The 69,225-nt window shown below is 47.3% G+C and overlaps 2 protein-coding genes across 10 annotated transcripts; both read left to right on the top strand.

Moving 5' to 3' along the window:
- Positions 1 to 22,710: 22,710 nt before the first annotated feature.
- Positions 22,711 to 33,819, top strand: LOC149286933 (amyloid beta precursor like protein 2-like). Of its 9 annotated transcripts, none has more exons than XM_089493789.1 (18): positions 22,711 to 22,878; positions 23,232 to 23,361; positions 24,495 to 24,607; positions 24,886 to 25,061; positions 25,412 to 25,553; positions 26,281 to 26,296; positions 26,591 to 26,794; positions 29,204 to 29,334; positions 29,423 to 29,497; positions 29,776 to 29,934; positions 30,225 to 30,353; positions 30,638 to 30,737; positions 30,842 to 31,015; positions 31,776 to 31,811; positions 32,431 to 32,513; positions 32,859 to 32,933; positions 33,326 to 33,481; positions 33,718 to 33,819. In XM_089493789.1, the coding sequence occupies exons 1-18, from the start codon at positions 22,759 to 22,761 to the stop codon at positions 33,817 to 33,819; spliced, it is 2,121 nt and encodes a 706-aa protein (XP_089349915.1). In that variant the 5' UTR covers positions 22,711 to 22,758. The 9 variants fall into 9 exon arrangements, with proteins under 9 accessions (XP_089349915.1, XP_089349914.1, XP_089349913.1 ...); XM_089493788.1 differs by lacking the exon at positions 26,281 to 26,296 and adding an exon at positions 26,257 to 26,260 and having other exon boundaries at positions 25,412 to 25,577; positions 33,326 to 33,475; XM_089493787.1 differs by lacking the exon at positions 26,281 to 26,296 and having other exon boundaries at positions 25,412 to 25,623; positions 26,627 to 26,794.
- A 7,065-nt stretch (positions 33,820 to 40,884) lies between these two features.
- LOC149286932 (suppressor of tumorigenicity 14 protein-like) lies at positions 40,885 to 56,507 on the top strand. Its single transcript, XM_089493771.1, has 19 exons — positions 40,885 to 40,929; positions 48,907 to 49,066; positions 49,154 to 49,281; positions 50,640 to 50,710; positions 50,937 to 51,085; positions 51,253 to 51,288; positions 51,509 to 51,749; positions 51,923 to 52,062; positions 52,588 to 52,685; positions 52,954 to 53,063; positions 53,337 to 53,467; positions 53,559 to 53,663; positions 53,972 to 54,082; positions 54,172 to 54,285; positions 54,486 to 54,614; positions 54,741 to 54,927; positions 55,210 to 55,487; positions 55,602 to 55,738; positions 56,346 to 56,507. Exons 1-19 carry the CDS (start codon positions 40,885 to 40,887, stop codon positions 56,505 to 56,507), a joined length of 2,532 nt encoding a protein of 843 aa, XP_089349897.1.
- Positions 56,508 to 69,225: the final 12,718 nt, after the last annotated feature.

Below are 69,225 nucleotides of genomic sequence, written 5' to 3'. Positions count from 1 at the left end.
CGTTGCGGTTCGGTGTGATGGGTGCGCTGCGGTTCAGTGTGATGGGTGCGTTGCGGTTCGGTGTGATGGGGTGAGCTGCGGCTCGGTGTGATGGGCGCGCTGCGGTTTGGTGTGATGGGTGCGTTGCGGTTCAGTGTGATGGGCACGCTGTGGCTCGGTGTGATGGGCACGCTGTGGCTCGGTGTGATGGGTGTGCTGCGGTTCGGTGTGATGGGTGTGCTGCGGTTCAGTGTGATGGGGTGAGCTGCGGCTCGGTGTGGTGGGCGCACTGCGGTTTGGTGTAATGGGTGCGTTGCGGTTCGGTGTGATGGGCACGCTGTGGCTCGGTGTGATGGGCGCACCGTCGGATCGCTGTGTGTCTAGATTTCTAACATCTCTGTGACTCATCAGCGGCAGCCGGCATGGGGGCGACGCGATGCTCATCTGCAGAGCGTCACCTAAAAGACGAGCGCCGCGCGATGTGCTTTCGCCCAGGAGGCAGCAGCCGCTTGCGAGCAGGGTAATGTAGCGCGGTGATTTGGCATTTTCCCAGCCGGTGCACACGGTACGAAGTATCACGCTCCAGAAGCTTCCGACAAACAGAAGCCAAAACGCTGAATCTTAACCCCCTTACAACAAGAGCGACGAGTAAACAGCGAAACAATCAGCGTCCTCCGTCCCGTCTCAGACTCAGGAGCCGTACCCCTATCCCAGGCGTGATTACATCCCCTCGCTCTATTACCCTCTACTACTTCCGCCGGGAGGCTGTTGCACTTATCTACTACCCTCTAAGTAAAGTAAACCAATTACAATGTTACATTTATTTCAGCGATCCACGTGCAGAGTACGGGTCGTGGTGGGGAGACGAGGAATACTCTAGATGAAAGGATAAACACGCGGATCACACGATGGCTGCGCCTCCCAGCGGGGCAGAGAAACAAACAGAGATTATCGGAGGCAGATCCGCCGCGCTCTTTTGTTATGAAGATGAGATAACTTTATTGGATTTTTTGTACTTTCCAATTTTTTTTAGTATTTCCGCCCCGCTGCCTCCACTCTCAGCTGTTCTTCGCGATTAATTATTAATGTTATTTTTATCACCTCTTTTTTCGCTTGTTTTCTGCCTTCGGAGGCCTCGTGAACCGCGGGGGATAACCGGCCGAATTCATCGCCTCCCATCCCAGCCGCGGCTTCTGTTATTGGCGGATATTAAAACTCCTCCCATCCTGTTACCGTTTGGGCTTTAAAGAGTTAAAGGGATACAAAAATATAATGAGCCAGAGACCCCCTGAGGGGTTAATTGCGTAACCGGAGAAAGGGTACCTGGCAGGATACCCCAGGTGGTATCCTTAGGCGAACACACCTCCCATTTCAAATGCCCAAGCAGGGGAGGTGTTGTGACTGCAGGCAGAACTTTTTATGTGACTGTCTTACTTTACTGAAAGGGTGGTGGATAAATGGAACAACCCCCCACCAGAGGTGGTAGAGGGTAATACAGTGAGGGTATTAAACATGCATGGGATAGACATACGGCTCCTGAATCTAAGACGAGACCAACGACGGATTAAGGTTTATTTTATTCATACGGTCCAAGTTATGAAGCCAAATTATTTCACAGAGAAAGCCTTAATTCGATAAAATTTCCAACCCTACTTGATGGCCAAACACGGTAAGAACTGCGCCTGCATGCTTACACGAATACTATTATTTTATATAAATTATTTTCTGTGCGGATTATAAATGATCAGAGCCTGAGATCCGCTGATTTACCTCCAGTTACAGGTGTGATGGGGTGAGCTGCGGCTCGGTGTGATGGGCGCGCTGTGGTTTGGTGTGATGGGGTGAGCTGCGGCTCGGTGTGATGGGTGCGTTGCGGTTCAGTGTGATGGGTGTGCTGCGGTTCAGTGTGATGGGCACGCTGTGGCTCGGTGTGATGGGCACGCTGTGGCTCGGTGTGATGGGTGTGCTGCGGTTCGGTGTGATGTGTGTGCTGCGGTTCAGTGTGTGATGGGCGCGCTGCGGCTCGATGTGATGGGTGCATTGCAGTTACAAAACCCCTCCGTGTGAACTCTCCCCCCGTCCATTAACTAACCAGCTATTCACATGCAAAGAGCGGGGGGGGGGGGGGGGGGGGGGAATTACAGAACATTTAACATAACGCGTGTTCGTGTAAACTTTATATTGTACTGCGCTGCGGAATATGCTAGCGCTTTATAAAGAATAATAATAATAAAAAAGGGGATAAAGTACTTTTTTCTGACAATTCTGCGACTTTATAAGATCTTTGTCAGCTATTTTGGAATTTCCCAGCTATGACGTCACTCAATGCCCCTTTCGTATGCGAGCGCAGATTACTTATGGCCCCCTGGTGTTACCCCAGGACATTCATTCTCCGTGGCTTGGGATCCAGCGCTGTTTAGTAAACATGGGCCGGCGGCCGCTGGGTTTGGTGTTGACTGAATCCACAAAGATAACGAAAAATACAAACGCGACAAACCCCAGAACAATGGCGGGTAATGCGCACGGAGCTGTGTGTGCCCCCCCCCGCGGCCCCACCGGAGGGGCCCCCGCTCGTTATTATACGTCTTAGTATTGAAAGAGTTAAACACGGCATTCATCGTACAATATTAACCCTTTCATAAACTAACATGGATGGTCGGCTTCACGGTAAACAAATGGCTTTAATACAACAAAAACTCCTAACTTGTCCAGACCGGGAGTCTCGGGGTTTTTGCCCCAGTCGCAGGGTGACGGGGCAGATTCTCGGGGTCACACAGTCTGGATCTCACTCCTTCCTATTCCCCCGCTGTGATCGTATATAAGGCTCCCGGTTGGTGCTTTTGTATATTATGGTTGATATTCCTGCTTGAATTCAGGTGACTAAATTAAGATCATCTTTAAATAAAAGACTCAAGGTTTCCATGGCGACCGGTATTAAAGCCACTTAGCTAACACATTAGTCGAGTCAGCGCATGGATTGCCAGAAGGGACATTTTTTTAGGGGGTGTGGTCGGGGGCAGGGCTTTAGCCAGAGTGCCCTATTGCGGGGTATTTGTGTAACTGAGTGGGGCATTTAGAAGAAGAATAATGGTGTTTGCTTACTCCGTTTAATTTATAAAGCCGTTTCCTGCTGTTTCTATACACATTATTGGGGCTTTTGGGGCAGTAGAACCCTGCGATCCCCTCATACCCAGCAAACATTCTCAGACAAGAGGGGCATCTGGAGAAGAGGGGGCATGGGGAGGGGGGTAGCCACAGGGATTTGGGGACCAAAGAGGGATGGAACTAAATGACAGAAGGTCATGGAGTGCAAGCTCTGCATCCTAAAAGAGGTATATTTGGAGATGATGATGCCCTTATTGGCCAACTGAATACCCCTCAGGGGTATGAAACTCTCCTTCAGGGGTATGACACGTGTCTACATTAACTGATAGAATTGCCCGCAGTGATAAATACAGACAGTCACGGAAACTGCCCCGCAGAGCAGGCTGTATTTGCCTCCAGCCAGAGCAGTTCTGACAATAACCAACCTCACTGGGGACCAGCCCACCCGGCTACCTGCGTGGGCGTGGTCTGCACTCAGTCAGGGGCGTGGTATTGTCATTGATAGACGATAGACGCGTCACAATACCAAAGCCGCATCTGAAGGGGCGTGGAAGGGGCAGAGCTATACGCTGATCGGGGGCGGATCACAGCCCCTGATTGGAGTAGCCGTGAAATTCTGGAGCTGCAGCGCGGAGGGCGTGTGTTTACACTGTATCGAAGTGGGCGTGGTGTGACGTCAGTTCCGTCCCGCTGGTTGCTTTCCTCAGTATAGTGCTGGCCACCAAGCTGTGCGGATCTGTGGAGAGATGGGGAGCCTGTCCGCTGTGTGCGCCCTCTTCGCCGGGGTGATAGTGCCCACCCTGGCCGGGTACATTGAGGTAAGTCCTGGCAGCCTGCGTGTAATGGGAGTGGGTGTATTAGCTTTAACCCTTGCTGTCTCAGGTGTCCGTGTCATGTATTTGAGGTGTTGCACCAGATCGTTGCAGGTTACAGGCCGGGGGCTTTTAGTACGTGGGGTGTGTGTGTGTGGGGGTGTAATCTGGCATCATTGCCACTGCTGGGGCCAGACTATATTTCTCCCTACTCCTCCAAGGCAGCTGCACCTTGTCTGGACTGCTACTACTGCGTCACGTGACCTGACCCCAGATGCAGTGTTCGGGGCAGGGCACGCAGGGTGCAGTCAGTGTTATATAAGGGGGTAAATTTTATGTTACCCCAGGTGGGGGGCACATACTTTACCCTCTGTTTAATCAAGCAAATCACACCTGGCTCCTGCCCCATTATACCCCTGCCTGCTGCTCCTTCTCTGGGGTTCTGCTGGCTTTTACCCCTGATCCCCGGTTATGTATAAGATTCCTGTACTGCTGACCTGGCATTTTAGCCCCTACTAGGGTTAAATAAATACCCCCTCATACCCCACCAGCACCGCTGAACCTGCAACCCCAAATCACGCTCGGCTCCTAGGATTTATTAAATGCCTGTTTTGCCCCCGTCTCAAGACTTTACTGGGATAATTGCCCCACAAATTGCCCATTTTGGAAGAGAATGGGTTAAGCTCTCCTCCCTGTCTCAGGATATCCTCCTGAAATGGCTGCCCCGCTCCACCCTGCTCGCTCCCTGCTCAGGATCACACAGGATTTAACCCCTTACCTCCAGGTCCTGCGCTGATTGCCTGGGCTTTGGGGCATTTTTGTGTCGGTCGCCTGTGTTGGGCATTAATTTGCTGGCAGCGCACTCCCTATCGATCGTGAATATACTCTAATGGGGGCCAATTCACTTAATGCCATGTGGGGTGTTTGCCACCTGAATTACCCACAATCCTCCTTTACCTATTAAAAGGCGATGGTTAAAAATAAATATATATCATTTTAACAATTTAAACCCCAAATGTGAGCCGTGTAATAGGACAGCATGCGCGGCGTGTGATTACAGCCGAAGTGGGGGGGTCATTATGTGTTAATCGGTAGTTGAAGGAATAGTGTTGGCGATTAGAGCAAGCGGAGCCCTAAAAATGAGAACGTCCTCAACCGTGCTGATACATTGTAACCCCCATCACTCTAGGTGGCGTGGGGGGCTGAGGGTAGTAGGGTTTGCAGTTTTGCAGCCAAAGGACTGCAGTTTGCCCATCCCTGCGTCTATTTCTGTCTGCGTCCCGGGGGTATTTGCCAGCTCGTCGCCCCCTGCGGATTACAGGTTTGCCGTTCGTCTTCCTTGGTTGTTAACCCCGACGTCGCTGGATGGTTAGGACGCCCCTTCCAGGTGTCGCAGCCTTACAGGTAGACACAGAATTCATCGCATAAAATGTGGGTCCCCCCCCCACGCTGTGTGGAATGTGCCGCTCTCCTACATGCATTTAACCCTTTATTGCTGGCTCATTGCTTTTCTGATAAACCAGCGGCCACCATTATACCGTAAGCCGATTACAGCATTCACTGGCTTTGTTAGACGTGGCTGTGCGATTAATCTATGGACAGCCTGTGTGTTGGGGGTCCGAGGCCCCCCCACGTGTCCCTGGATGAGATGGGGCCGGTCTGTACCCCCCCGCTATCTCTAGCTCTGATTAATGCGGTGGAGCCCTATACTCCTCTCGGATTTCTTTAATTCACGAATGCTGGTAACGAGACGCATCCAAGGTCGTCGGGGTCAGCGACGGATTCGTATCCGGGGAAAGTGCGGCCGCGGCATTTCAGTATAGTTTTGACGTGGTGTCCGCCTTATATTTCGGATGCGTGGTGTTTATGTGCTGAGGTGAAGCCCCTGGAATCCACCCCGTAGTGTGGATCGGACCCCCTCTGTGCACCTGCTTTCCTGATCGGCGTCTGCCCGGAGTCGGATCCCTTTAGAAGATCTGACCTCTGCATTCTTCGCATGCCACAAAGTAACCTCCTAATAACATCAGTGGGCGACTTAGTACCAGGAAGGCAGAAGGACCCGTCTGTTTTATCTCTGCCGCTGGTTAGCGGATCAGTCGGCTCTGGGTTTTCTGTACGCTATGTGGTCCTCCGGAGGCGTGATCTTTGCAGGCAGAGAGCCGCGTCGGTTCTGTAAACATCCCAGCCTTTGAAATGTAGACTTTAATAAAGTGTCGGCGCTGCTCTGATGTGTTTAACGGAATAAAGAATCGCTGAACTGTTACTTAAGCGTTAAAAGTAAAGAAAACATCCGTTCGCTGGACCCTGCCGGGCATCAGCTTCAATAACGGCACTTAGTTGGCCTTGCCCACAGTGCCATAAAGCAAAGCCGCGAGCGCGGACGGACGGTCGTGGCTGCGAAGGAGGCGCCAGAAATATCAGAAAAGGAAACTGTGATGCGGATTTTATTTCATCCGTTCGGGGGGAGGCATTGTATTGGGCTGCGGTTCCACTAATGTCTTTCCCCGGGTTATGGCGGGTTTCTCTGGACGTTGGTTTATCCGCGTTCGCTCTGAAGGTCACCGGCTGTAATCCGGGAGCGCTGCGCGGTTTGATCCTGCGGGATGAGATCCCCGAAGGGCCGCTCGGCGATGGCACAGAATCTGCAGCTGTGTCTCGGTCTGGGAAGCGATTAGCGCTCGCCGCACGAGATCGGCAGCTGCTTGTCTTCATGAAACATTTGTTGAGAACATAAAAACGCTGTACCTGGGGAGACGTCCTGGTAACTTCACAGAGAAGGCAAGTCGAGGCGCGCGCTCGCTCGATGGGACGCCCGCCCGGTGCGTTTCTGTGGTTGGGTCGTCGAAGTTGTTTGTGAAATGTATCACGCGGCTGTCTGTAGCGAACACTTCTGTTTTTTTTTTCCTTTATAAAAAGAATTAAAAACTGCATCTCACTCCAATAATGGGCAAATTCAAAGTTATTGCAGCAAAATGACATGTAGTTTTTTGGTGAGAACAAATACCCTTTACTGGTTGGGAAGCCCAGCTTTGGCCGCCGGGATGGGGAGGCTGCAGCCTCTTTGGGCTCGCTGAGCGCATGGAAATCAAATGCAAATCTGTAAAAAGTATTCAGCGTTTAAGCGAGGAGGCGGAATTTCTGTTAATGTATTTTCTTGGTCTCCTTGGGTCCTCTCAGCCAACGGCCGCAAAACAGAAGATTACGCCCCAAGACGCCCATCCTGCCGGTGCGTTCCCGATTACAGATGTCGGCAGAGAGGGATTTCTGTAATCCTGGCTGCGGGGCTCGCTGATGGCTGGAGATCAGATTCCAGCGGTGGCCCCTGTTACATCCCGGATCCCTATCCCGAGCCTCCTCGCTAATACCGGATCGTGTTACCGGATTGCGTTTGACTCTCGGATGAGTTATAGCATTAATATCCTCTGTGCTCCAATGCGCTGACGCAGGTGGCTTCGTGCCGTAGACGGGCATTCAGTGCTATCCCTGCATCTACCGGCGATGGTACTGGTTCTGTTTGCCCCGGCTGGTGCCCCCATCTTGTGCTGCTGTTTCTTTTTGCCCCGGTCGGCTCTTTTGCCGCTCAGGGAATAATGTTACTCTGTAGTGCGGAATGGCAGCTCATGGAGTGGCCGGGTGGGAGTCATGGGAGTCTCGTTATGTCAGGCCATGCGTTTCGGCGAAGGTGTTGCGTGTCTTTTGTTTGTTTCAGAAGGAGCCGTTATCGTCTTTCTCTTCCGCTGTTAAGTCGTGCGGGTTGATACCTGTTAAACATTAACAAGGACAATGACGGAATGTTTGCTGCCCGAGAGACTCCTTCCTCTCCGTATTCTTCTGCTCGCTGCTTTACTGGACACGATTATACAGTTTAGTGCACAAAGATAAGAATTCGATGTAACGGCAGGCGAGCGGGGAAAGCGTGCCAACCCGAAACATTTCAATTTGATTCAGTTCTACGTTTTCTGCTGCTTTTTCCATCCCGATTTATTCCCGTGTATGGTAACGGACGTGGTGTTTCTAGGACGCTGCTGGTTCCAGTTTGCATTTTCTGACTGTTTTCAGGTTAAAAACCGGTTTACCCATCTTGGCAATCTTCCTTAACCCTTAACAGCCAATCAGAGATGGGGTATCTGCTCGGCTTCTCTCCCATTGGCTGCAGTCTATTAAATTGGATTTTATTTTTATTACTTTCTGTGCGATATTCCGATCGCGGCTTTGGGATTAATTCCTTAAGCGGTGTTATATAATCATTCTTTTCTGTTTTTAATATTTTACATTTTATCGGCTTCTCCGATTATATTTCTGGAAGTTTCCATTTTTCAAATGTGGCAAATTACATTTTTTTGTTATACAGACGTATATCTCCGGCTTTATCTGCGGTGTATAAAATGATGGATAAAAGTGAAGAGCCGGTCCGCCCGTGCGCCATAACTTAGCTGGCTTTGTGCCCACGAGCTTCGCAAATTACAACTCATCGGCTTAACAATAGGGTGAGACTTTTATTTTTGGCTTTGTGACCGCGGGTCAAAGCCCTGTCCCTGCTGTCTGTTTATCTTTCCGATCCTCAAACTTCCAGAGGAAAAAAGCTTGGTAAGCAATTCTTTTCACGCATCGCCCCGTTCAGTCCGGCCGGAGCCCGCGGCTGCATCGGGGTTTTTTTTTTTGTTTTGTTTTTTTTTCTCATGTTATGAAAAACAGGCTGAACGGGGCAGAGTTTTTGTAGTTCTAGCAGCCGTTGTTTGTGAGCAAAGTTGTAAAGTCCCAAACTTCACGTATTTGTCCTTTTTAAAAATAAAAAATCCACCCGGTTGAGAGAGAGATTGTTGTGTTGGGAACGCGTGAGGAAATTTAAAGATGGAACGTGGGGGGGTCCCTTAAAAGTACATGAATTATGACTCCGACTTTTTCCCAATCGCATCAATTGCTGATTATAAATAGTCATTTCCGGGAATGGTGTTTGTGTGAATTATAGTGTTGTGTGCGTTTGAGCTTTTAGCGTTCAGACATTTACTAAACCTTTTAAACGCGGCGCGGTCGCCAGCTGGGTGACGCGCGTGATATTTTTCTAACAGTAATTAATATTCGGAATTCCATTTCTCGCGCTTCTTGCTGCCGTTTTGCGGCAATTACTGAAAAAGCCTTAGATTTTATTGTTGGCCCTTAGTGAGGTCGAGAGAATCTTTTCCTCTGGAAAAACCGATTGAAAGTTATTTCCTGCAAGATGGCCGGTGACCCCCGTTAAACCTGCGACCCCCTTTCCATTTCTAGGTGAAACCTCTTTGGCAGGAGACTGGTCCGGAATTCTCAGAGTGAATCTTTCATTCCTTTACTACCTCTCGATGTGTAGGTTCCCCGGGGCATGTATTGTGCCAAAACTATACCGATCTCTGCTCTTAGTTTATGGTGAGGCTCGCACAGAGGTATCCTCGATTTTAGGCTGGAAAGTCAATCGGATTTAAACAAAACGAATGACTGCGATGAATGTATCTGTGCTGGAAGAGAGAATTCATTTGCATCGACCGAGCAAAGAAGAATTTGCCTAGGCTCTTATTTGACTCGATTAGGGAAAAGTCTCTTCTGAATTACACCTTATTGGGGCATCTACAGGGTGCGCTTCTGTCCCAGTGGTAGAGGGTAATACAGTGAGGGGTAATAAACATGCATGGGATAGACATACGGCTCCTGAATCTAAGACGAGACCAACGACTGATTAAGGTTTGAGTCTCTACAGCAAGAGAAGCGGGTGATGAGGCGGGGGCCGGATGGGGCCGATCTGCCGGCAGAGTCTGTTACATCGAGGTTTATGACCCTGCTTGGTGGGGCTTCCTTGGTGCACCTGTAGTCCTTTTCAGTATTTGGCTCCAGTGTAGAACCTGTCTGGGACCCGGAGAACTCCGCGCTGACTGCAGACATGGATTGTTTCCAGTAGGACCAATCCTTCAAGCTAAACCTGGTGGAGATATCAATGATTTTTGAATTTCTAATAAAATGTAAATATTGCTGATTTCCTCCTGTTTAATATGCTTAAAAGTATCATACTTGCTGCATACCTGTTAGTGTTCAATAAAGGGCTTTCTTATCTATTGTAACCATCCATAGCAAAACGAAGGCTTTACGGTAATAGATCCCCAGATTGATTATTGGAATGCATTCAGTGAATTGATTTCTTATTCTGATGGTTCAGATCGTTGTAAGTTCTTTCTGATCCTCTGAATGACTGATCTGGTCCGTCGGCTCTGATAATTTGCCCCCTTCTTGACGCCTTTCCGTACCATGAGCCACGAGCCGCCCTCGACGGATGCGGGATCGCCGAGTCATCTTCGTGAGCTCAAAGAAAGCTTTTAAGGAGATGGAGCCCTTTCCCGTAACATGTGGCTTCCTCAGATTTAATCCATGAATCTTCCAGATCGTTGATCATTTCACATCTTCTGCATCATTGAGAGTCGTGAAGAAAGCCCCACATGGCAGGTCACACGTTTCACGACGCTGGGGTTTATTGATTTGACCTCTAAATATTTCATGTGTTGGTGGAAATCAGAAGTCGGCCGGTAGGAGTTATGAAGAAGACCGTGGTCTGTTGGGTTGAGCTTTATTGTGGGCAGCTTCTCTGGCCCATAAGGATAATAGATAAAATCCGATAATTGCATTTTCTACCAACTTTGAAGGGTTTGTAATTTAAGTATCAAATAACCCTTCCTTAAACTAAATGGTGACTTTACTAATCACGGAGCCAATTAAATGGCATGACTTGTAGGGGGTGACGTGGGGCATAATCTCTAACTGGCGCGCCGGTGATCTCTCTGTATTCTTCTCACCCACATATGGGGCAGCGCTAAGGATGGCTATCGTTTTCAGAACGATCCACTAAAATGCCAGCTCAAAGGGAATGATTCTGGGCTCCAGCGCTTGTTAGTGTCTTCGGCAGTGGTTATTGTGGTTTGCTGTGTCTTCCCCCAGGATAAGCATACAGGGACCACCATCTTTAAAGGGAAAATATATACTTTTTTTATTAATTTTTTTGGACCAACCTTCGTTATTTGAAGACCGACGTTGGGGTTATGCAAGTCCAGGAAAACAAAGCTGTTTCTGTTCCCTGATCTGTTGGTAGCTGCCGCTCTGACCTCGTGTTACTCCGGGGATCCGAACAATACGAGTCGCTTGGAAGAGTCTTCCTGCACTAACCTACTTTTTTTTTGTTAATAGTTCTTTTTTAGAGTAACGTTTGTGGAACTGGTATCTGCCGAGCTTCCCGGAATCCTCTGGGCTTTGTGTGACTTTTATCGTTGCCAGCGACACTTCGAGGACGTCCTTAAGGTTGTGTATAAGGAGGGCAACGGTTTAGGTCGTATCGGGACGTCTTCAGAGGCCGTGATTTCTCTTTATTTTTCCCGAATTACAAAAAGATTTTTGCTGCCGCCGTGACAGGTGTGATTCCTGCTGTTAAAGGCTCGGGGAGGGAGAGTTTGTATTTCAGGAATTGGATATAATAATTTCGGTGTAGGAAATGGAGCCGCGTGTTCACACTGGGACCCCCCCCCCCGACAGAGTCCTCTTGGACCGTGGTTCTTGGACCCAAAGATTTAAATTGGTTTTCATGGTGATTGCATCTGCTTATGGTTTTGGGTTTATGGGTTTAGAGCTGATCTGCACCGTGCGTGGTAACAAAGGTCCCGCGGGGGGCGTGTGGAGGGCAGGCGGTGGTAATTGAGTATTGGGTGGGCCAGCACTTCAGCCGCCGCCGGGTCTTGAAACACAGAATGAACGACGGGTTAAGACTAATGAGCAATTGGCTATTAGTTGGGAGGTGCTGCAGGAGGATTTTTGGAGGGCGGTGTGATGCACGGAGGTGCAAATAATTCTACACGGATTAAAAATGGGGGAATTCATGATATGCCTGTCGGGCCGTCTAGAGGCGATCCTTGTATCAGAAGCGTTGCTGGAAACATATGAGAGGCGTTGTAGGATTCTTATGTGTTATTGCTGGAAACATTGTAGCACCATCTGTCTTAATAGCCTTTTGTGACCAACGTAACTCCACGTATCGCTGGGTGCCGGTGACAAATATCAGGGTTTCTTCTTTTTTCTCTGATCAGAATTCTCCGGCAGGAATATTTGTCTGGATGGACATGTAGCTTTGATCGCCTTGCGCCAAAGGGTTAATGGCTCTGTAATTTGCATAAAGTGGAACGTCTATTAGTAGAACGTGAATCGGTGGGTGAGAATGAGGTGTGTGTGTGTGTGTGTGTGTGTGTGATTGCGCATGTCTGTGTGTCTGCGTTGTCAAAGTCTCTGTAATCCGTCGGGTGACCTAAATTCCAGCTCCGACAACAGGGAGCTCTTCACTTTGATTTTAAAAAGCACACAAAAGATAAAAGACTTCTTCCTTTTATTTTCATTTTCTTTGCCAAAATCATCACCCGACCGGTTCTCAAGATCTAGTTTCAGAATTAATTAAAACTCTCATCCTTGTCAATTTTTTTTTTTTTTTTTGTAATTTTATTTTGAATGTCAGATTTGATCTACATTGTGTGAGGAATTACCTGCTTTTTGCTGTTTTGACTATTTTTCTGATGCCCCTCTTTTCTAGGAGGTCAGAATGTTTGCCGGGTATGAGGGGATCGCAGGGTTCTGCAGCCCTAAAAGCCCCGATAATGTGTATAGAAACAGCAGGGAACGGCTTTATAAATTAAACGGGGTAAATAAACCCCATTATTCTTATAAATGCCACACTCAGTTACGCAAATACCCCGCCATAGGGTACAAAGTGTCTTAGAAAGCCATGGCCGCTTATTGGCCATTTTGCCCCATGATCAGAGTTGAGATCTCTGCTCCCCATGCTGGTTTGACGGATCCCGATGCTTTTATCTTAACAGCCCTTCCTGCGCGGGTAGAATAAAAGTTTCTCAGTATAATGCGCTGTCTTTCTGGTTAATGACGTCGAAGCCATTCGTTTGGTAATTAATGAAATCTTTTCAGACGGATTCTTCACTTTAAAACGAAAAAGCTAATTAAATAGCCTCTCGCTCGGCAAAAGAGTTTTTCTTTGCGATAATTTGTCATTCGTACTCAAATATAAAGAATGAAGAGAACCCCCCCCCCCGACCCCCATTATAATATCCGAGGACTCCTTCAGCGGCCGGATCGTTAATGAGCCCCTTCGTCTTCGTCGTCTTCTTCATCGTCTCTTTTTGTTGGTCTTCTGTACGCTTCGGAGGAAAATCATTGTTTTTGAAGTGGAAAGCATCCCGTTTTACGCTTATCGTCCTTTTATTCTTTAAAATAAAAGCTTTTCGTATTGCTAACGCTCCTGTGGGTAATTCACGATTTACGCGTCTGAAGGTTTATTGCACGTTAACCCTTTGGGCGGTGGAGGGTGGCAGTTTGTGCTGGAAACTTTCCCTTTAAATTTGCGTTAATTTTTAGCGTTTAAAAGGGGAAGTGATGTAAGATCTGTAACGAGGGTCACCCCGGATCATCACGTGCTTTCTGTGAGCAAAGGATTAAACGCCGCCATTCCATAACCGAGCGGGGCATTTATTACAAGAATGGGGTTTATTTATAAAGCCGTTCCCTGCTGTTTCTATACACATTATCGGGGCTTTTAGGGCTGCAGAACCCTGCGATCCCCTCATACCCAGCAAACATTCTGACCTCCTAGAAAAGAGGGGCATCAGGGATTTGGCAGCCAAAGAGGGACTGGCCAGACTAAACAGGGACACTTGGCAGGTATAATGAGGCTTTTATGGCGTTGCACAGATAGGTGCTGGTTTGTACGGTGGGGCAGGAGCGCATTTCTCACATTCCCGGGCTGCCTTGTTGCTATCGGTAACCAGATAGTATGCGGAGCAGCCACTTGTTAGAGTTTGAGTGGCTTCTTAGCGCCGATCCCATATATCGGACACTCCCCGCCGCGGTTTAAAGACGCGCGGCCACGTTTTCCTCTTAAATCCTGTGTTTTCACAAAATAAAAACCCAACATTTTATTGACTTTAGTTTATAATATAAATAGCGCCCAACTGTTCTGCTTGGTGGTTTTTATTGTCATGGCAACTAGTGGACCTGTCCAATCAATGGGCGCCTTCCAGTGGTTATGATGATAAAACTACTTTTTAAACTTTTGTAACCAAAATCACCTTTTTTTTGTCTATAATCCCTTCTGCAGTTACCGTCTGTCCCTTTGGGGGGGAGGGGGGGTTATTGAAGATCCGCTTTCTTGTTGCCGTGAAAGCGTTTGATGCTTTTAAGTAATTTTTTTAATTTTTTTTCGGTGGGACGCTTGGCTGCTTTTCAAATGCCTATTTTTTTTGTCGGGTTTTCATGAGGAGAGGGAGGTGAAGGGTTATTAGTATTGGTATCAGCTGTTTGCACCTCCGGCTTTTGAGAGGTTAATTTTCCTGCTTGTTTATCCGCGGGGTAAGATTCGCTGGATCTCCCGATAACGACCATTGATCGCGGCGGCCGATCTTTCCTGGAACAGCGGGGGCCGCTTTGATTTGCGTTTCGTTAATCTCCCTGCAGTCCGTCGGTGGCGGTAATTTACCCGCCTGCTTGAATGGTGGTGGAAATCCAACCCAAGTGCGAAGTATTTCCCGAACACTCTGCTATTGGCCAGCCTGAGCTAATTTGTGTCCTTTACCTACAACCTTTTATTTTACGGCATTGTGATAAATGGAATTTATCAGTTTTATGTAATTCCTTGGAATTTACCCCAATAATGTTACCAGTTTCTCTGACACTTTTTTTTTTTTTTGTGTGTGTGGGGGGGGTGTTCTCAGCTCTCTCCGTTCCTTATTTAAGGTTACTATGGAAACCGCATTCGTATTGAATTGCTGAACGGTACGTTTATTGTTTATTACCTCTTAAGACTTTTGGGTTATTTGGTAATTTTAGCATTCATTAAAGGGTTAAAATGAAAAGCCTTTGCGGGTGCAGGGCCCGGAGCCCCCAGTGGAGGTTACATGCAGCCTCTCGCCGCGGGGGGGGGGGCTGTTCATTCCTGACGTCTTTTTTGTTCTGTGTTTGAAGGAACCCGGTGCAGCCGCGGGGCGTCTCAGACCATTTAAATACTCGGCACTGCGCTTCTTCTCTGGAGTCCCCGTCGCGTTTAGAGACAGCCTGACTAAGTTGGAAGTCCTAACGCTTTCGTTGTGTTGGCGGCTTGGAACATTGTAGCGTTTCTCTCCAAATCACTTGTATTTGAAGGTTTAGTGATCTTTAAAAGGAAATATCCAGCAGCGTATTTTATACTTTGTATCGGATTAAACTTTTTTGTTTACCTTTCCAGTTTTCATAATAAAAATGTATCCAGGCATTTGCTTGTTGGCCATTAACTGAGCCCAATCTGCTAGAGAAAAACCCTGACCTCTTACCATACTGCCTGTGGGGAAAAATAGAATTACTTGATCTTAATCACCCAGAGACTTTTTTTTTTTTTTTTTTTTTTTTTTCCCCCCCCTCTCTCAGTATCGCAGCTATTGTGACTTGTTTTATGGAGTGATTTATTAAGGGGTCGTTAAATTGATTACACCCCAGGCAGTAAAGGTTGTCTGAAGCAATGTAACTTCATAAAAGGGAGTTTAGGTGCCTTGAAATATACGGAGAGAGGAACTTCCCGAGGCGGATAAGAGGCCGTTGAATGAAATCAGAGGTTTAGATGTGATGTAAGACGAGACCGAAGACTGATTAAGGTCTGGGTCTTTGGAGCAGGAGAAATGGGCAACCAGACGGGGGCCGAATGGGGCCGATCTGCCGGTGGGTTCTGCATTTCTTTAAACCCTCTCGTGTTCATTGCGGCGGAGTATCCCCAGCGGTGTATGGAGTGTTAGCTCTTTGCCGAGGTGTTACATTTCCTGGCTCTGCAGAATCTTTCCAACACCCGCTGAATGGAATTTGCAAGGACGATTACTTCTCAGTGGATGGGTAATGCGGCTTACACGAGATTTAAAACTCCCAGAGCGCAGAGACCGTTTTTTATTGGAGCCTAATTACTGAACTAATTAAGTTTTCTCAGAGAATGGCCTCACTTAATTAAAAATGCTCCTTGAAGCTTAAAAATCCCCTGTGATTGCTGTGAGGCGCTGCAGGTGCTGGGCTGCTGTAAAAGTTTGCCCCTCTATGGGGCAGCATGGATCTGCGATGGAGGTAGAAGGAAGCTCGGCATGGCGCGGGGGTGGGGGAGATCTCGGACTTCTCTGTGGACGTTGATCTTAAACATTTTTGCAATGATTGAACGGAGCTCCAGCTCTGTTGCGCAGAACTTGTGGTTATCCAGTGCTGTGATTTGTGGCGTCGCTTTGGTGAAGCAGAATTGTACAACTTGGCCTCCATGTTTCCTTCTGGGATCTTCTGCCCAGTAGTTCTCTTCTGCATTCTAGAAATGAAGTTCCTCCAACTCCTGAAAGCTTAGAATATGGATTTGTGGACATTGATCTAAAAATTCAAGAATCAAAATCTCTTCAATTCCCGTTCAGTTGAAGGAGAGCCACAAAATGCAGCGAGCGAGAGGAGAGTGACGTACGCTCTCGCTTCTACGACGGGTGTTCATTTTCCCTCTCCTCCCTGTCTAATATTTCTCAGACTTGCTCTCCTCGTTTCACGTGACTTATCCGAAGTGCTTGGAACAATCCGTCTGCTGTGAAGCCATATGCGCGCATGTTTAATGGCTGGCAGACCCCTGCGTCCAGCAAATTATACACGCTGGGCTGTCTAATGGCTCGAGCTTTATGAAAATGGGAAATTCCCTACATATTTTATGTTGTATTTTTTGGTTTTATCTGTAGTCTGTGACAGACTCCAGAATATCATTAAATCAGCCCCTTTTTTATTTATTTTAATATTCCATACATTGTACATCGCTGCGGAACATGACAGTGCTATATAAGTGAATAGATAAGTCTCTGTGTTATCTCCTCCCAGGTGTTATATACTCGGCATATTCCAAGGTATTAGGACACTTTATTAAACGAAAATCTAGAGCCAATTGTTTCCAGATATTAATAAATGGTCTTTAAGTCTCGTGGAATCCCTATTTTATTCACGATGAAGAAAATTTGATACAAAATATAAATAGAGCTGAAAACCTGGCTGTGACCAATTACATAGTAATTTAAGTTGGAAAAAGTCACAAAGTCATGAGATCTGTTGAATGGGGCAGAAAAATGCCCCCGGAATTCGGGAAGGAGGTGTTTATGAGCTTTTGTAAAAGGCTACTTGTGGTCTTTAGTTGCCGACGGTGACTTCACCGGTGAAAATAACGACCGCATTAGCAGGCCAGACAGATCGCAAATAATTCAGGAGATTGATTGGAAGATACAAGACGTGATTATAAAGTGGGATGATGTCATAGTCCTTTTAGTAACAAAGAGACTTGTACCTTTTCTGTAACAGGCAAGCAATGCAGCAAAAAAAAAAAAAGCCCATTATGAGAATTAAAATTATGAAGTCACCGAGCGGAGCAGCCGCTGTGCGTTCCCAGAGCCGCCTGCTGCACCGCGTGATGGATTTCAGAGCCTGTCTTACATCATAATGCGCCAGTCTATTAAACTGCAAATAACGAAACGCGAGGTTCCATCACAATGTCCCCAACTGTATTTTTATGCTTTGTCGTGGGAACGAAACACTTGGGAGTCTCCCGGCAGAAGCCCCTGGGATGCTCAGAAATTCCAGCGTTCTTCATATTATCGAGTATCATGGACGGGGAGGAGAGCTGGCGGTCAGATTGTTTCAGGTTTCGGAGAGTAATGGACTGGCTTGGGGTGGATGGAAGCTGTTGGTAGCCAAGTGTCCGTGATCAGCTAGATGATGAAGATGAAAGACTTCAATAATCGCAAAATGAACCAAAACAGCGAGAATTAATGTCGTTCCTCTTGCAGTCAATGATAAAATAATTTTTTTTTTTATTTTTATTTTTTTATTTTTTTTTTTATCAGAATCCATCAGCCTGCAGCCAGGTTATCCCATCTGCCGGCATGATGAGTAATACAACGATATGTAACTAGCCGCAGATGCGAGTGAATGAAAGCTCTAGAAAAAAGCCTCTTCAATTAACTGAGAGCGTTTCTAGGAACCGTCGCGTTAGACACCTGGGACCCTCTCCACCGATCTCCAGCATTGGAGCGCAGGCAGTCTGTGAAATATCTAATAGATCTCCATCACCTGGACCGGCTCACTAATAAACTCCTCTGCGTTACTCCAATGCAATGCGTTGGACGGGACAGACTTTGTAACAAAGCATAGAAGCGTTTCAATGACGCAGCATAAAAATATAGATCGCAATTCCAACTATAAACTGGTGCTGATGTCTGAGATTCCTTCCCCCCCGTCTGACGGAGATGTAAGGTCGCTCGAGACACGGACAGGTTCCCGGGTCGGGATATATTTCTGTTGAAGTTGGAGCTCCTGCTTAATAACGGCCAGGTTTATGCAAACTGATGTACAGCCAACAAACTGCTCCTCTCTACCTGCAGCGGACTGTAAGCTCTTGGGGTCCATACATTTTTCTTATATGAAGAACCAAATAGTATTGTTGCCCCCTCTGTGCCCCAGGTATTCTCACCAATCAGATTTAAGGAACCAAAGCACCTGGCCGTATTGACCTGCGTTATCGAGAGAGAATTGCCCTGCTTTGGTGGCATGTACCGGGGTATTTAGTAAACGGGCCATCAACGTGATGGAATTTCTGAATTGTTTATCTCCGTCCCGTAGAGGGGGAATATTTTTGCTGAAGTGATTAGGTTTCCGCATCGAGTGCGCAGCTCCTGGCTCGCGGAAACTGAACGCTCGTTTTGTTAATGAAATTTTCCGTCGAAGGGAGATTTGTGAGCGTTTTTACGCCAGCCTTGGCATATCAATTAAGAGCCCCCCCCCCCACCTGCTAGGACCTCTCATCACCCGAGCCAAAGCCGCGCAGGACGGAGAGAATACGGTAACCATGTATCGCACCCCTAATAACGGAATGCGGCGGATACGGCCAGACTCCGGAGCAGGAATGCGGATCGGATGTTCTGTGATAGGAGCGTGAAATCTGCTAGAATACCCCGGCCTGTGGTATTATAGCAGCCGCATTAACTGTTTGAGGCCAGGCAGGGAATTACCCGCATTGTACCCTCCTGTGTCTTGGTCTACTGACTCTCTATGGACCAGTAGCGGGGTTACCTTACTGTCCAGCAGCAATGTACATGTATGTGCAGCCAGACCCGTGCTTCGTCTGTACAGCAAGACTCATGAGGCTCTACTCCTAACATGCTAATTGCCACCTGATCAATGCACCCACGGGGCAGGTCTCCCAAAATATTGCCATAGCTCATGTGGATGAGACTGGGTGCCCCATCATAGTACGTTTGATCATTTTGAAGCTGTAGTGAGACTTTTCCATGAGCGCGTGTACCGTATCCGCATGCGTGTACGGAGTCTGAGCTGCCGCTGTCAGGGGACCACGCCGTGGATGTGAAACTTAAATTAGAAGACCCTCCAGAGCCAAATTTTAACGCGAGGGCAGGCGAGGCTAATCATTGCTCAGACATCCTTCGTTGCCCCAGAAGAATGTGCTCCAGCGATGTTATTTCAGGATAGGAGGGTTTTTCTGTATCCGGAATATGACATCATAGCTTTCATCCTCTTGACAAATGTTTTTTTTTTAGTTTGACTCACAATCAAGATTTTGCTTTTTTTGTTAAATTCTACCTGTTTGGTTTTAATATAGTTAGTTATTTTACGGAGGTGGTGGGACTACGGTTTGAACACTTGGGGGTTTATAAGATAATCGGGTGCGCGTAACGCTGAGGGTGTCTCGAGGAGAATAGTCTTCTGGATATTCTAGAATCGGTGGAAATACAAAGCCAGCGTTTGACCTGTGAGGGCTCCTTTTCACTGATCCTCTGATCTCGTTTCTTTTGTCTGGTTCAGTCTCTAGCCAGGATTTACCTTTTTTTATTTTCTTTTTCACGCTCGTATTGGTTGCAGTCGCGCCGGGACCCTTTTTTTTTTTTTGTGTGCATGGTGCTGATTAATCCATAATCCGTGTTTCTTCTGTAAAATGGTGTGAAAGGCCGGTGAAGCCTGGATCTCAGAGATCATTATACGTCTGAACCTCCTCCAAGCGTTTAGCGAGGATCCCAAAGTCTGGAGAGCATCCAGTCCGACGCTCGGCGTCCTTATCCCAAAAAGCATCAGAACCCGAATAGCGCTCGGTGGTAACTCCTTGCTGGGCTCGCGTGTTGGTGACTTCATTACCTCCCATTCTAGTTCTCACCGTGTTACGGGACTGGCGATGGAGCCGTTGAGCGAATCGGCTCTTCTGTTCCCTCCGGAAGGGTCTTTGGTCTGTGATCTGCTAACGAGATTGCATTAATCCAGTTTACGAGGTCCCGCGAGGAGCGTGTTCTGCCAGCTGCTCGTATCCATTGGTTTCCACTCCGCTTTCTTCCATCTTCTGATATCTGTAATGGGCTCTGTCCCTCCGTGTGCAGTCTCTTCAGTCTCTGGAGAGATGTCTCGCTTTTCACACGGTCGGTTCTGGATACCAACGAAGAGGTCGACTGAAAACACGTGGGGTGACAAGACGGCTTGGGGGCAGAATAAGTCACGCTGTGGCTTGACTTGAACGTGTAAATACTGACTCCTCGTGGCCCTTTTTGGGGGGTTTTGAGCCGCGGATGTCTGTCCCTCACATGCTTGTGCTCTATATCCTGAGTTGGCGCTGGGCAGTGATGTCACTTCCTGTATCTGGACAGGAAGGATTCTCTGGCACTTCCTGCAAGGTTTGCTTTAAAAAAAAACAGGGAAAAAAAGTATTTGATCAGCCCTAGGATGGGGTATCGAATTCTTTGGGGGTACGTTTTTGTGGCAGAGTATTTCGTTCTCTTTATCGCGTTCTCCGCCCTCCCGAAAGCCTTTCTGTGCCGTCAGACGTGGAGCTGAAAGGTTTCCCGATGCTCGCGGTTTGGATTAGGCCCGGCACATGCTGTATCGCCCCCCCCCTTAACTGTGCCCCATTGTTTTTCCCTTTTCTTCCCCGGAAAATTCTTTTATGTCCAGCACCTGCCTGCGTCTCTGTAAATATTTAATTTTATTTATTTTTGTGTTGCTGTTTGTACAGCGCCACAGAGGATGCTGGTGCTGCGTAAATAAATGATGAGGTGTGAATGGAGTACCGCACCCTTTCATAGCCCAGGGGATTAACAGACCGAGCGCGCTCGCCTCTCCTTTTTGTTTTGTCCGCCGCGCCATGTCTACACTCCATTGTTCGTTTAAATGAGAGCCCCGGACGTGCGCGGCGGCGCCTCTCTCTTCCGATAATGCCGTCCGCCTCCCTGCGCTCTGCGGTGTTTGTTTTGGAAGACGAGAAGAGTCCAGAGTGTGTTGGTGGAAAGCCAAGCGGCAAACTAAACAAATACCCCAGCGCGGCCGCCGTAAAGAGCCCGTGTGCCTGCGGCTACATGCTGGTTAAAGGGAGACCCTCGTGAACCCCGTCGTAAATCTGCCAACAAGTTGCTTGGTGGCTGATTTTGAGGCTATAAATATTTATTAAATATTGTATTTATTTTATTAAATATTTTGTAATATTTTTTGGGTGATTAGTGATGGGATTGCCCTTTAATCCCCGGACGTCCAGCTGTTTGGGGAGGCTTCGCTCCCGATCCCACGGTTGGCTTCTGGCCGTGTTTCAGCTGCATCGAGCGTTCTAGAATGTTCCGTTTCTGATCGCCGGATAACACTCCGCCTTTTGTGATCTGGGGATTAGGCGATTATTAATCGCTCCGGTGCGGCTGGCACGTGATTGGACCGCGTGCTCGGCGAGCTGGAATGTCGGCGTGCCGTAACACGGTCAGGATTTGGAGTAATTATAATGATAAAGCGACCTGCCCTGGTCAGCCGCGGAGGGGCATTTAAATCTTATACCGATTGGGGCAAAAAATGCTTAATTTCTTCTTTATCCTTTTACTACAAATCTTTCAATGTAGGAGGATTTAACCTGTTACTGACCAAAAAATAACACAACCCTTTATTCTAATAACTTGCAATGGAAATCCCGTGATTCCACGTATAGAAACCATGAATGGCCATTTTAACTTTTGGATGGTGGGCATTGCGTGCTAAACGGGGCAATAAATAGTCTTGTTTAGATCCTTTGAATGGTCATTTTAGATGTTAACCTATTGTATACCGCGGCCGAATCTGACGGTGCTGTATAAGTGGTCGTATGTAGTCTTGCATAAAAACACGGCTGCGATGAGTATTTATATGGCACCATCCTATTCCACGGTGCTGTACAACGAGTGTTTTGTTTCGTCAAGAGGAAAAAATAACACGTCTGGAAATAAGACGAAGAAAATACCAAAGTTAATGACTCTGGGCTCCGCGGGGCTCTCTCGGGGTCTTTCGGCTCGGTAAGAGGGGGCATGTAAGCGGCGGTCTGGTCCCAGAGACTCGCGGAGGTCATTGTGCGATATATAAAAAGTATCGATCCGAACGCGATGTGAGAGAAACGCGACCCCACGGGGGGCCAAAGAACATTGAAAGGGTTTCACTTCTATTAAACGCCGCCGGGCTTGTAAAGCGTCGGGTGAGCCTCTTCTTACCCCCACGGTGTACGGAGCGGTCGTCTTTGTGTGACCGGCCGCTCGCGTCCCCTTGCAGTCTAAAACTCTGACTCGGCAGCAACTTGAACCTAGCGGGGGGTATTGGGTGAAGTTAAATGTAACCCGTCGCTCGGATATAACCCTAAAAACGAGTGCCCGCGTTGGCCGGTATTCATCATATGAATACGTAATTATTCATCCGTTTCATTCTGGGTTAATTTCCTGTTTTTCAGGCACTCGCTGCTAATACCGGGATCGGATTTGCCGTGGCTGAGCCGCAAGTAGCCATGTTTTGTGGCAAACTGAACATGCATGTAAATATTCAGACTGGAAAGTGGGAGCCGGACCCGTCCGGGGCCAAGAGCTGCTTCGGGACCAACGAAGAAGTTCTCCAGTACTGCAAGGAGGTGAGTGGCCCTCGCGTAGACTGCCCATCCCCCACCCCCAAAAGTATCGTACGTTACCAGCGGGGTCATTATATATATATATATATATATATATATATATATATATATATATATATATATATATATATAATATATATAAATATATATATATAATATATATAAATTATATTCTAACTTCACCGATTTTACCGAACGTCTCGGCTTCTCTGCGGTGATCCCGTCCCAAACTTTTAAGCCACGTTTCCAAAACCGTAACTCTTGTAAAACACAAGCTGTACTGATTCGCTATGTGGGCTCCGGCTGGAACGTCCCCCCGAGCCGATCCTTTATTTATTTATATATTTTGCTTGCAGGTGTATCCGGAACTTCAGATCAGCAACTTGGTGGAAGCGAACCAGCCTGTGAGCATCGACAACTGGTGCAAGAAGGGCAAGAAGCAGTGCAAGGGGCATTCCCACATCGTGGTGCCGTTCAAGTGTCTGGGTGGGTAACATTTCGCTAACATTGGGCTTCGTTAAGGAATGGGGGGCACGATGAGGGAATGGCCGCTATGAGCTGGTACTTTGGCGCCCGCTTGGCGGAGACTCTTTGGAGTTCGTGTCGTGCAAAAAGTGCAACCTGTTCGAGTGTCCCGACGGTTGCCGTGGTGACTCCATCAGTTTCCTACCGATACTTTGTATCGGCTTTTAACTGTCAGTGTGTATCAAAAAATAAGCATGCAATACTCATGAGCAGCACTCCTGTGATACGGCTATTGTAATTATTATTTCATAACACCCCCCCCCCCCCCCCCCAAGCCCCTGCTCCCTGCAGCATTATTTGGGTAACTCTTCTAGGAGACGTCTGAGGTTTGTGTTTGTTCATACAGATGCCGAATTGTTTGGGGTTTGTAAATATTTTTCACCATGTTTTTCCTTAACGCTGAAAATCTTAAGCCGAAAGCGTCAGTCCGCGGGTGTTTTTGACCAAAAGATCTCGAAGGCGCGAGCGTCTTATTCCCAGTGACCTCTGCGTTGGTGCAGAGATGTCTGGCGTGGATTCAGCGGGGCCGTGAATTATGTCCTCCCGAGCTGACCTTCTATTGAAACGCAGCGATGGAGGTCATCTGCGCGATCCCAGGAATTCTCCTCCTCGCCCGTTATAAATCGGCCTGGCACCGAGGGCCGATACTTTCAAATTTATGTGCTTGGTTTCGAACCGAGACCCGTTGGCGCACCAAGGTCAAAGCCATCGGTAGCAGAAATCCCGTCTGTTAATGATTTATGGGCCGAGGGCCGACGTGCTTTTCTGCACATTAGAGGCAGAGCCGGGGCAGTTAATTTTAAATTGAATTTACACGTGACAGACGTGATCCTTCTGGACTGCCCAGACTTATCTTCAAACCCCAGCTATAGATTATCCACCTAATACAGAAATGGCAGCTGTTTTCTGCATTTAAATAGAGGATTTATATAAATACAATGTCATGCCAATAGGTTCTCTGCTTGTGATGGGAAGGAATAAGTGTGTATGACGCTACGGCTGGGCGATTGTTCACGCGGGGGGGGGGGGTAAGTCGTATGGGGCAGGAAGGCTATATGGGGTCATCCGTTCTGAACAGTGTTGTGTGTTTGCAGTGGGCGAGTTCGTCAGCGACGTGTTGCTGGTCCCAGAGAGATGCAAATTCTTCCACAAGGAGAAGATGGACGTCTGCGAGAGCCACCAATACTGGCACAACGTGGCCAAAGAGGTAAACGGGGGGCCCAAAACGCTCTCCCTCTTTCTGCTTACTTATATCTGACCGGAACCCTGTGGGCTTTCAGCCACCGCGAGTGACAGTCCATATCTCAAGATGAGGCTTATGCTGAAAGTATAGGGTATGATCTACTCAATGAGCACTTTCCTCGCTGTTTCTCCCTCCCTCCTTCCTTCCTTTCCTATACGTCGGTCCCTCCTTCCGTCTTCTATACGTCGGTCCCCCCCCTTGCCATCTGTATCCAGGTATGTGATTGAGCCCTTATGTTACAGGCCTGCATGACGGAAGTCATGCTCTTACACAGCTACGGCATGTTGCTGCCGTGCGCCGTCGACCAGTTCCGTGGCACCGAATACGTCTGCTGCCCTCAAACCAAAATCCTCGACGAGGCTCTGTCCAAGGAGGAAGAAGAGGACGAGGAAGATGAGGATGACTATATGTACAAGAGGTTAGTGTTTGGAGTGTTTTGGACCATTGAAGGTCAGGTGGGATCTTGGTCGTATGTCTCATAAGTGACATGATTGTACTGCTCTACAGCTCTGCAGGACACGACGAGTCGCCTATAAATGAGAACCTAACTTCGGTTATATCTGTGATTGTTAGACAAACGTAGAATTAGCGAACGTTCCGTTGCAGGTTTGTCGAATGCCCGTGTTTAGGGTGGATTAGCGTTTAAGGTGCTGTCCCACTGGTAGCGATACTCTGTAAACGATGGGTACAATTTTCTTGGCACCTCTCGATTTTTTTTTCCTCCTCTGATAAACTTCTTTTTGTTCTGTTTAATGTTTTCGCCCCCAGCGAGTTCCCGACAGAGGCAGATGTAGAGGATTTCACAGCTGCAGTGGAGGAGGAAGAGGATGAAGATGAGGACGAAGACGACCATGAGTTTGTTGAGTTCCGCGATTATTATTATGACAAAGAAGATGACTACGGCGAGGAGGCCGTGGTGGAACCTACTACAGAAGCCACAAACGGGAGGCCCGTACCTGGGAAAGATGTCCTCTTCCGACGTGAAAAGGTATGATCGATGGGAGCAGCTTCCCCGGATCAGCAGGAATTCTAAATCTCATTTCTTCCCCCCCCCCCCCCACATGATACCTAAAAGATACCCAGCGCGGAGATCTCCGTGGCGATTCATTTTTTGGGGTCCGCTGGCAGCTTCGGGCATCAGGGATTCTCTCTTGCCCTGACAGGCTGTAAATGGCTCAGAGAGCAATCTCGTATCGGCCGAGCGCTTTCCTCCAGAGCTGAATAAGACAGAGTCTCTCGCTTTCTTAAAGAGAGACTCCCCCTAAATAAAAGGGTACCCCGTAATAATAACCCTCCATTTACTGCAATGAGCTGAAACGCCGTCGGACCTTTGGAAATATTCAGACGCCGCTTTGTGTTTTGTGTAACGGGGAATTATGGGTTAATTAAAAGAGAGGAAATACTCCAGAATCCACCAATTACACGACCTCATCGTCCAGGGTCTTCACAGGTCCCGTCGTATACGGTTATTAACCCGGCCGAGGGGTTAATCGAGGTCTCGCTAATAGAAAAGTGACGCGCAGCGCTGTTTAACCTGCACAACCCAGAAGTCCTAACAATGTTCAGAGGGGAGAAATGTTATGAGGGGCTGTAATCTGAAACTAGAGTCAGAGGGTAGTAGATAAGTGAAAGAACAGCCTCCCAGCAGAAGTGGTAGAGGGTAATACAGTGAGGGGATTAAACATGCATGGAATAGACATACGGCTCCTGAATCTAAGACGAGACCAACGACTGATTAAGGTTTGAGTCGTTACAGCGGGAGAAACGGGCGACTCGACGGAGCTTATCTGCCGGTAAACTGATTCATGGTGGAGTTCAGCTCCTGCTTTACCTGTCGCTGGAAAGCATTTGCATATTCATTTGCATCCCAGACACGCCCCCCTCGTCCCGGTCAGCGGTGGTCTGTTTGGTGTCGTTTGGGTTATAACGCTCACTGTTTGCCGTTAGCTCACCTGCGGCTCTTTGTAACCCATCTTCTCACAGCTGTCTGCTCCCAGGAGGCCATGACCGGCCCGTGCCGGGCTATGATGCCGCGATGGTACTTCGACGTTGGCCAGAAAAGGTGTGTCCGGTTTATATATGGCGGCTGCGGCGGCAACAGGAACAATTTTGAGTCAGAGGATTATTGCATGGCCGTTTGTAAGATAATGAGTAAGTTGGAGCGTCCGGCGTCTTCCTCGCGGTTTCCCGGAGAGATGCCCGCCTTGTGTTCACCTCCGTGATTGGGGTGCTGCTGCCTACTTGTCCTGTCCGCTTAACCCTTTTCATGCCATGCTAACAGCCAATCGTGCCGAGTCTTTCTTGCGTATGCAGGGGAGGCAAAGGAGACCCCTGGGGTGAAGCACCATGTTAACGTACGGCCGTAGACGCCGACTAAACCACGTTACAACTACGTTGGCAACAACGTTTCCTAACGCAGAGGATGCGATGTGCAACAAAATGCCTTTCGTTTCCGTGGTAACTGCACCTCAGTTCCCACATAAACCCAGAGTAAGTAAATGCTGCTTCACCCACCGGAGGTCTCGCAAACCTTTTAGAGACCTCCGTGCTTCCAGATCATGGATTAAAGGGTTAACGCTTGTATTCTCTGTCTTTGCCGGCTTCACGTTGCTGAGGTTTCGGCTGAGTTTGTCGGCTTTTCCTCCCCGTGTCTGTTCTCCGCGCCTCGTCTTTCTGGCTAAACCTCTTCCATCGATCGCTCCTTTGCTTGTCTCGATCCCTAAATCCGGGATCCCCTCCCCCCATGTTTTATGTGCTTCGCGGGGAATTCACCCCCATCCAGCCTCCTAACTACGCTAAACCAGCCCTGAAAGGTGTACATTTAACCAAACGTGTGGTTTTATTACAATAATCATTTGTTTAACTCCTCGATGACCCGTTCTGATGTATTCTCAATCTGTAGAAGAAACGTATCCGGCGTCAACGATCTCCACGAGGAGCCTAAAGGGATTTTTGCCGTCAATCTGTTAATGTTTTGCCCAAAGTCAGGAAAACGGCTTTTTCTTTCCGGTGTTACATTGTATCGGGGCGGAGATTCCTTCTGTATGACGTTTATCGGCTGCATTTGGTTTCTTTCCGCTTCGCTCCGTAGCAGGATGTTGGTCTTCGGTTAGCGGCTGCAGAATTCCCGGCAGACTTTAAAAATCTATCCCGGTTTCGCTGTGAAAATGACCGGGACGCTTTGTATGTTCGGGAAGCATCGCTTATTGGTTGCGTTTAAGGGGTAGAGTTCCCTGTGGGCCGCAAACTGCCATATTGGTGAAGCCGGCACCTGAACACCAAATAAAGCCCCCTCCGCTGTGCGTCGCTCTCCTTCACTCTCTCTCCTCTCTATTTATTTCTTCCGTGTGGTTTCGCTTAACCCTTAAGTGGCCAAGTTCTGGTGGAACCCATTCCCTCTGTGTCACCTGATCTTATAAAAACGCGTCCTTCACAGTAAGAGAAACACCAAATGCCTCCGTCACGTGATCGTGTTTGTCAAGTCCTTATCAGCTTGAAACAACAAGAGCCAGATAAATCCCCAAAAGTGTATAAACTGGGTTTCTGCCAACGGCAGTCTGGGTGCTACCTGTGGGTGGGTGCTGTGCCGGAATTCCGGCAGGCTGGGTGCTAGTGACCTGTAATGGGTGCTGTGCCGGCAGGCTGTCGGTGCGGTACGAGGCAGGGCTGGTAGGTTTATTGAGCAGTGCAACTAAAGTCCCGGGGTCATTATCACTCCAGTGATGAGCTTCTGCTGGGGTAATTCCAGCGATATCATTCCAGGACACCACGTGTTATTCCTGTCCGCTAATCGCCAAGTCGGAGAAAGGGAACGCTCGACCCCTCCGTATATTTCCTCCATTAAGTGATAACGCAGCAGTAGAATGTCACGGGGGGGGGGGGGGGGGTTACGGATTAAATGCCATGCAGTTTATTTCACAATTTCACTTTCCTCTCTCGCTTTAGTCCCAAAACAATCAAACTGTACATCGCTACTGCATGTGTCGGAGAGATCCAGCAAAAGCAAAATACTGATTCAAACCCCTCGACAGGACTGTGCTCCGCGGGGCAAATCTGGGCGAATCCGTTATCCGGCAGCGCGATTAAACATTCTGTTCCTTTAATAAGAGATAAGATGTATTTTGCTGCAAATGCCTGGATTTGTTGCCCCCTGAGATGGTGAACGGGGTCGCCCTGGCTTCTATCCGGTTGCTCGTTTCCCCTTGTGCCGGACGAGTCGGTGAGAAGGCAATATGGCGGCCGGGGCAGAACGATCGCCCCGGGGCAGAAGCGGTCGATTTATTTGATGTGTTTTGGGTCAGACTTCTGATTGCTCGAGGAATCGTTTTACATTTTAGCGAAAAGATTAAAGCGCTTCTCAGACATCAAAGCGCGGCGTGAGGTGCGGAACCTGCGCGGTCAGGAATCAGGCTGGAGACTCGGCCACTGCCTTCGGCCGGCAGCTCTGGGCTTCAAAGACTTTCTCAATCATGCTTTTTTTTTTTTTCTCTTATTGCGTGTCTGATATATCTTGTTAAACCCCACATGTACTCGGTCTTCATTGCCTTTCTTCTCTCGCAGTTCCGGCCACCCCGGCCCCGGCCGATTACGTGGATGTCTACCTAGAAACTCCTGCCGATGACAATGAGCATGCGCGCTTCCAGAAAGCCAAAGAACAGCTGGAGGTTCGCCACCGGAACCGCATGGACCGGGTGAGATTCCCCTCTCGCTGCAAAAGCGCTGCTGTTCTGTACTCGGGAAGAGACCCTCGCCTTAATCGTGTAATCTCTCTCATTCTAGGTTAAAAAGGAATGGGAAGAGGCTGAGATTCAGGCCAAAAACCTGCCAAAAGCTGAGAAACAGACGCTCTCGCAGGTGAGAACTTTCTGGGCCGGCAGAGGCGGATCCCGTAATAATCGACCAGAAATGATGAAACCTTAAAAAATGCTTGGCCCGCCAGCCCCGCGTCCCTCGCTTTTGTATTCCCTGTTGCTGCCTTTTTAAGGTGAAAATGTTCTCGATAAAATCACATTTAAAAACCGAAACGAAAGCCGTATGGATCGGCCGCCTGTGCCCCCCGCTGACGTTTTAACCCCCGATGGAGTCCTAACACACTTTGCTGCCGATAACCGTCGGTCTCGTTGTCTCCGCAGCATTTCCACTCCATTATTAAGGCTCTCGAGAAGGAGACGGCCCACGAGAAGCAGCAGCTGGTCGAGACCCACCTGGAGCGCGTCGAGGCCATGCTGAACGACAAACGCCGCGGCGCGCTGGAGAATTACCTGGCGGCGCTGCAGGCCGACCCGCCTCGTGTGAGTGCCGCTCACTTCTGTGGCCGCTGAGGGCTGAATAGACTTTTCAACGTGAAATAGCTCTTTCCAAAGTTTGCGTTCCATCCGGGACTTCAGTTTTTAACCCTTTCTCCTCTGCCGGGTCGGGTTGGGCTGAAGTCTCTTGTCTGTCTCTGATTTGTCTCTCTCTCTCTCTCTCTCTCGAAACCAGCAGCTGCTTCCAGCATGTAACCTAAACCGGTGAAATTGCGCTGATATAAAGGTTTGTACTATGAACGGTCATTCATTCTTTCGTCTTCTTCTTCCTGTAGCCCCGCCGCATCCTCCAGGCCCTGAAACGTTACGTCAGGGCAGAGAATAAAGACAAGCTCCACACCGTCCGCCACTACGAACACGTTCTTGTTGTGGATCCGGAGAAGGCCGCGCAGATGAGATCCCAGGTAATGCTGCCCGGTGGAAACCGTTGCTTCCCTAAACCTCTTACGGCAGCCAAAAGCACGGACAGGGGGCGAGAAGCTGGTGGTAGATCGCCCCGATGAGCTGGATGACCGCTGAACGTTACTGTATCGCTTGCCGTGTTCCATGTAGAACTTTGCAGAAAAGTTACCGCAATAAACCGAACCTTGTTGAGGGGAAATCTCAATGTCATTTTAAAGTCTTGGGGGCGCAGCGTAGTGAATGCCTTGCGTGGCAGACCGTGACGGGGCGTGTGTTTTGGTTGCAGGTTATGACCCATCTCCATGTGATTGAAGAAAGGATGAATCAGAGTCTCTCTCTGCTTTACAAGATCCCGTACGTCGCGGATGAAATCCAGGATGAAATCGGTTAGTGTCGGGCTTCGTAGCGGGAAGAGAGAGACTTTGCATCTTTACGACCCCGTTAGAGGCGGCCGCCTTACATCTCAGTCCCTCTTATCTCTCTTGTCCAGACGAGCTGTTCCAGGAGCAGCGGGCAGACATGGACCAATTCACTTCTTCCTTCTCCGAGTCCCAGGGAGACGTCCGGGTCAGCGAGGAGGAGAGCGAAGAAGTGCTGGTCGGAGAGGACGATCCTTTCCGACCATTCCAGGTTAAAAGCATCCCGGCAATTCCAGAATCTGAAGGTATATTAAACGCTAAAACAGCGGCTCTGGAAGGCCGCTCAACGTTTCAAATACATTGCCGATGCCCGACCATTCATAATACTCTATAATACAAGAGTAGAGATGTGCAGAAGGAAATGTGGGGGCAACGCAAGCGTAATGTTATCTTCATGGCGTTTAAATAGGACGGATATTGTTACGTTAGATGGAGGGTAACATCTTTCAGACCCAGGACCTGGGATTATCACCCGGCGTTGTCCATATTGGCCATGTTTCTAAAATAAGAACATCAGCTGTGATCTGCTTAGATTGAAAAATATTTGAACTCCCCGCATCGTTTGTTAAATTAGTAAAAAAAAATAAAAATAAAAAAATATATATAATATAAGAATAATATATTAATGTTTAGACTTTAGTTTTTTCCTTCTGCATTTCTTGGATAATTTCCAAAAACTGCAAATAGATTTAAACCTGAAAGATCAGATTTTTTTTACGCATCGTGCAGGTATATTAGGCTGCGCCGCGTTCCCGTAACTGTGCCAGTGCTTGGTTTTGTCACACGTGTTGCGCATGCACCGCCTGATCCGTTATGGAATGTTGAACACAAGTCTGATACCCGTAGAATGTTCCGTACGCAGAATGCACAAACCTAATATTCCGATACATTCACGAGCCTTTTGGTTATTTTTAATCTTTTTTCTGCTTTTCTATCTTTTTGTTTATCTTTTCGTTTTTTATATTTTTTTCCTTCCTCACCTCCCTCCCCGAAACTCCTGCTTAGAAACACAACCGGATTCGTATCATCCCGTGAGAAAAGGTTGGTTCTGCACTCGCTCAAACTGTTCGTTTTTCACGCCACCTCCCACCCCATTTCTGCGTCATTTCACGTTGTTTCGGGCCAGGGTGACCCTCTTTACTCCTCCTGTAACGGCAGCGACTCATGTCATGGTGAATGGCTTCCAATTTAAAACCCTCCTCACTGATTGATTTGACACGCGGTGTCCGGTTCATGTCTCTGGATACTTTGTGGCGTTAATGAGTTGCTGATTGTGCTTTTATGGTGAACGGGATCGCTTTTCTCATCGCTTCGGTTTCATTATTATCTGCCGTCGTTACGAGGTGCAGGTCGAATAGCACGGGATTTGTCTGTTACTCGCTGTAGTGCATCGTGCAGCCACATGGTGGAGCTATTGTGAAGATCAAATGCATCTTATATTTGCCCCATGCGTAGGGCAGATCACTCATTACGCTTCTCATCTGGTTATAGAGTAATTATAAGAGCGGAATCTGTAACAGTCTGTTATGAGAATAGATTGGGGTATCGGAGACGGTGCCGGGTCTTACCCAAAGCTCATGCCCCGTGTGGCTGCACGTTTTTCTCTTTTCCCCTCCTTTCTGGATCTCTCATCTCTGCCGGTTTGCTGTCCTCTGTTTAGGGTCCGGGATGCTCAATCACAACACCCTGATCGGTGCGGAGGAGAAGATCATCAACCGGAAGAGCAAAGCGGATCAGAAAGTGGTGAGACATTAAATACCCCGTCCGCGCGTCTGCTGTGATGTAATAACGGGGCAGTGAGATGCGAGCGGGGGTAATGGATGAAGCCGATGTGTCCTTTCTTGCTTGCTTCGGCTTAGCTCTAGTAGTTTGCCCTCTTCGTTGCCCTTTGCTACGTTTCACTGATAACCCTTTGGCTTTACATTTAAAGATTAAATAGGACGCAGATTTTAACTGAGGCTTTGGGATGGAAGCAGCGCTTATGGTGGCCCCATTAATAGCCCCGACTCCAGTCTCTCCAGTTCTGTGCCCCCCCCCATTTGTGAGGGTTTTTTTCACCCCGATTTAATAAAAACAAAACTGTTTCAGGTCATCGACGAGACGGTTGACGTGAAGGAAATGATTTTCAACGCGGAGCGAGTCAGCGAGCTTGTGGACGAGCCGGTATGTGTCAGGGGATCAGCTTTGGATCGCCTGTCTGAAGGGCAGAATTCCTGTGGCCCTCTTCTTCTTGTCCCTGAGTGTCAGATCATCCCCCCCCCCCCCCGTTCTAATTATTAAACACAACCCTCTCCCAGTGATCTGCCATCCGGTTACATTTCTTTTACGTCCCTCTTTTCAGAATTTATTTTAATTCAGGCCGTTAAACCCCTAAAAGAAGCGTATCGTTAAACCTGAAAAGGTATTGGATACCGGGGCAGGCGATACGGATACCAGTAACCTGTATACCTTATATAGTGGGATCGGCCGCCTGCGGGTTTAATGCGTGATATTTTAATAAAGTCTGGCCTTTTATTTTATCTTTTTTGTATTTATTAATTTTTTCCCCCATAAAGGAAACCAAGGAGTCCATGCGCAACGAGTTCACTTTCAGCAGCGGGACTCTCATTGGACTGCTGGTTATCGCCATAGCCATAGCAACAATCATTGTGATCAGCCTGGTCCTGCTGAGGAAGAGGCAATACGGCACCATCAGCCACGGAATAGTGGAGGTGAGACGGGGCGACGTTCTCGCGGACAAGCTTATTGTTTTTAACCCTTTGTAACGGGAGGACCGGCAGTCTTGTCTTGACTGCCCCTTAAGAACGTCACTTGGCCCCAGACCTCTATTTTAACGTCCTGCTGACCTGGCACCCAGTATAACTCACCGCTTGCCAATAATGGTTTTACTTGTGTTATTCCTCCCCGATACGGGCGATCTGTTCACCGTTTGCTGTTCTATATCTAGGTGGACCCCATGCTGACCCCCGAGGAGCGCCATCTGAACAAGATGCAGAACCACGGCTACGAAAACCCAACGTACAAATACCTGGAGCAGATGCAGATCTGAATGCCACGCGGAGGGTGCGGGGCAGGGGCAAGGGGGGGGCAGGGTAGGTGACAAAAGCCCAGGCGGGATATGTAATGGGTAAAAGGGGCCAAAGAAAGGGGAGGGGCATTGATTTGAGTTTCAGCGACGATCGGTCGCCGCGTCGATAGAGAAGACCCGGCCTGTTGGGCACCGGCGGACTCTTAATAATCACTTCCAAGATTAATATTCCATTCTTTTAAACGGGTGACAGAAATAGAGAGTTGAAGCCGAAATCCTCGGCAGATATTTTATTGCTGATCTTTTAAGATGTAGTTATTTGTTTGTTGATTTTTATTTTAAATCAAATTCAGTTCAGATCACTTGTGTCTCTTCTGCATACATTATAAATATAGAAAAATATATATAAATGGGGGGGGGGAATGTTTCTGTTCTCGATTTTCAGTAGAATGCTTGTTTATGCGGCATCTTTCTATTTTACCGGCTTATTTAAAAAAAAAAAACACACAAAATGGGGAAAAAAAAAGTTGTTGGCAGGCGTAGCCCCGGACGGCAGCTTCGCGGGGAGAAGACCCAGCGCGTCTCATCGACGTACCCCTGAGCTGTTTAGCGGCGGGCGTCTCACCGGCTTCTCAGACTTTCATTGTTTTAATGCGTACTACTGATTCTGGCCCCTTGTTTGAGTCCGTATGTTTGATTTTAGGGGACCACCCGACATTCACACAACTTATTCTCGTTATGTTGACATAGTGCCCATTCCACCCGGAGCCCCGGTCCGTTCCCGGGGTGTTTAGTCATTTTTGTATGGCCTTGCTAAATTGTTACTAGCGCACTTTAGAAAGCCCCGGAATCAACGTTTCGGCAGCAAGAACAAGGCTGCCGGCGGACATCGCATGACCACAAAGCACAAGCTGGCAGCTCTCCACCCGGGAGGCATGTACCACCACAGCTCATTTTAACCATTTGGCTGCCAGAGAAGAGACCCCTGGCACACGGAGGGTTAATCGCTGTGTGGCCTGCGCCCCGGCCCTGCGAGCGATATATAAAATGCGGCGCTTGCTTTTCCCCCCGGAGAGTCGATTGTCCGCAGCTCCCCTGTCTCTGTAAAGCTTGTAACCTCGATGTTTGCTCTCACTGCATCTCCCGTTCAATTATTTTCTAAATTCCAAGGTTCTGGTAACCTGTGATGTCTTTCAATATTTACTTCCTTTTTTATAATTTCCCCCCCTAAAATTTTACTGTGATGTTTGAATTTTTTTTTTTTTTTTTACGTTTTCTATAATTTCTCGCACTATGCACAGATTTAACTTTAACCTGCAAGATCCCTTTTGTGTGTTCTGTGGGGAATGTAAAAAATTGGAAAACACGTCAATAAACACTAACTTCCATAGGACGAGCGTCTGTTTATTTTATTACGGAAATATCGCGCTGGCATAACTAAAATAACGTAAAAAATGATCCATTATATAAAGGTTTCAACAGTAAAAACGTATTTATAAATTATTTGCATTAAAACAATATACACAATTATACCAAATATATATCACACACAATTGTATCATATATTATTTGCATTAAAACGATGTGTGTGTGTATATATATATATATATATATATATATATATATATATATATATATATACACGATGTCAAAAAATAGAGTATTGCAGAGTATGCGGTGATACCTTTTTTATTGGACTAACATAATATTAAAAAGACAAGCTTTCGAGAGTTATCCTCCCTTCATCAGGTCCGAAGCAATACTAATCAACATGATAGAGGTTACAACTTAAAACAAGTGATGGTATAAGGGGGGGGTTGAGTGGGGTGTCGTAAATAATAGGTCTGGAGGTGAGAAATGCAGAGAGGTAGAGAGATAACCCAGGGACAGAATAAATAAACTCAGGGAAACCAATAACCACAGTAAAACATCAAAGATAACAGCAATTAGACATTGGATGTTTCGATGAAGTTCATATGAAGTTCTGGTAGTGTGTAAGGAAACCAGAATCCACATTAAGTCCCTCTTTTATGGGGTTAAAATGTGTAATCATTTTCATCTCAAATGTTTTTCTTTCCTGAGAGTCTCTGAAATTTCCTTTGAGTCCTTTAATTTTTAGGGTTTGGATGGAGTGATTGTTCTGTGTGAAATGATGTCCTACCGGGGTGCGATATTTTTCTTCCTCGTGGTTTTTGATGGCGCTTCGGTGCAGGTTCATTCTAAGGTGCAGCTTAAGCCCCGTTTCTCCAGTGTAGCCCCCTTTGTCACATGCAGAGCATTGTATGATGTACACCACGTTTGCCGATGTACATGAGTAAGAATCTTTGATGCTGTATGTTTTGTTGTTGTGACTGGCTGTGTTGCTGTCACATATATGTTGGCAAAGTTTGCAGCGGGATTTGTTGCATGGTACAGTGACGACGCAGCATGTTATATATTTTGGTTATTAGCTGTTCAGTTCTCTATAAATATTTCTATTAAACAAAATATCTTCATTGCTTTTTTCCTGGGCTGCCAGGCCGTAGTTCCTGTCGCTAAATGCGTGGGGCGCTGCCTTTGTAACTTTGTAGCAATGAATTGTCGGGGTGGGATTAGCGTCGGGTCACATAAATCGGGGAATATATTACAAAAAAACATTTTCACGGTAAAGGCTGTACGGGGTCGCGATGCTCTGTCCTTACAGCTGAATATAAAATAGCTGGTATTTATTATCTATTATTATTGTGCCGTTTCTTTCTTCCACGTGCAACGTATCTTAAAAGTAAACCCATAACGTCTATAAGCCTTAAACTGCATGGAATTAGAGGAGATGAAGGTGGATTCCGGGGGAGAGATTTCCAGGGCGGGAGCAGCTCGACAAATGGGTAACGCGAGCAAAACCAGGCGTAAGGATGCCGCGTGTGTCTGGACGCCGTCCGCATGCTGCACAAACGTTCTCGGGTTGTTGGGTCAAACTCCACTTGGTTGTTTATTTACTGACTTGAGTGCAGCTCAGGGCCGGGCCAACAATGGAGCCGAGTGGGGCAACCGCTCCAGGCGGCACTCTTGAAGGGGCGGCACTTCGCCGCCTCAAGCCCTTTTTTTTTTTATAAAGCGAAAGAGAGAGAAAGGGGCGCCGCTGTCAGTACCGCTCGGCGCCCCTCGCTCTCTCCTCTGCGGGGAGTCTCCCTGTTCGGTCTCGGTGCTGGCTTGTAATGCTGAGTGCCGGAAGATTTCCGACAGGGAGACTCGCCGCAGGACTGCTGAAAGGTAAGTGCAAGAAGGGGGGGGGCGGCAGGGACGGAGGGAGAGGAAGGGTACATAAGGGGGTGGGCGGCATTTTAAAATTCGCCCCAGGCGGCATTTTGCCTTGGGCCGGCCCTGGTGCAGCTCATCGATTCAATTGCTATTCTTCATGAGCGCAGACGACGGGCGGCCTGATTGCCGACTGACGAGGTTCAACGGGAGACCCGCAATATCCCAGACACAATGTTTCAGCGAACAGAAAGAGGTTGTTGAGTGGAGTTGGCGTCGGCAAGCTGCGGCCGGTCGGTGTGAATATACTGCGCAGGCACCAGATGGCGTTCTTCAGCAAGACACAATAGCCCCTGTTCGGCCTGCGGCGACGGTTATAAACCTTATTCTAATAGAAATGGGCGAATACACGGAAAATTCATGCCTATGACGTCGTACAGAATTATTACAAAGGTCGCCCGAAGGTCATCTGTAACTTACTTCATTAAAGAATAAGGTACAACATTTGGCCTCCTAGCAAAACTACGAGACATTTCAGCTGGAAATCTATGAGCCGTCTCATACGTCATCACTCGTGGTGAAAATATAAACATGCTGACATCACAAGTAAATAACCAATGGGTGATCGCAACAGAATCCTCCTCTTCCAGGAAACCCCTCCAGATGCAGAGATGTAACCAATCTCCCGATCTGTAAAGGAATAACATTTGTAGAATAATCCAAATGTTCTAAAGGACGCTGCTGGTCTCCTCCTCCATCCCTGTGATCTCCGTTCTCCCCGACGCATTCGGGATTACGGGGAAACGCGCAGGGGGCTGATTTTGGACGGATTTTTCCATCTGGAAGATTCCTGCAGCAGAGACAATCTGGTTCTTTGCTTGGCTTGGAGGCAGATGGGATAATGACGGCTTCTCCGGGATTATTATTGCTTCTTGGTTTATATAGCACCATCATATTCCAGAGCGCTGTACAAGGAATTACCTGACGCAGCTTTTCGGTGTCCTCCATTAAACGACGACTCAGAGGGAACGCAGGACAAAGTCCGTCTCTTCACACGAACCCAGCGTATTCCACTAAATCCCTAACTCTGTATCTCCAGTCAATAAAACCCCGCTTAATTACCTTATTTATGGCGATCATGCGGCTGCGTAAAGAAAGACTTTACCCAAAATTCACTATTTTTAAAGGTTCCGTTCCACCTGCTTCACTAAATTTATCTGAAAGACCTTTCCCAGCCCCGCTGAATCCCCCTTCTCAGAAATCATTCTTTATTCATAGAAAATGGACCGAATGCATCTCGGTTGAATTTAATAAATTAATGCAGGTCTGAAGCGTCACGAATTCCCAACCCCTTACCTGAAATATGTATTAAAAACATAACATCTAGCCTCGTTTATAATTTTTCAGGGAATCCTTACTTGTCATGTGATACTTTAAAGGGACAGTTTACTGTCCCTGGCAGCCCCAGAAAAAAGAATGCGGATTAAAGTACTTTTTGTTTGTTTTATTATCTATGCTTTAAAAAATAAAAATAAATAAATAAAGCACTTACCTGCGGTAGAATCTGTAGCTCTGTAGCTGCAGCTGCCCTCCTCCTCCATGGTCTCACAATCACTTGCTAAGGGGTTTGTTTAACATGATAGAAAGAGTGAAACATGATGGTAGATAAGTGGAGCAGCCTCCCAGCAGAGGTGGTAGAGGGTAATACAGTGAGGGGATTAAACATACATGGGATAGACACACGGCTCCTGAATCTAAGACGAGACCGACGACTGATTAAGGTTTGAGTCTTTACAGCAGGAGAAACGGCGACTAGACGGGGGCCAGATGGGGCCGATCTGCCAGCAGGTTTTATGTTTCTATCCATCTATGAAGGACACCCCTCTGGCAGTCAGACAGTTAAGTTATTCCGGAATTCTCGGTGATTACTCAGCATCAGATCATAAACAAAACGCTGCTTTTTAAGACTAAATATAGTAAAGCGGAGGATGAGTCTTCCGAAAAGCGATAATCGCCCTTTAACTATTTACCTCCCGTGACAGAGATTATAGAGCTTATGAGATGGAAATAGGTTTTTATGTTAAAGGACATTTTACGTCGTGAAACGCCTCGTCAGCAGGTTTGTTTTGAAGCCTGAGGCTCCCTGGAGATGCGACGAATCCCCCGGGGGCGAAAAAACACTCCCTGTCCTCAAAGATGCAGAATAAAGAATAAAATCATCTCTAGAAAGATCCGCCAGCAAATAAATCTTGTGTGAAAAATCTAATTTCTTCTCTGGAACGCGGCGATTCTATTGGTCTGACCCCCAAATGCAAATGAATTGCACCAAATAACCGCTAGCGGGAAGAGGGGCCGATTTATAACCGAATTTTATATTTATATACATTTCTGTTTTTGATGAGATGCCCCCATTTTAGTTAATTTTGTTGGGTTAGTAAAGTCCCCCAAATAAGTATAAAGCTCATCATTTATTACGAAACGTTCCATGAGAACGCCCCACTTTCCGATCAGTCTGTGCATCCTGCATGACTTTGGTTTTTTATGACTCTTATTCTAACTTTCATTCACCAGAACAATACAGAGGAAGCTGGAACATTGTGTTAGTTGCTATGGTGACAACACCATTTTCACACTTTGCACCAGAATTACTTTTAATATACCCCCCCCGCCCCCCCGTGGCTCTATTGGACTCCCCAGATATATTTAGTATTTTATATTTAGAATAAATATATGGAGAAGAATATTATGTGTTTCTGTAGTTTTGGGCTGGACGGTTAGATTTTCTGGTAAAAAAATATTGAAATTAATACATTTTGGGCAAGTTGTTAAAGAAAACCCCAATAAACCATAATTAACATGTCTGTATTTATACTTTTCTGTAAAGCTGCAGTCCCTTCTTTCTTGTAACAATTAGATGGGGGGGGAAGGTTGGGGGCATTGAGTAGATGGGGGAGAGGTTGGGCAGCATTGAGTAAATGGGGGAGAGGTTGGGGAGCATTGAGTAGATGGGGGAGATGTTGGGGGGCATTGAGTAGATGGGGGGGTTGGGGAGCATTGAGTAGATGAGGGGGAGAGGTTGGGGGGCATTGAGTAGATGGGGGGTCGGGGAGCATTGAGTAGATGGGTAGATAGGGGGAGGTTGGGGGGCATTGAGTAGAAGGGGGAGAGGTTGGGGGCATTGAGTAGATGGGGGAGAGGTTGGGGGGCATTGAGTAGATGGGGGTTGGGGAGCATTGAGTAGATGGGTAGATAGGGGGAGGTTGAGTAGAAGGGGGAGAGGCTGGGGGGCATTGAGTAGATGGGGGGAGGTTGGGGGGCATTGAGTAGAAGGGGGAGAGGTTGGGGGGCATTGAGTAGATGGGGGAGAGGTTGGGGGGCATTGAGTGGTTGGGGGGGAGAGGTTGAGTTTCATTGTCCTTCCTTGGTTTCTGTTCTCTCTCTCCCCCCCCCCCCGACCTCACCTGCCTGGAAGGAGGGACTCTGCAAATCTCGTGGGAAGTGGAAGAAAAGCCACACCTTGAAACTACTACCTGCGAGTCGGAGGATTAAGCAGCAAAGAAGGGGAAAAAGAGCAAAATCACCCGGGGTCCCGGCAGACAGGGAGTGAGGGGGCATCCGAGGAGTGGGCAGGAGAGGCAGAAACCCCCAGCCTGGGAGGTAAATCCACATCTGTGACTTCAGTCCCGAGTTTCGCTGCAGCTGCTGCCAGTTTCACTTGAAACCAGGGGGAGGAAGCAGCCTCTGCTCAGCGGAACTTCCACACCTTCCCCAGGAGTCTGATAGAGGCTGCCACTCATCTCCCACCAGAGACAAGAGAAAGGAGGTCTCAGCAGTCTCCCCTCTCAGGATAATATGAGGAACTCTGATTCCAACCTGAAATACAGCCACAGACCGGAGGTAAGGCGATCCGGACTCCCGGGGGTTAATGTTTGTGTTTAGATGTTATAGAACGTCAGTATATATTATACAACAAACACATTGATACTTTGTTGCGATCCACAAACCGCAGCCCAGATCCGGCGACCAGCAAAGTGATCGATCGGCTATCAGTGCAAACGGCAACTAATCAGCGGGGCTTATCATCCAGATAAAGCGTGGGGGTAATTAGCTCTGAAGGGGGGGGGGGGGGTAAATGGCATTTTCGTCTAATTCTGTCTGTCGGCTTTTGTCTCTTATTTATATACTATGTCTGTGTGATATATATATATATCGCATACTATCTAATAGAATACAATGTATTATATAATTATTAGAATGTATGTATATATGTGTGTGTATATAAGCACAATGTCATAATAGAATATGCAGAATGTATCAACATCTAGCCCCAAAATGTTTTTTTTTTACCGTCTATTTAACTCTTTCCTCACACCGCTGTTGGATGTGCTTCCGCTACTGTAACATTCTTTATAAAGTTATATATTTTTTTAAGTTAAATATATCCCTTAGTAATGACTTTGATAGAAGAAAAAGATTCCGGATTAATTCTTTCCGCGTGTGTCCGGGGGGGCCTTCTCCTGAGTTTCTTTGATGGTTGACGCTGGGAGGGGGGCAGTAAATTCCAGGAGGTTTGCAGATGGGTATTTATCGGTTAAATAGCTAAACGTTTTTATTTGGAATTCTCCAGAGATGACTTTCTTCCGGACGCTTCTATTGGATCCAAATGGATGTTGGACGAAGCGCGTTAAGTTTTAACCCTGAAATAGTTAAATATTTTTGACAACTGTGTTTTTACAACATTGTTGTGACTACTTAACTCATTGTGAACCAAACTCTGCTTTTGTGCGGTAAAACATGTCTGTATGTGCAAGGACACAAGAAAAGTCATAGGACGGAGGGTTTGGTTTATTTACTGAAGGGGTTAACAGAGCTGGATTTTGTGGAATTTCTATGCCCGTTAAATTAGGGCAGTTTTGTCCGGAAAGCTTGCGCTCTTTTCTGTGTCGGATTGGGATGAATTAAGATGGATAATTAATCGATTACTTTGTTGGCATTTAATGGGTAACTTTAGCAATTTATTAAAAATACCTAAATTTAAGGGAAAAATTTTCCATTAATTTGAGATTCTGCTTATGGGGCAAAATCTTCATTACTGATCACTGTCCTGAACTCACCTGCCTTCTCCTAACTCCTCCTCCTAAGGCCGCTAGAGCCAATCGGCTTTCACCAAGGAGGAGGCGTAACTTAATAAGGAGGAATAATCGGGCGGATCTTTTGACATGTACCAGGGATGGGTGCACCCCATGACCTTCCGCTACCGATGCTCGGTTATTATTATTTAATGTTTTATATAGCACCATCATATTCCGTAGCGCTGATAACAAGTAGTATATAACATAACAATCTGACTTACAGACACGTGAGGCGGGCCCTGCGCACAGGAGCTTACAATCTACAGGGTTACAAGTACTCCGTTACCGGGGTTCTTTTGGAATATAGCACTGTAAAAAAAATGGCAAATTTGGGAATTTTTTTTTTTTTTAATATAAAAACTCTAATTTAAAAACTTGGAGACACTGGGTTGTGATGAGTGACGTAACGACGGCGCTCATGGAATAAATAAGTGTTTCGGGGGGGGGGGGAACCTGCGGTGGATTTTCTGCTCCCAAAGCGTGTTTTTTAGGCCTGTGATTCAGACCCAGAAATGACGACGTTTTGGCAGAATTTCTCCTCCAGCACATGGCTACGTCACGGCTCGTGTTACACGGAAGGCGAAGCACACGGGAGGGGATCGCGTGTCAGCACAGCTCGCGGTAACAATTTGTTTGTAGGCGGCGCAGAGTTTCTTAACGTTCTTTCAGGATCTCCTGCGCTTAGTAAAGAGATTCCGCGGGAAACCTCGAGTCTTAGGGATGAATTTAGGGACTGGAAGTGAGAATTGAGACTTCTGATTAAGGTTTGAGTCTTTAAAGCAGGAAAAACAAGCAGACTAGACGGGGGCCGAATGGGGCCGATCTGCCTGCAGATTCTAGGTTCAGGAGCCATGTGTCTATCCCGTGCATGTTTCAATCCTCTCACTGTATTACCCTCTACCACTTCTGCTGGGTGGCTGTTCCACTCATCTCCCACCCCCTCCTTCCCTTCCCTCTAAGCCTCTGGCCATAATCTAATTACATTTGCTGGGTGGCCGTTCCACGCATCTACCATCCTTTTCTTCCTTTGGTAGAATTAAATGCTTTAATAAAAGGAATATTTCCACCCTTATTCTTAAAAGGAATATTTCCGGCAGCCCCGGATACTGTCGTGAGATTGGTTGGGTGACTCTGTAAACGCTGGATAAACGCGATTGGCTCGTCCTCTCCGGGGCGATAATTGGCCGCATCCCAGAATTCTCATGGTTTGTGAGATTTAGAGTCATTTTTAATGGGTTAATTCTGGGAAACGTCTCAAACATTTCACGTAAATCGCTCGCTGTGTAAAAAACGTTCCAAAAGTTTGGGGGAGATTGGGGAGGAAAAACAAGCCAGGAACCCACATTATCGCTGAACAATCTTTAGGGCAAAGTAAATGGAATTTGGGAAATGTACAGATTAAGCCGGAATAAGGATTTTTGGCCGGAGTCGCAGACAAATACGGCGGGAAACGCGGAGATTTACGCAGCAAGTGATCAAAAAAAACGTCATTATCAGCGAAAGTGTCTAATATCCCAAAATAACAAAAAACAGACGGCCGGTAACCAGGCGCGGATTCTCAGTGACAACCAGAATAACAATGGCTTCCGGTTACGCCGGATCGCGCAGAGGTACTGCCTGCCTCCCTGCAAGCGATACGCTTTGTTTCAGACATTAGGACAGAAACACCAGCCTGTCCGCCCCGGCCCTCGACAGCTTTTCTGGGCAGACCGGATGGTTTGAATGCTTCTTATCTGATGTCACATTTTGTTTCTCTGCCGGCCCCCCCGTCAGCTCCTCTGCCTGCCTGCCCCCCCCCCCCGTCAGCTCCTCTGCCTGCCTGCCCCCCCCCCGTCAGCTCCTCTGCCTGCCTGCCCCCCCCCCCCCGTCATCTCCTCTGCCTGCCTGCCCCCCCCCCCCGTCATCTCCTCTGCCTGCCTGCCCCCCCCCCCCCGTCAGCTCCTCTGCCTGCCTGCCCCCCCCCCCCCCCGTCAGCTCCTCTGCCTGCCCGCCCCCCCCCGTCAGCTCCTCTGCCTGCCCGCCCCCCCCGTCAGCTCCTCTGCCTGCCTGCCCCCCCCCCGTCAGCTCCTCTGCCCGCCCGCCGGCCTCCTGTCAGCTCCTCTGCCTGCCTGCCGGCCTCTCCTCTGCCTGCCCGCCGGCCCCCCGCCAGCTCCTCTGCTTGCTTGCGCAGGATCCTTAGCGCAGACTCTGCTAACCGCAGACAGCCGTCTGTTTCTGATTGTGTCGGGACGGGTAGAAGGATGTCCTGTTGAAGCGGAATCGGCTCCGTTTCCTGGGTTACTGGAGACACTTTTGTGGTTTTTGGCTTCTGCAAAATTCACTTCAAGGCAGCGATTTGGAGGATCCCGGGCAGCCGGGACGAACTGATTATATTATTCCTCCCCAGTCTGCCCATCAGAAAATGCTGCAATGAGAATCCCGCTAAATTAATCCCCAACTTTTTTTTGTTGTTGTTAGGTCCCTTTAAGACGTTGAGCCGGTTGGCAGCTATTAGCAGAACCACATTCACTAAAAGTCTTTCCGTTTCCTATTTTGGGGAGATTTACGTTTAATCGCCGCCCGCAAAAGACTCGTTCATCGTAATAAAACGTACAATAAAAACGGGGAGGAATAATGCTGCGAATCCGGAGAGCAGGAAGTTAAGATGGCTGCTCCCGCGGTATACACAGGAAGGGGGGGGTTCTGATAAATATATAAATGGTTCATTTTCCTCCGTACGCTTCGTTAGGTTAATGAGCCGGACCGTAAATCGTATGTTTGGGGGAAGCGGTCCGGTTTTTGACGGTCGGGACGCCCTCTGGGGTGAAATAAGAAACTTTCCCTCCTGCTTTTTTTTTTTGTTTTTTTTTTTAAATTTCCTCCCGCCTCTTTTTTTCTCCTTTATTTAAAACTCACAAAATGAAAAAACTCATTAAACCGTCCTGACGCCAGCATTCCCCCTGCTGCGTCACCTCGGTGACATCATACCGCGCAGGCCTGTGCTTGTGATGCGGGCGATGTATTTACTATACGACTGTGTTTAGAACTCATTTAGATTTTTAGGAAATGCAATGTTTTTCTTTCTCTTAACGCTGAAGCTATTTGTCGCTGTCCGCGGCGGCCCCCTTTATTCTCACTTCGGCCCCCTTTGATGCAGGATGTGGCCCCCAGGATTTTGGCATTGGGGGGGGGGGGGTAATGGCAGGACTGGCACTGCAGGGGCCTGGGGTGAGTGGCATACCTGGAATATTAACCCCTTAATAGTCCATCGTGAAGATTCTATGCAGCGACTCGCCAAATGGCTCTAATACCGGTCGTCATGGAAACCTTGACTTGTTAATAAAGATACGGTTATATTATTTTGGCCGCGGTGAGAGTCGGCCGGACGCTGCAGGTGTTGGGTTGGGGATTGTGGAGATACCGGTTTGGGGGGGGGGGGTACCGTTTTTTGTTTAGTTTTCTTTTGTTTGTTGGTTTTATTTCTGGTTTTGGATAAATAGTAAAAAGGAGTGTTTTGTGCTGAAGGACAAAGTTACAAAACTGTTGGTTGCTCTGGATACGTGACATCATAATAAACAGATTAAAAGAAAAATGACACACTTACTGGAGTCACCTGCGTTCAAGCAGGGATATCAACCATAACATACTGAGGGCAAAAGCACCGACTGGGAGTCATATATATGATCCCAGCGGGGGGGATGGGAAGGAGTCAGATCCAGACTCTGTGACCCGAGAATCTGCCCTGGGTATGGCGATTGGTCCTCGGGTTACAGCGGGGGTCGCACGCGAGGTCTGGGGGGGGATCTTTGCCGGACGGGGCAGTTGGCTCTTTTCTGCCCTCTCTGTGTAACCTGTCTCTAATAACCTGACCCGCGCGTCCCGCTCTTTCGGCTTCTGGATTATGATGTCATAGCTCTGTGCAGTCTATCTGGTTGTCAGGGGGCAGAAGTGGGGGGCGCCGGACCCCCGGATACCCCCCGGTCGCCATAAAAACAAATGGAAAGGAGAAGTGAGATGAAAGGGCAACAAAACATTTCAGACGCGGGACCCCACCAGCTTGGGGTAAAAGGAAGAAAATAAAAAAAGTCGGGGTTAACTCCTTGAGTGCGGGGTGGGGGGGATCCCGGATCATTGTCGCCGAGCCGTCTCTGGCACATTCTTGGTGGAGCCGCTGAATGAGTCCCGTCTTGCTCGGCACGGAGCGGTTAGACCGGTTTTTCTGTGAGCGACGATTCGGTTAAAACAGGATCTCCCCGACGCTCGGCGCTTCACCAAACGGACTACCGCCTGAAAACCGCCACGGCCCAACCGACCCGAGTGAGGGCATCAAGGAACCGCTGTGTCTGTCCTAAAAAATACCTTTTATCTGTGGCTTGTGTTGATGGTCGATAAGTGGAACAGCTTCCCAGCAGAAGTGGTAGAGGGTAACACACTGGGGGTATTAAACATACATGGGATATACATATGACTCAAACCTTAATCAGTCTTTGGTCTCGTCTTAGATTCAGGAGCCGTATGTCTATCCCATGCATGTTTAATACCCTCGCTGTATTACCCTCTACCACTTCTGCTGGGAGGCCGTTCCACTTCAGTGAAGTAGAAATGATCCTTTGTATCCTGTCCCCAAGTGACTCTGGAAATGTTCTTGGTTTCCCCTCCAACTATTTCTCTATAGGAGCTGTGATGGGCCAGCCAGTTTTTAACCCTTTGATGCACACGGAAGGGTGGAATTGTCCAATCTTCTGGCAGTCAAGGGGTTAAAGTAGAGAAATGATGTTTTATGTGATTTTTTTATTTGGAGTTTCTGGAGTTTTTTTTGTTCCGTTCGGCCCGCGAGTGACGGGGAAGCCGTGTCGGGGAATGGAAATGAAAGTGTTAAAAAGCTACGGGGGAAGTGTCAGCTCTTTGTGCGCGGAATGGGCTGGAGGGCAACGCCTGAAACTGCCCTCCCCAGGGGCAACACCGAGCATGCCTGATACCCCCCGGGCAAATTATAAACACAATGGGGGGATACACAATCACCAGGTGACCTGTATTAGTTGCCACGGCGACTGCGTCATCATTAACACTTTGCACAAATTACTAAATTTTAGTATTTTTGTTTTTCCTATTTCCGGTAAAAGTGCTTTTTTGTTTACAGCGAGTAGTAAATGCAGGAAATGTTTAATTTTCACACCTGGCCGTGTTTGCGTTTGGGGCGTTGGTGAAACTTGGGACTGTTTGCAGTTTGTGGTCGACGTCGTCTTCTACGCCTCATTAAGCTAATTAACCAAGTAAAACACCGTATCTAAAAAGAAACGAAGTCTTAATAACCAGGACGTAGTGGAGCAACACAACTGTGTTTACGACTCGGTAGTAAAGTGGAGCAGCCTCCCAGCAGAGGTGGTAGAGGGTAATACAGTGAGGGTATTAAACATGCATGGGACAGGCATATGGCTCCTGAATCTAAGACGAGACCAACGACTGATTAAGGTTTGAGTCTTTACAGCAGGAGAAACGGGCGACTAGACGGGGGCCGGATGGGGCCGATCTGCTCTACGTGATGCCGTTTAGGTGACGCGTTCCTTTCTGTTTTGCTGATCGTCTCACCTGCTGCCGTCAGAATGATTCATTTTGTAACAAACGTGACGGGTGGGGGGTGTTGGGGAATCGTGGGTTTTGGGTAGAGTTCGTGGCGTTTCGGTGATGTCGTGCGCTGCGCCCCGGCTTCCCGCGGTGAGTCATTACGTCGCTGTAATTATTTTACTTGTTTTTTGTCATGAGGAGAAATGATTTTTCGCTTGTTGCGCAATCCGTCTGTCAAAACGTTTCCTGCGGGGGAGACGTCTGGGAATTCCGGGGTTAAAAACAAACAACAAACGCGTAACATTAACGGGTAACAAATGGATTTGGTTGTAAAACGTAATATTTATGGAACGTCGTCCTTCCTATAATATAATGAGGAAAGGGGGCGGGCTTACTGCAAATAAACATGAATCGTTTTCTCGGGTTAATTTGCATATGGGGCGGCTCATCCAATGGCCAGAGGTGACAAACCTCTTCATTTCCCTTTTATTTATTTTTTATTTGCATTTTATTCTTTTACTCATCACGTTAAGGTCGGTTGGTGAAGGTGAGACGTCTCCGCAGCGTATCCGGGCTCTCCGGAAATTCCATTTTTGCTGAATATTTGGGCTAAAAAGTATCGGTAGCTTAAAGTTGCCTCCTCTTCGACCAAATACAATTATATATATATTTTGTGTGTTTTCCTCGCTGTTAAGAGGCGGTTTGTGATGAGACTGATTTTTTTAAAACAATCAGAACTATACTAGATGGTAGTAGATCAAATGGAACAGGCTCCCAGCAGAAGTGGTAAAGAGTAATACAGTGAGGGTATTAAACATGCGTGGGATAGACATACGGCTCCTGAATCTAAGACGAGACCAACGACTGATTAAGGTTTGAGTCTTTACTGCAGGAGAAACGGGGGCCGCCGGGGGCCGATCTGTTGGCAGTTTTCGGGTTTAGAAATTGTGGTTTAGTGGTTTTTATGGAGTTTTCAGCTGCGTTTATTCTATAATTCTGGGTCGTTTTACTGCGATTTTCAAACGTATTATATTTATAATTCTTTGGTAAGAGGGGGATGATATCTGACATGCGGGGGGGATTTATTGGTGGGCATCTAATGAAGAGTAATAATTTCTACCCTGCGGTTTCCCCTGGAATTTAGCGTGTTATATGTAATAAGCGTGTAATAAGCGTGTGACTTTGTCGTTTCCCGCAGAGTATGAACGGCTTCGAGGAGGTCGTGGAATTCCTACCGGCCACCAACACCAAGAAGGTGGAGAAGCGGGGTCCGCGGAGGAAGTACGTGGTCGTCGGCGTGGTGCTCGGCGCCGCTCTCCTCTCCCTCACCGTGGGGCTCCTCGTGTGGCATTTCGCCTGTGAGTATCCCCCATGGTCCCCGCTAGCGTGGTCTTTACCCGTGTTATCCGGCCCCTGGGTTTAGTTTGCGTGTGTTTCTCGTGTAGATCGGAACGCCCGCGTGCAGAAAATGTTCACCGGAAACCTGAGGATCACCAACTACCCGTTTATCGACGCCTACGAGAATTCCTCGACCCCGGAGTTCAACCAACTGTCTGAGAAAGTCACCGACATGGTAACGATTATTAACCCTTTGTAATACTTTGTCCCTCAACACCTTCACTAAACTGGTGAGCCGAGGGTTAGTGGCCCCTGGGTGCCGTGTTTCCTCGGTGCCCCACTTTAACTAAAACACGCGCACTCACATACTAACATGACACTCACTCTGACACCATACACGTAACCATACACACACTCACTCCCTTCTCCTCTCCTTCCCACCACTAACCCTAGACTTACCCCCAACATTCTAATACCATGCACTGACACACAATCATGCTAACACTCACTAACACACACGCGCACACTCACTAACGCACACACACACGCGCGCACACTCACTAAAACACACACGCGCGCACACTCACTAACACACAGATTCTCTCTTCCTTGCATCTTGTCTGGAGCCCTCTCTTTGCTGCAGGCTGGACTCTCCCTACTACCTCGGGGTCAAATAATACACATTATGGGCACCACGGGGTCGCTGCGCCCACTTTAGAGACCCCCCCGGCCGCTAAACGACGATCTCTGGGAAGAGGCCGAATTTTAACCAGGGATAAAACAATCGTTTTTCACGATCGTAGAAACCAGCGTTATTGTATAATTCCGTCTGTCTCCCAGAACAGACCCGCGTCCGGCTCTCGCTCGCTCTCGCTCTCGCTCTCCCTCTCTCTCCCTCTCTCTCCCTCTCTCTCCCTCTCTCTCCCTCTCTCTCTCTCCCTCTCTCTCTCCCTCTCTCTCCCTCTCTCTCCCTCTCTCTCCCTCTCTCTCTCTCCCTCTCTCTCTCCCTCCCGCTCTCCCTCCCTCTCGCTCTCCCTCCCTCTCGCTCTCCCTCCCTCTCCCTCCCTCTCCCTCCCTCTCCCTCCCTCTCCCTCCCTCTCCCTCCCTCTCCCTCCCTCTCCCTCCCTCTCCCTCCCTCTCCCTCCCTCTCCCTCCCTCTCCCTCCCTCTCCCTCCCTCTCCCTCTCTCCCTCCCTCTCCCTCTCTCCCTCCCTCTCTCGCTCTCTCTCTCTCCCTCTCCCGCTCGCTCGCTCTCCCGCTCTCTCTCCCTCTCCCTCTCTCTCCCTCTCCCTCTCGCTCCCTCTCTCTCTCGCTCCCTCTCTCTCTCGCTCCCTCTCTCTCTCGCTCCCTCTCTCTCTCGCTCCCTCTCTCTCTCGCTCCCTCTCTCTCTCGCTCCCTCTCTCTCTCGCTCCCTCTCTCTCTCGCTCCCTCTCTCTCGCTCCCTCTCTCTCTCGCTCCCTCTCTCTCTCGCTCCCTCTCTCGCTCCCTCTCTCTCTCGCTCCCTCTCTCGCTCCCTCTCTCTCTCGCTCTCTCTCTCCCTCTCTCTCTCCCTCCCTCCCTCTCTCACGTCGTAAATTACTCTCTCTCGTTGTAGCTGAAGACTCTGTACAGCGGGCACCCGGATATCGCCCCGTATTTCAGCGACTGCAGCGTCACCGCGTTCAGGTAACCCCATCGAGTGACCAAAAACTCTGCGTTTATTATTATTAATTTTATTAATTAACGTTAATTCATAACTTCTCATTGGCCGGCATCCTAAGCGTCTCGATGTGTAGAGCGATGATTATAAGCCCAGGAAATCTATATTTTAAATCTATATTAGATAAATCTTCTATATGTATGATCCCCTCTTATTAACACCAATGCCCCCCCACATTATTCTCCCCGGCAGTGAGGGCAGCGTCATCGCGTATTACTGGGCGGAGTTTGCCGTCCCTGCCTATCGGGAGGAGGCGCTGGATAAGGCGATATCGGAGTTAAAAGTACAGAACGTGAATCTGAGGAGGAGCTTCCTGGCCGTGGATTCGTTCGAGTCGTACCGTAAGTCACGGGGATGATGGATGGGTTTCCCCCAAACGCGCTACAAGCAGCCATCAGATTTAGAATATCAGAGACCTTTCGCCGCTTATGACAGCCGGCGATGATGTCATAACGCACCGGGCCGTACATCATCGCGGATCCTTACCCCACTCTCTATCTCTTTACAGCTATCGATTTCCAGCTGGCAAGAAAGTTCCGGGACAGTAAGTGTTTCCGTCTCTTCTGTATAGAAACGGTCGCTGTTACTTTTTGGCGGGTCGTACGATTGTTGGTGGATAGCTGGGAATTTCTACATAACGGATAAGCCTGTGTTTGAGGAGCGCGTGGGGGGGCTGCGCATGTTCGCGGTGTATAAGGGATTCCCTGCGCCGCTTGGTCACTTTGTATCCGTCGAACGCTCCGTTTGTGTTCTGCGTCCCCCAGACAGCTGTAACTACTTTCTACACGCCAAACCCGGGGAGCTGACCAAGTTCTCCAGCCCGGGCTTTCCCAACTCTCCCTACCCTCCGAACACGCGGTGCCAGTGGGTGCTCCGCGCCGACGTCGACCACATCATCAGCCTCAAGTTCAAAACGTTCAAGATGGACACCTGTAACCTGCCGAGAGGAGACTACGTCAAACTGTACGACTCGCTGAGCATCGCGGAGGCTCGCGCTATGATGACGTAATTCCATTACCGTTCATTATATTAAGGGATGTGGGGGGTATCGGGGGGGTCTGTCTGTCTGTCCCTGGTTTCAGACCCTGTATCTTGTGTTAAAGTGCAGTGCCGGGTGGGGGGGGAGATGGCCGGGAATTTAACCCTTAACCCTGTCTCGTTCTCTCTCTCGTTTCCAGGCTTTGTGGGAGTTATCCTCCGTCTTACAATCTCACCTTCTTCTCCTCCCAAAATGTGATGCTGATCACCATGGTTTCAGACGACAAAGGAAGGCAGCCGGGGTTCATGGCGGAATTCAAGCAGCAGCCTTCGACCATGCGTAAGACGCTAAAAATCATAATTATATGGATATATGATGTCATTAATATGATGTCATTAATTACACAGCGTGCAAAAAGAAACTTGTATTAAAACTCTTTCTAAAATGTACAAATAGTTTCAGTTACAGATGTTGCAAAATTTGTATTTTTTATTACGTTATTTGTGTTCTATTTGTTTATTATTGTTGTTGCTAATTCAGTTATTTGTTTTATTATTATTTATGTTTTTAAATAGTTTTTTGTTATTATAACAATAATAGAAATAGCAGTAATAATCTTTATCTACCAAAATATTCTAATTTGCTGCAACTCCTTAATGTGGAGAACTTGCTGGTTTCCCCCAAAATGTAATCCTGGTAACTGCAATAAGATACAATGTCGCAAAAAGAAAATTTTTTTTTTTTTTTTTTTTAATTCCCTTTTACCCAGAATTCTCCTTTTGTATTTTTTTGTGTAGTAATGTTCTTTTTACTCTATTTTCTGTGTACTGAGACTTTCTCTCATTTTCTTCCGCCCCATTGCAGTGTGTGGGGGCACAATCCGAAATTCCGAAGGGGTGATTACTAGTCCGTTCTACCCCGGCCATTACCCCGCGAACAAGGAATGTATCTGGGATATCCAGGTAGGTGTCTGTTAGCCTCCCGGTTTTTAGGGGTGTTACGCCGCCCACCCCCGTAACCCGCTGCGCATGTTCTGGATATTTTAAAACTCCTGGGGTTTTGTGACCTCGCTTGACCTTTGTAGTTGATACCCGATCCGGCTAACCTTAACCTTTCCTTGGCCATCTGTCTGCTTTCTGTTTTCAGGTTCTGTTTCTCTTAAAACCTTTTTTTTTCTCCCCAAATACCCCGTCTTGTGGGCTCAGTGGCTTCTCCTTTTTTTTCATGCAGGTTCCGGGAAATAAGTTTGTGAAGCTGCGGTTTAACATGTTCTACCTGCTGGAACCCGGCGTCCCCGTCAGCTCGTGCACGAAAGATTACGTGGAGATCAATAACCAGAGGTGAGTAAATTCTCTGAATACCCGGACTGCAGACTGCGAGCGCCTAAAGAGCGATCGGCCCCATCCGGCCCCCGTCTAATCACCCGCTTCTCCTGCTGTAAAGACTCAAACCTTAATCAGTCGTTGGTCTCGTCTTAGATTCAGGAGCCGTATGTCTGTCCCATGCATGTTTAATCCCCTCACTGTATTACCCTCTACCACTTCTGCTGGGAGGCTGTTCCATATGCCTATCCCAGCACTGGTTTAAATGCCCCATAAATCTCCATCTCTCAGGTACTGCGGGGAGAAACAGCCCTTCGTAGTTTCGAGCAACAGCAATAAAATGATGGTGCGTTTCCGTTCCGACCAGTCGCACACCGACACCGGCTTCACGGCGCAGTACGTGTCGTACGATTCTGAGAACCGTGAGTATCTTTAGTGTCATCGCGTCGGCGCCGGCGGCTTTTACTGTCCGTCGGTTGAGTGACTTTTCCCTCCTTTTCTCTTGAAACGCAGCGTGTCCCGACCAGTACACCTGCAAGAGCGGCCGCTGCATCAGCAAGGAGCGCCGCTGCGACGGGTGGAACGACTGCATCGACTTCAGCGACGAACTAAACTGCAGTGAGTGTTCAGCGGTCGCGGATTGCAGGCGGGGGGCTCAGAGATGCTCGGGGCGTATGAGACGGCGCCCTCTGCTGGGGACACTCGGGGCAGCTCACACGGAACTAAAGCTGTTTTGTTGGATGGTCGGCGACCAAAGCGGTCGCTCGGGATAACGGGCTGATCCGGTTACCGAGCTTTTTGATTGGCACGGAATGTTAACGATTGTCTTTCGAGCGCCGAGGCGCAAACGTTCTTTTTAAGGGGCCCCTCGTTCATGTATTAGGGCCCGATAACCGTTTTTAGCGTTTGTTCTTTCGTTTCCGTAGATTGCACGGCTGATCAGTTCCGCTGTAAAACCAGCACCATCTGCAAACCCCGCTTCTTCCTGTGCGACGGCGTCAACGACTGCGGGGACAGCAGCGATGAGCAGGACTGCAGTGAGTGTCTGGCGCATGATGCAGATCTTGGATTTAGTTTTTCTGCTGATGACTGAAAATGTTTTTTGTTTTTGGTTTTTTTCCCCCAGAATGTCCGGAAAATAACTTTAAATGTGCGAATGGAAAATGTATCGCCAACGCGCAGAAATGCGACAAGACCGACAACTGCGGAGACGGATCCGACGAGCTGAGCTGCCCCGCGGGTGAGTAAATGCAGCGTTTCCGAGAATAATGGGGGTCTCATTACGCAGGACCCCCCCAGAGGGTCAGGTGTGGGATTTTGCCCCAGCAGTGTCTCGGGGGGGCTTTTTGAAGTCATGTTTTAGGGGGCCGGCTGAAGGACCGAAGGCATTAAATGGCCAAACTGAGGCTGGGGTGACATCTTGGCTTCGTTCTGTTTTAGATCCCAAAACCGCCTGCACGGAATTAACCTACAAATGTAAGAACAACGAGTGCACCAGCAAGACCAACCCGGAGTGCGACGGGGAAAAGGACTGCGCCGACGGCTCGGACGAGGACGCCGATAAATGCAGTAAGTGACCGCCGGCCCCCCGGAGCTCTCTCCCTTTTGGAAGATGTCGGCCGCTGGTCTTGCGCTCTTTTGACCTTTCCTTAATGTCGGAATAAGTAAAATCTGACAGCTGAGTTTCTCCGGCAGACTGCGGGAAGCGCCCGTACACGCGAAAGACCAGGATTGTAGGGGGGGTGAACGCCGATATCGGAGAGTTTCCGTGGCAGGTCAGTCTGCACACCAAGAAAGACGGACACACGTGCGGAGCGTCCCTGGTTTCACCCACAATCTTGATCTCTGCAGCTCATTGTTTCCAAGACATGCAAGGAACACGGTACGTGCGACACGCGTGTTCTGATACATCCAGGGAGCAAAAATAGCTTGCGGATTGTGAAATGCCCCAAATGCCTGTGTTTCGCGCCTTGGCCGTGTCATTATTACATCATCGATGGAGGATGACATAAGCTTGTCAGTTAAATGAAGGTGTTTGTGTGACCTCATCAGGTTCTAGACTCGTGAGGCCGGTTGGGTCATGCTTTGCTAATGGTGTATTATTGGGGGGCAGCCCGTGGTGGAGGCTGGGATCTGAAGGGGTCTCTTTTCTTTTCCCCGGCAGGTATTCCGACCCCTCCGTGTGGACGGCGTTCCTGGGTTTGCACGATCAGAAGCAGCGAGTCACCAGCAAGGACGTGGTGGAGCGCTCGATAAAACGCATCGTGGCGCACAGAAGCTTCAATGACTATACGTACGATAACGACATCGCCATGCTGGAGCTGAGCAGCCCGGTGACCTACACCGACTTCATCCAACCCATCTGCATCCCCGAGAGCTCCCACAACTTCCCAGTGGGCAAAGGCATATGGGTCACGGGCTGGGGGGCGCTGAGCGAAGGGGGTGAGAAGCTTGTCTAATGGTTTTGTGTAGTCCTTGGAACTCCGGAGACGCGTTGGCGCTCTGTGATCTTGCCTACCATACACCAAGTGCAACGCTGTGTCTTTCCTTCTGCAGGTTCCGGGTCGGTGGTTCTACAAAAGGCAGAGATCCGCGTAATCAACTATAATGAATGCAACAAACTTCTCGACAACCAGCTGACGGCCCGCATGTTGTGCGCCGGGTTTGTCAGCGGCGGCATCGATGCCTGTCAGGTAATTTCTCAATGGGCTGGAACGGCAGGTGAACCTTCCCCGGTCCAAAAAGGAGCTCGGGTTACTGTCTTAGGGGCCGTGGTCACATAGGGGGCTGCATAGAGCTCGTGCCTGCTTACTACGGCCCCTTGCTCCATCATATAGGAGCATAGGGCCCCTTATTGGGTACCTTGGATCCCGGGCTGCATTTACGTGTAATGACCTCTCCGAAAAGCCCCAACTTTTTCAGCTGCCCAGCTGCATCTGCTTAATAGCGACCGTTCGGAACCTGGGTGATCTCCAGGACCAATAAAGGCCAAAATTCAACCCAATCCCAAACCGGTGGATTCTGGAGCTTTACGGCCCTCGCTGTACGCAGATGCTTTTCTGTTTAATGAAGTGTCGTCTACATTCCTTGGTGGTCTTTTTGTTACTCGCTATGTCTTGGGGAGGGGGGGATCTCCATGTTTATTGCGATAATAATAAATAATAATAAAGTCACCCATAGTTGTACCTTTTTTCAGGGTAATCGCATGTTTCATAAATTTATGCCTTTTCTCTCTTTTTCTCTCTAATCGCGTGGAATGCTTGGCATAGCAGCTCTTATTAACAACGCTTTGTGTTGTAGGGGGATTCTGGCGGACCCCTGTCCAGTTTGGAAAGTAATAACAAGATGTACCTGGCTGGTATAGTCAGCTGGGGCGATGGCTGCGCGAGGAGGAATAAGCCAGGCGTCTACACAAGCGTCACAAACATGAGGGACTGGATACGGCAGAACACGGGCTTGTAATGAAGATTTACCGATGCTGTGAAGGACTTTATGTGTATTTTTAAAAGTCATCGCGTTTAATGGAATATTTTTTTTAAAAAAACCTGAAATTTTAAGGGTCCTGAAAATCCAGACTTCCCGGGATTTTTGGTGGTTAGATTCACTTCGTAGCGTGACTGCAGGCAAAAAGGTGAGCAGGGACTAGCGAGCCACTTCTGATCCTACCTCATCTTTTTTTGCGTTGGTTGACCGAGAACGGGGCAGATTCCACAATTTCTTTTTTTGGACTCCTCTCCGGAACGGCCCTGGATCGGGCAGCAGAACGGCGGCCGATGGCAACGAGAAGTTTGTAGGTAATTCGTCTTAAACCTTCAGTGAAATGAAGTCCTGATTACCTCCTCAAATCCTAGAACAACAAAAAAAAAACACTCCTGAATTCTTCTATAAGAAATGCTGAGAATTAAAAAAAATTATTTTTATTTTTAAAGTGTTTTTGTTTAGGTCTTTTTTTTTTTTTTTTTTTTTTAAAGAAAATGTATATGAACAACCAGGATTATTTTTTTTGGTTTAAAGAAGATCGGATACTTTGTTCTGTGTATATAAAGCATCGTTTCATTGTGACGAAACCGGTGTTTAGTCTCTTCCACTCCTTTTTCTTTATATAATTTTTTTTTTTTAAATAACCCTTGGATTTTACGCACTCCAACCTTGTCTGGACTATGAATCTTTTTATTTTTTTTCTCAAAAAAGAAAAAAGTTTGTAATAAAAATAAAATGTTGACCGTTGAAAACACGCACATTTGCACTTGCATTCTGCGTTTGCTTTGCCCTCGTTGAGATTATTGAATTGTTACCTTGTATCTGTTTTTAAGTCCCAGTAAAGCAAATTTGAAAGGGTTAATATTTTTTAAGTGTATTGCTACGTTCTATTGATGTGGGATGGTTGATATGTTTGGTTATAAATAAAGTCATTAAATCACACCGCGAGGACTGCTGTGTGTGTCGCCAACTGAAATATACTGAAATAGAATGAAACACTTCTGGCAACGCTGTCTCAATGTTTGTAGAAACGTTTGGTGTCATTTTTGGTAGTTGTGATTATTAAAATAAAGCTTTTTTTAAGTTATTATTTTCATCATAAATTTACATTTGCAGTAGGATACCGGGGGATGTGATGAACCGACCCCAGCAGATACCCAAAATCAATCATCGTGAGAAATAATGTCTATAGAGGTTTTATTTATGTTTTTTTTGGGGGGGAAATCAGCCAAAAAACCTCAAGATATAAAATGTAATTTTTCTTATGTTGCTGTTCACAGTTCAGCCTGATGTTGGCGCTGTTTTATTGCTGTTTAATTCCGACCATAGAGCGCTGTGGTGGACAGCGCCGCCCCATGGTGAAACAGCACATTGCATCCACAGCTCTCTACATCTTATATTTCTGAGCGCATCTGGAAGAGAGCGGCGGACGCCACGCGGAGTCCGTGTCACCGGACGTCAATGCGGCCAAAATACTAATATGAGAACAACAAATAATAAATGTGGCGTTAACCTATAAGAAAGGAGCGCAGGACACGTTTAGCGCGTGAAGGGGCAACAATTACAGATTAATTACAGGCAAAAAGTGGAGCTAAAATCTTTGCTCGGATGACTTTAGGAGCGATATCCGTCTGCAGAAAAATTCCATATGGGAAGTCATTAAATCTGAGTTTCTTTACTGAAAATATATGATTATATATAAACTATAAATTACATTAAAAAACACCTTTTAACTCCTTTTAGAAACAAAAAAAAAACACTGAAGCACAGACTGTGCTTGCAGATCGGCCCCATTCGGCCCCCGTCTAGTCGCCCGTTTCTCCTGCTGTAACGAATCAAACCTTAATCAGTCGTTGGTCTCGTCTTAGATTCAGGAGCCGTATGTCTATCCCATGCATGTTTAATCCCCTCACTGTATTACCCTCTACCACTTCTGCTGGGAGGCTGCTCCACTTATCTACCACCCTCTCAGTAATGTAAAACTTCCATGGAATTCCTTTTAAATAATGCTTTGCAAGCAGACAATTATTATTTTAGATTTAAATTTATATCTCACAAGCTGCTTCACGGTTCTGCGTATTATTCCTACATACCAGGAGATCACTTCTATCCCAAACACAAAGAAAAGAAAACTATTATTATTTTGGGTTAACTTCTTTTTGTATTTCAAATTACTATAAAAAAATAAAACCAGTTGCGCTGAAACTTGTGATTGTGGAGAATTATTGCTTTCTTTGTTAAGGGATTTATATTATAATCCACAAAATAAACTCTGGGTTTATTGGTTTTTAAATTGGATTCACTGGGGGTTTGTGGGCGAATAAAATTCCCTGACATCAAGGGCCACCCGAGGAGCTGCTGCTAAACAAAGGGCAAGCTGGTCCTGTATAATGTATAGATAAATCAGTGACCGGCCCCTGTATAATGTATAGATAAATCAGTGACCGGCCCCTGTATAATGTATAGATAAATCAGTGACTGGCCCCCTGTATAATGTATAGATAAATCAGTGAGCCGGCCCCTGTATAATGTATAGATAAATCAGTGACCGGCCCCTGTATAATGTATAGATAAATCAGTGACCGGCCCCTGTATAATGTATAGATAAATCAGTGACCGGCCCCTGTATAATGTATAGATAAATCAGTGAGCCGGCCCCCTGTATAATGTATAGATAAATCAGTGACCGGCCCCTGTATAATGTATAGATAAATCAGTGACCGGCCCCCTGTATAATATATAGATAAATCAGTGACCGGCCCCTGTATAATGTATAGATAAATCAGTGACCGGCCCCCTGTATAATGTATAGATAAATCAGTGACCGGCCCCTGTATAATGTATAGATAAATCAGTGACCGGCCCCTGTATTATGTATAGATAAATCAGTGACCGGCCCCCTGTATAATGTATAGATAAATCAGTGACCGGCCCCTGTATAATGTATAGATAAATCAGAGAGCTGGCCCCCTGTATAATGTATAGATAAATCAGTGACCGGCCCCTGTATAATGTATAGATAAATCAGTGAGATCCCCGTATAATGTATAGATAAATCAGTGACCAGCCCCTGTATAATGTATAGATAAATCAGTGACCGGCCCCCTGTATAATGTATAGATAAATCAGCGAGCCGGGGCCCCTGTATAATGTATAGATAAATCAGTGACCGACCCCCCTGTATAATGTATAGATAAATCAGTGACCGGCCCCTGTATAATGTATAGATAAATCAGTGACCGCCCCCTGTATAATGTATAGATAAATCAGTGACCGGCCCCTGTATAATGTATAGATAAATCAGTGAGCCGGCCCCCTGTATAATGTATAGATAAATCAGTGAGCAGGCCCCCTGTAAAATGTATAGATAAATCAGTGACCGGCCCCCTGTATAATGTATAGATAAATCAGTGACCGGCCCCCTGTATAATGTATAGATAAATCAGTGACCGGCCCCCTGTATAATGTATAGATAAATCAGTGACCGGCCCCTGTATAATGTATAGATAAATCAGTGAGCAGGCCCCCTGTATAATGTATAGATAAATCAGTGAGCAGGCCCCCTGTATAATGTATAGATAAATCAGTGAGCAGGCCCCCTGTAAAATGTATAGATAAATCAGTGACCGGCCCCCTGTATAATGTATAGATAAATCAGTGACCGGCCCCCTGTATAATGTATAGAGAAATCAGTGACCGGCCCCTGTATAATGTATAGATAAATCAGTGACCGGCCCCCTGTATAATGTATAGATAAATCAGTGACCGGCCCCCTGTATAATGTATAGATAAATCAGGGAGCCGGCCCCTGTATAATGTATAGATAAATCAGTGACCGGCCCCCTGTATAATATATAGATAAATCAGTGAGATCCCCGTATAATGTATAGATAAATCAGCGAGTAGGGGGCCCTGTATAATGTATAGATAAATCAGTGAGCCGTCCCCCTGTATAATGTATAGATAAATCAGTGACCGGCCCCCTGTATAATGTATAGATAAATCAGGGAGCCGGCCCCTGTATAATGTATAGATAAATCAGTGACCGGCCCCCTGTATAATATATAGATAAATCAGTGAGATCCCCGTATAATGTATAGATAAATCAGCGAGTAGGGGGCCCTGTATAATGTATAGAAAAATCAGCGAGCCGGCCCCCTGTATAATGTATAGATAAATCAGCGAGCCGGGGCCCCTGTATAATGTATAGATAAATCAGTGAGCCGGGGCCCCTGTATAATGTATAGTTTACCTATTACTGGAGCTTAAAACGTTAATCCCTGGAAAATGTATAAAATGTATGACGTTATTTCTTGTGATTTTTCAGTCGCTGAGTAGTTGTCAGCGGATTCTCCGGCCTGCAGGGGGCAGCATCTTCTCACATAACTCCCACCGTGTTCGCTCTGCGGAGATGGAGACCATGATAGCGTCTACTCCACGTACTGAGTGTCCTGCAAAGATAAACGAGGGGAATAATGGAATATTCCGCCGTGACACCCACCTGCTCGTCAATCTTTCTGGGGGTCTACACATAAACATGCATGGGATAGGCATATGAAACAGCCTCTCAGCAGAAGTGGTAGAGGGTAATACAGTGAGGGGATTAAACATGCACGGGATAGACATACGGCTCTATTCCCAGGCTTTATCCAGCCGCAGTTTATATTTTTATTGCAGGCGCTCCCCCCGTTACTCTGGGTATAAATGACCGGCGTCCGGACCACCATCGTGACGAGACGAGTGGAAGCCCCGTCTGTGTCCGCTGGGGGGGGCCGCGGTCTTTCTGCGCATCCCACTAATGCGTCATGCGCTCTCTCCCCCACCCCGACTCTCAGCACTCCCGGCAAACACTCAGACACCGAGCCCGGGGCTGTTGTCCCAAAGGACGCGCCCCTCGAGCTGTGTAACGAGACCCGGGCTGTGACAGTTGCTGCTGACGGGATGAAGACGATGCTTTAAATAACCCCCGACTTTCCAAAATTACCCCCGTGAAGCGTGAGACCGAGGGCAGAACTCTCCCTACCCCCTCCGTGCAGCGCGCTGTGAACCGTTCTAATGACAGGGGGCGCTCTCGAGTTGGGTTTCCACAGATCGCCTCCCAATCTGCCCTTCTCCTTTTTCTCCTTTTACCTCCGCTATTATCCTCTCTCTCTGTTCTCTGCATCCGTTCCCCCCCAATCTTCGTTCCGCTCTCACTTTTTTTTACCCCCGTTTTCTCTTTATTTTTATATATTTTATGTTCTTCCTTCTCTCCGGTTCCTTCGCATTCTTTCCCGTCTTTGCGCCGTTTGCTATTTTCCGTTCCTTCTGCCATAGAGACATTTTTGAGATGTTTGTCGGTGTTTCGGGAGGGGGGCTGCGGTCCCCGGCGATGACGTCAGCAGCGTGATGTCTCGCATTCTATCTGGTGTTGAGATAAGCCGGGTGTTCGCTGGGAGGACGCTCCGGTGTCTGGGAAGCTGGAATATTCCAGGAATGCAGAATTAGGAGATTTTAAGACCGTTTACTGATTGACTAAAAGCGAAACGCGTCAGATGTTTGGAAATAAAATTCTACAAACAATATCTTTTGTTTTTCCGCATTGTCCGGGGATACAATGTGTCCGGTTCGCTGGTTACATTTACCGCGGCATCCTTTAAATGTTCAACGCACTTTAATGCATATGGTAGCCGAGCAACGGGCAACTTAAACTTTAGACATTTATGTCTGATAGACAGACTATGAATTAAACAGCATAGCGCCATCATATTCCAGAGTGCTGTACAATGGGTAAAGAGGACATAACAAGCAGGGCATCAACCTGGACCTGCAGCTTACGCTCTAAAAAGAGTGCAAGGTCAGAGCTGTCTGAATAGCTGAGAGCGCAGGTAGAATATGGCACAGCGCTGAATAAGATAATCTCCGAATCGTTTCATGAAACGTGTATCTGGTCGCGTTTTGGCAGCGAGCCGCGGTGTGAGGTCTGTTCACGCGCAGAGCACACGCTGTGTATGTGCGAACTACCGAGACCTGCAGGGACTTGTCCAAATCTCCCTTTTACATTCTAACTCGAACGTCACTGGGACAAGTAACTGATTGGGGATCTGCGATGTTCTCTGACCACCCCCAGGGTTGAGGATATAAATGTTTGGAGGGACATCCCTTTACTAGATTTTCTGTATCACGCTCAAAATACAACACATTGTAATGGGTCTAACTGCATACCTGCCAACTGTCCCAGATTTCCCAGAATTGTCCATTGTCACATTCACTCTCTCTCTCATTCAGATTCACTCTCTCTCACTTTCACAGTCACTCTCTCCCTTTCTCTCTCATTCACATTCACATTCACTCTCTCACGCTCTCATTCACTCTCTCTCACGCTCTCTGAATGTCTCCCTACCTTCTCTGCCGACCACTTCTACTTCCGCGTCTCCCTTCTTCTCGTTCTTCTTTCTTCACCTGCATCTCCGGGAACGAGATCCCCCGGTCAATTTCCGCCAAAATGGTGGCGTTTCTGGTAACGTCCTTTCACCTAATTGGAGGGTGAAAGATCTGAAATTTTAGCCCTAAGATTTCTTTTCCAAATTAAAAATGCCTCCAATTTTCCTTCTGAAATGAATGTGCCGAAAACCAACCGTAAAATGCGTCCGAATCATCTTTGCCCCGTTTGCACATGTGTAGCATATAGTATGCTCGGCACTGGCCAGGCTCTAAAGAGTCTCTAACGAGCCAACTGGGCTACATAGACCCAACATTGTAGAGTAATGATTATCTTTCCACTATTATTATCTAGAGTAGGGGTTGATAGTCTGGGGGTTGATATTTAGTGGTAGTATTTAGTGATAAAAGACCCCACTTGGTGTTGAATGCCTCGTCCCTAGTGCTACAAAGACCAAAAAGTGAAGTTTTTACACCAAATACTAATTAATATAATATATACAATAATAATATATATAATAATAATATATATAATAATATCATATATAATATAATATATAATAATAATAATATATAATAATAATAATATAATATAATAATAATATATATAATAATATCGTATATAATATAATAATATATAATAATAATAATATAATAATATATAATATAATAATAATGATAATTAAAAATACTTCTTGTTTGTTGGAAGAACTCTTTTTCACGCGCTGTCAGTTCTGTAACGGATGAACTTGGTAGGCTTTTAAGGTTTAATTAATTACCCCAGTTCCGTGCATGGAGATAATTGGCATGTTACCCCGCTTAGGGCCACAGGCCAGAGGAATGCGTTACACGACAAGATCAGACCCGCTCTGCGCTGATTTACAAATTGCTTTCTGTTTGAAAGTGTCCTGAAGATCATAACAGATGAAGCAATTATTTGTTTGATTGGCGAGAGGCATCCCTTTATTTAAAGTATTTTTATTTGATTTTTATGAAGACCGCAGCGCAGATTCTTATATTTAAAGTATCGGGGGGGTGGGGGGGTGCATGCAGAATGTACATATTGTGGACTGCATTACAAGCACTGGTGTCCTTTTCTGACAATATTTACATAAAAGTTAAAAAAGTCTAGTTAATTTACTATATTTCCTGAAATGCTTGAAGAGGAGGGCAGCTGGGGTAATTGTTTTGTTATTTTAAGGCACAAAACGCGTACTTGTGATTACGAGCCGGTGAGTCTGACACCGGCGTTTCAGCTGCATTCAGTTATAATGGCTGCCCAGTGAAACCTAAGAATATATCAGTAGATACAAGAAAGAACGTGAGGCACAAACCGTGGTGACATCATAAGTCAAGAAAAGCAGAACGTGATAAAGTATAAAAACCAGCACATCGTTCGGAGAAAAACTATAATGATCCGGCAGCTGAAGGTGCTGCCGGGAAGGCATTTCTGTTGACGCAGATATTTTTAGGGGTCACACGGCTGGTAAATGCTGAAGGACATCTCAGTCGTTCTCCATGCGAAGGACCTCTCAGTGTCAATGCATACGGACCACGATGACGTGGAACACACAGATTGTTGTGGAGGAAGCACAGAAAGGAGACCTACGATGGCGTAATAGATAACCTCATACTTTTATTTCTCCATCGGCCGGATGGTGATCCATCCAACTCCTCGCCCCCAATTATCCAGATCCAGAGATCCATTCTGGCTTTATATAAGGTGTTTGTGATACAATGTGGGGGAGCGCATTCCTCCGCGGGGTGCGTGTGAAGAATGACCGACTTCAGACTCTCATTCATAAACCATCTCCATCCACAATCAGAGCCCGAGATACGGCCGGGAAACGACTCTCAGCCGGGAGGCAGACTGCCGCGATTCCAGTTACGAAACGATCTCTTCGCACACAACCGCTAATTGCTGATGGACTTTTAAAGGTTCTGTTCCACTTGGACGAAATATAGGAAAATAAACCAAAGAAGTATTAGGAGCTTTATCTTAGTTTCTCTAGCAACAACCTATCAGTGCCTACGTTTGTGTCACATGACAATTAAGAGTTCCCTAAACAATTTAAAATGAGGGTAAACGTGACAAGATCGGGGGGGTTATTTCTGCACAGGGTTGGGGTCTCGGACAGCACGGTTTATTAAGCTGTGACTCTTTCCCCGGCCCCCGTGGATGTCGCCGAGGCCGGCGTGGCTCATGGAAAGTCTCCTGCATCCTCTCAGCTGTCATGGAGGAACATTATCCAGAAGCTGCAGCCTCGCGCTTAGAACTCTGCACGTAACATAAATAAATATCATTTTATACGCTCTGCGTTTTATAACCGCGCTCTGCAGACTCTCGTAAGACCTCTCGATGATGAAACGGATTAGCGGTAATCTCGCCTGTCATCGCGTTCGCTGCCTTTATCCTTGTATAGTAATCTCCCGCGGCAACGCGATTGATCTCCAGATACATTGTATGCGTCGGTGACCGATTCACTCGTTAAAGTCTAATCCCTCCAACGATGTGATCTGAAGAGAGGACGGATCCGCCGTAAATATTCCAATCCTTCCAGTGCCGAGGTGAATGTTGCCGGTTCTGTTGGCTCTCGAAGGGTTAAACCCCCAAATACATGTAACAGCCGTCGACGCGGCCCCAAAGTGGGGTGATTAACACAGACTCTACCCCTAAAGCAAACACTCGCTAAACCCGCTCTTTCGGCCGTCACTGAATCTTTGGAATTGAGCACCAAGTCCGTCGCTTGGGAATTTCAAAGGGGGGCCAAACGTCGGACTACTTTACACAAATACCCCAAACCCTTCTGGTCGACACGTCAGTATGAGCACCACTATTTCAGGGGGATGTCAAAGGTGGGTTTCAAACTACTGTTACGTTTAGTAGATGTAACATAAGGAAGTTTTGCTTTACTGAGAGGGTGGTGGATAAGTGGAACAGCTACCCAGCAGAAGTGGTAGAGGGTAATACAGTGAGGGTATTAAACATGCATGGGATAGACATACGGCTCCTGAATCTAAGACGAGACCAACGACTGATTAAGATTTGAGTCTTCACAGCAGGAGAAACGGGCGACTAGACGGGGGCCGGATGGGGCCGATCTGCCGGCAGAGTCTATGTTGACCCAGAAGGCATCTTTCTTCCAGCATGGAGTGTTTTTTGGGGTGTAATAAAAGTTATCGGTTTTGTAAGAATGATTATCAGAGTTTTATAATGAGGGCGAGGGTATGAAATGTAGATAAAATTCTCTACGCGCGTTAAGGGGGGGCTGGGGGGGATTTATACATCAAAGGAACCCTGTGAGGTCCAAACATATCACGTTTCCTTTACATATAATAAATATTATAATCTGCAATCTGACAGCGAAATTAAAACGCAATCAGTCCATTCCGGGGAAACCGGTGGCCTTTAATCACACGCGAGATATATTTTCAAGGAACAGTGAAGCAAACTCCGGCCTTGTGCATGCGCGTACACGCTCACGTAACTGTTATTTCTAGGACATTGCCCGTTTCTTGATGGTTTCATATTGACGGATGTGACAGGTAAACCGCACGTTATTCGGATTCCTTACAATCCCTTTAAAAATAAAGCGCGGCTGAAAGTATTTCATGTTCTGATATTTTGCGCACGACCAGGTCCGATTTTTTAAGCCGTTTACTCGTTATTTTGTTTTCTCATCCGAGATTCAAACCATCTGCAGCATTTCATGTTTATTTTCTACAATCCATATTATGGATGTTTGGGGTTTCAGAAATATTTGTATCGGATTTCTCGGAGAATTCATCTGGAGATTCATTTGGCTATAAATATTGCTATTTTTTTTATTTATAAGACCCTCTTCACAGTTAAACTGGATATTTTTTCTAGATTAAACTGTGGATTTTAGTTCAAAACCTTAAAAGGCTAAAATATTTCATAGGGTTCTATTAACCGACACGCGAGGAACGTAAAACACCCTTGGGGTTCTAGATTCCCGAAGGATACAGAGTTGCTTTAGGATTCCATAAGTCTCGAGCGTATAGGACTCTTTATTTTCATTATTCAGCAGATTCAGGAATTCACTCAAACTCTTCCATTACCGACACCGGAATATTCATTCAATGGGAGTATTTATTACGACTTCCATCCCAATCAATGTGAAAATATATTAAAAGATTTCTACGGAGGAAATATAGTTTGTGTTCCCCGGGTAGAGATCTGTGATGTTTGAGAACATGGTTCTGGATGGCGGAAGGACTGAAGGATCATGGTTCTGGATGGCGGAAGGACTGAAGGATCATGGTTCTGGATGGCGGAAGGACTGAAGGATCATGGTTCTGGATGGCGGAAGGACTGAAGGATCATGGTTCTGGATGGCGGAAGGACTGAAGGATCATGGTTCTGGATGGCGGAAGGACTGAAGGATCATGGTTCTGGATGGCGGAAGGACTGAAGGATCATGGTTCTGGATGGCGGAAGGACTGAAGGATCATGGTTCTGGATGGCGGAAGGACTGAAGGATCATGGTTCTGGATGGCGGAAGGACTGAAGGATCACGGTTCTGGATGGCGGAAGGACTGAAGGATCATGGTTCTGGATGGCGGAAGGACTGAAGGATCACGGTTCTGGATGGCGGAAGGACTGAAGGATCACGGTTCTGGATGGCGGAAGGACTGAAGGATCATGGTTCTGGATGGCGGAAGGACTGAAGGATCACGGTTCTGGATGGCGGAAGGACTGAAGGATCACGGTTCTGGATGGCGGAAGGACTGAAGGATCATGGTTCTGGATGGCGGAAGGACTGAAGGATCATGGTTCTGGATGGCGGAAGGACTGAAGGATCATGGTTCTGGATGGCGGAAGGACTGAAGGATCATGGAGGACCAGGAACCCGAACCCAAAGGACGAGCTTGGTTAAGACCAAGGTCTTGGTTAAGATTACGTCCATAGCTTGTGTTTGAGATACCTGAAGGACTCAGCTGGTAGAAGATGATTCTATACGGTCCTAGACAGGGCGCCATAAAGCAATATGGATATTTTCAACCATTCAGTAAAATTCCAGAGCATTCCGTGTCATCCCCATATTCAGGCAATTTAATAAAAAAAAGGTCAAACCTGAAAGCCCGATGCTGGCATCACCATAAATTGCTTCCCGTCTTTGTTTAGTCTTCGTTAGTCATCGGCCCTTCATCCCGCCGGCTTCAGGAGGTCCATAAAAAGCAGATGGGTGCAATTTGCTGAAAAACAAGGTTTTCCTCCCATCCGATAATAGAGCTAAAAGACCCTACGGCGAATCTGAGATCATCGGCACGCGATAACACTGAAGACATAACCCCGGCCACTGAAACAATTACTGCGTCTTCTGCCAAACGGGGGGGGGGGGGGGGGAGAATTGTCATGAATTTTCAGCACTGTTCTAATTTTAAGCTTAGATGGAAGATTTATTTTAATCAGGGCTGGTAGAACAGAAGTATTCTGCCCAGGTGGAACGCAGCAGCCTTAAAGGAGAAGTCCCAGCGCTGTATACAGTAATATAACCCCCCAGCGCTGTATACAGTAATATAACCCCCAGCGCTGTATACAGTAATATAACCCCCCAGCGCTGTATACAGTAATATAACCCCCCAGCGCTGTATACAGTAATATAACCCCCCAGCGCTGTATACAGTAATATAACCCCCCAGCGCTGTATACAGTAATATAACCCCCAGCGCTGTATACAGTAATATAACCCCCAGCACTGTATACAGTAATATAACCTCCAGCGCTGTATACAGTAATATAACCCCCAGCGCTGTATACAGTAATATACCCCCCCATGCTGTATACAGTAATATAACCCCCATGCTGTATACAGTAATATAACCCCCCAGCGCTGTATACAGTAATATAACCCCCCAGCGCTGTATACAGTAATATAACCCCCAGCGCTGTATACAGTAATATAACCCCCAGCACTGTATACAGTAATATACCCCCCCATGCTGTATACAGTAATATAACCCCCATGCTGTATACAGTAATATAACCCCCCTGCGCTGTATACAGTAATATAACCCCCAGCGCTGTATACAGTAATATAACCCCCAGCGCTGTATACAGTAATAACCCCAAGCGCTGTATACAGTAATATAACCCCCCAGCGCTGTATACAGTAATAACCCCCAGCGCTGTATACAGTAATATAACCCCCCAGCGCTGTATACAGTAATATAACCCCCCAGCGCTGTATTCAGTAATTATTGGTCGTTGTTGATGAAAACCTGGTTTTATCTCATTTTGTTCCAAAAAAAACCC

The sequence above is a fragment of the Sceloporus occidentalis genome, unplaced genomic scaffold (genome assembly GCF_023333645.1).
Source record: "Sceloporus occidentalis isolate IW3139 unplaced genomic scaffold, rSceOcc1.0.p SCAF_66, whole genome shotgun sequence".
Taxonomy (NCBI): Eukaryota; Metazoa; Chordata; class Lepidosauria; order Squamata; family Phrynosomatidae; genus Sceloporus; species Sceloporus occidentalis.
The sequence above is the reverse complement of the archived record's forward strand: the minus strand, read 5'-3'. Positions and strand labels throughout refer to the sequence as shown.

Coding starts and splice junctions, on each gene's coding strand:
- LOC149286933 (XM_089493787.1), top strand. CDS start 22,759: ATGTTTTGTGGCAAACTGAACATGCATGTAAATATTCAGACTGGAAAG. Junction 22,879..23,231: donor TTCTCCAGTACTGCAAGGAG/GTGAGTGGCCCT, acceptor TTTTGCTTGCAG/GTGTATCCGGAACTTCAGAT. Junction 30,738..30,841: donor TGAAATCCAGGATGAAATCG/GTTAGTGTCGGG, acceptor TCTCTTGTCCAG/ACGAGCTGTTCCAGGAGCAG.
- LOC149286932 (XM_089493771.1), top strand. CDS start 40,885: ATGAGGAACTCTGATTCCAACCTGAAATACAGCCACAGACCGGAG. Junction 52,063..52,587: donor GCAGCAGCCTTCGACCATGC/GTAAGACGCTAA, acceptor GCCCCATTGCAG/TGTGTGGGGGCACAATCCGA. Junction 54,928..55,209: donor CAAGACATGCAAGGAACACG/GTACGTGCGACA, acceptor TTTCCCCGGCAG/GTATTCCGACCCCTCCGTGT.